The following is a 72089-nucleotide window of genomic DNA, read 5'->3' as shown; positions in this document are numbered from 1 at the left end:
CGGAACAAAAGTACAGTGGCAAAAGATGGGGTTTCTGACTGACCGTATCGCTGACGAGTAGCGCGGGGGGGGGGGAGGGGGGGGGGTACAAGGCAGCAGTCGGAATTTTCTGGCTTCAAAACCCATGCAGTTGAAATTTCAGCCACTACACCCACCCCCCCCCCCCCCCCCTTATCATCATGGCCTTAGCTACGTCCCTGTGCGTAGTCTCCAATATTGCTAATGTTTTTTGGTCTTCTTGAGAAAACAGTGCGCACTGCACTGATTGTAGAGCTACATGAATTTTATGCATTAGTTCTATATAGAAAGCATTATACCAATTCATTAATTATGGCTTCTATTGGCATATACCTTAGGCTATGGCATCATATAGTTTACTAACACATACAAGTTAAATCATTCATCACATTCGTTACCTTGAAATGATCAGATGCCTGATACTGACTCAGAAAAATAACTACCTTTGTTAAATATCGCCGTGGAAAACAAGTACGCCATCGCTCTTCTCTTACAGTCTATATGGTGCACACGAATCCAACGTGGTAGGCTAAGGTAATATAATAATGGCATAATAAACTATATAGACCTACACACCACACACTGTCAATGTCAATGTCAACGAGTGCGTATATCTAGCTTGAATAGCTCTGCTTCACACTGTATAGGCTAAGTTCCTATTAAAATCAAGTGAGCCGCACATTCAGCCTCACATTCAAGAATCTGTTGTCGTTGAAGCGAGCAACAAGTACGTATCCAGATGTTAATCTTACCATGTATATTATACAGTAGCTTATAGGGGCCTTATATAATAGATTACGTGGCCAGTACGCTTTGATAGGAACAAGCCTATGCTGTATGTATTTTACGTGTTACCTTTTCACATGATGTATTATTTGGCTTGATACCGCTAAGTATAATAGAGCTACGGGCTCTGGAAATACCCCCCCCCCCTCCTCCACTCAAGAAAGAGGAAATTTTGGAAAGTGCCATATTTTTCAATATGAAAAATGTTTTAGGTGCGGCTTGGTATTCAGCCTCATAGAAATTTCTTCAAACTTATGTCACTAATTGATACAAAAATTACCTTTCATATGATGTATTATTTGGCGTGATACCGCTAAGTATGAGAAAGCAACGGGCTCTGGAAATACCCCTCCCCCCACCTCTCAAAAAATATACATATGTGCTGGTGGAAAATGTATTTTTCAATATGAAAAAATACATTAGGTGCGGCTGGGTGTTTAACCTCATTGAAATGTCTTCCAACTTATGTCACTAATTAGTACAATATTTACCTTTCATATGATGTATTATTTGGCGTGATACCGCTAAGTATGAGAAAGCAACGGGCTCTGGAAATACCCCCCCCCCCCCCACCTCTCAAAAACAATATACAATCGTGTGCAAATGTGCTGATGGAAAAAAGTATTTTTCAATATGAATAAATATATTAGGTGCGGCTGGTTATATAGCCTCATAGAAATTTCTTCAAACTTATGTCACTAATTAATAGAGTAATTACCTTTCATATAATGTATTATTTGGCGTGATACCGCCAAGTATCAGAGAGCTACGGGCTCTGGATATACCCCCCTCAAAAACAATATACATGCGTGTGCATATGTGCTGATGGAAAATGTATTTTTCAATATGAAAAAATATATTAGCTGCGGCTGGGTATTTAGCCTCATAGAAATTTCTTCAAACGTATGTCACTAATAAATAGAAAATTTACCTTTCATATGATGTATTATTTGGCGTGATACCGCTAAGTATGAGAAAGCAACGGGCTCTGGAAATACCCCTCCCCCCCCCCCTCTCAAAAAATATACATATGTGCTGGTGGAAAATGTATTTTTCAATATGAAAAAAATACATTAGGTGCGGCTGGGTGTTTAATCTCATTGAAATGTCTTCAAATTTATGTCACTAATTAGTACAATATTTACCTTTCATATGATGTATTATTTGGCGTGATACCGCTAAGTATGAGAAAGCAACGGGCTCTGGAAATACCCCTCCCCCCACCTCTCAAAAACAATATACAATCGTGTGCAAATGTGCTGATGGAAAAAAGTATTTTTCAATATGAACATATATATTAGGTGCGGCTGGGTATATAGCCTCATAGAAATTTCTTCAAACTTATGTCACTAATTAATAGAGTAATTACCTTTCATATGATGTATTATTTGGCGTGATACCGCCAAGTATCAGAGAGCTACGGGCTCTGGGAACACCCTCCCCCCTCAAAAACAATATACATGCGTGTGCAAATGTGCTGATGGAAAATGTATTTTTCAATGTGAACAAATATATTAGATGCGGCTGGGTATTTAGCCTCATAGAAATTTCTTCAAGCTGTGGTCATTAACATAAAAAACAATGCACTTTCTATTGATATAAAATTTGCTACGTATTAGAGGGCTAGGCTACCTAATTACCCCCTTCCTCGAATACGAAGATAATTTTTAAAATGACATGGAAAACTAACGTTTTAGGTACTGATGGATATTTAGCCTCATATATTGAAATCTATTTAAACTGTTATCATTAAAGGAAAAGTTCAATGACAAATGAAACTGACCTAGTACGAATGAGGAGGAAAAACTACACAATAGAATGTGTGGTTGTTTGGATTATGAATGAACTTGATATCAATGCACACTGCATCCAGAAGCATTTGTTATTCTTTATAATGTACAAGGGCGGCGGAACCGGGGGGCACAGGGGGCACGTGCCCCCCCCCCCCCCACTTTTCGTCAGGTTAAAAATGTGCCCTTTTTCTACATAAAAATTGTACCCTTGTTCACCTTATTAGGTCAGCGATATTTCAGTAAGAGATCTAATCCTATTTTAGAACTATCAGGGGCGTAGCCAGTATGTAGCACTGTAGGCCCGGGCCTATCGTTGATTAACAGACTTTATATGTATAGAGCTGCAGCACTTTGTTGCCTGTTGTTGTCACGATCGGCGTTCCAAGTTCCAAAAACAGCCTTTTCGATAAACATTTACTAGCTACAATTCATATCAAAGACAATTACTGGCTATAATTGTAACCAAGGGCGGCGGAACCGGGGGGGCACAGGGGGCACGTGCCCCCACTTTTCCTCAGGTTAAAAATGTGCCCTTTTTCTTCATAAAAATTGTACTCTCGATCACCTTATTAGGTCAGCGATATTTCAGAGATCTAATCCTAATTTAGAACTATTAATGAATTTCTGTGGGTCAAACTCAAAGCTATTTCGAATGCAAAAACATTTTAGTATCTCTCCTGTCTGACCACAATGACATTCGCCTGGCTATTCCGAATGTTCTCTGCCTAATACACATATACCTACTGGCACCAATGAGCGGGACATTGCTAAAGAGTTTACAAAGCGAAACCCACGTCGAATGAAATATTTCGGGAAGTTTTCAATGTTTACTACCACAAGGTTTGTAATCAGTGGCGGAGCGTCCATACAGTCAGGGGCGGATGCCCCCCTGACGGACTAAAATGTACTGCTTGGGCCCTTTTCAGCTTTTTACCATTTTTTACTTATTCGCGATTATTGACTTTTTAATTGCGCTCTCATCTACCTATTGAAACTTGTCACGTTTTGTTGGTGTAATTTTCTGACAAAATGGCGATGACACCTATTTATTCTTCGTTTATCTGCAAATAAGCAAGGCCCGCAAAGGGTCATTTCCGGCGATCTGGGGAGTATCTTTACTCAAAAATTTTCTCTACGCTCCGCGCCAACCTGTGGCGGCGCTCCGCTTAGATAGTGTCAAAAACGCCCCTACAGACCATTATCGACCCCCTGATCATTACCCCTAGCTCCGCTATACTGCTTCTAACATTCTGGTGAGTGCCATTATGCATAATCAATTTTTAAAAAATTCTAATGCATATCCAAAATTGCATTGCTATATTACATTTTAACTTTTTAATAAGCAGAAGCCATTTATAGCCTACTATGAATAATGAGTATAGTTTAATATCCCATAACGTACCCCATCCTTTCGTATTTTGACATATTTCATTTGCTTTCATGCATTTATCGATCGCGTGTGCAGGGACTTTATAATGATTCCACCTCATTTTGTCTCGAAAGAAAACTTGTTCCTTGTTTCCCAATTTGCAAATTGGATATTGCAGTGCTAGTATGCATTTTTTCCTTGAGGGTGGGGGAGGGGCGATGATGGAGTGATGTGTATACGCAAATAGGATAATACAATAAGAGTTATAAAGGGTACTAAATATCAGGCTGCATCAGTCCAATCAAATTTCTGCAAAGTGCCCTTCGACGTCGGTGCCCCCCCCCCCCCCAGATTAAAAGTGCTTCCGCCGCCCTTGATAATGTAGGCCTAATTAGTGACTTCTTAAGCAATATTATCGATGGAAATAGCATCTTCAAGCAACAATTGTTACAATACATTGTTCAAAACTATAACAATGTACCAACCTACAAGTTAAATGGACCATATAATTAAAAAGATACGCTTTAACATCTCAACGTTATGAACTATAAACACTAAATTAAACTATAACGTTAAGTAAACGAATCTCTATTTACGAGCTGCTTAATTTTGGGACTATTTGCCGCATACACTACCCACCATAATTATACAAAAATTGACATACTGTTATGTTAGATGTTTCAGAACATCATTCCTTTAATGGTACGGTCAAGGTTTTTGGGGGACTAAAATTCGCGAGCAAACAATTATCAAATTGTTCTAATTATTACTATCGAGAATTACGAAAACGTTGGCTGTTTCCACACTGCTACGGTTTTTTCAACATTACTCGCTTATCGCCGAAAAACTAATACCTGTGGATTGTCAGAATGAGTAGAATAAACCGAATAAACACATTGAAACAAGTCATATTATGCAATTGAATCAAACTCTTAGAGTACTTGCACAATTAAATGATGAACAACAACCAAGTTGTCAAAAGTACCGTGTCGTGACGTTGAATGATGTTGCCTCGTATGAATCCCTCCATCAACTCAGTCTATGACAGACTGTCCATATTCCTGTCGGAAGAAACAAAGAGTGTCGGAACGTTAACCCTCGTGTATATCATTGACATATGTGTTGATACTTTACGGAAGTGGTGATGGCATTAACCTTGTTACACCTATACAACGGTTATAAATGTATTACAACATTTTTAGTGTAAACAATTATAACGGGAAGTGGACACGCCCTTAAGTTTTATAAGCACAAATTTCAAACCACGAAACCATTTGCCCCGAATGTCATTTTCCCACCCCAGTTGCCCCACCCGGCCCCAAGTCCGTTTGCTTTGGAATTCACGGTCCGCTTTCCCAATAAAAGGCGATCTATATTTAAACGTTACCTGGGATTTGGTGGTATATGCCAGAGACCACTGTATGGAATTATTTTTAAGTTAATATGGAAATGCAGGGAGGAAACTTGAGCGCATATCGAGCGAATGCCTTGTGCATATGTTATGTAAAGAACTAATTACAACGATCGTGATCGAATTTTCCCTGGTCATGATCGCTTTTGAGAAATGTGCCGTGAGCGCGCGGTGACACTAATTTCAAACTTCTGTGGAATGAAAATATTAACGTGATATCGATCGTGAATTTTAATGGTTTGCATTCCACCCCACCCCCTCAAAACAATTAGGGAAACGTTACAAATATGCATATTTGGTGAGTATTTTCTACATTTAACACATAATTTGATATTTGGTATTATATTTATTGGGCATGTGCATATATACTAACCGTTTCCTGTTTTCTGGATTATCTCCTCGCCACTGCAATTCTGGACATACAAGCAATCAAGGCCACTTTGGGAGTTTCGTTGTTGTTACGTTAGGGTTGAGGAGAAGGGACATGGAGCCAATCAAAAGCAATTAGGTCTCCTATAAAACCACGACAGTTCATCCTTGCCAAAACATCAACAGTTATAGCGATCATATGAAATCTGGAAGTCCATCTTAGCCAAAACATCCTAATTTAGTTCCCCTAAAAATAATGAAAGTCCATATGGGGTGAACCACTTGCAATTAGCTCTCCCATTAAATCATGACAGTCCATATGGGTGGAGACAACATCATTTACCTCTCCTATAATATCATGACAGTTTACATTGTTGTATGGAAACATCATTTAGCTCCATTCTTATGAAATTATGACATATTATCATTAGCTCTGCTGTGACACCGTGTCCATGGAAGTTAATTGGGCGGAAACATCAATATTCAGCTCTATCATGAAATCATGACAGTCCATATGGGTGGAGACATGATCATTTAGCTCTCCTATAATATCGTGACAGTTTACATTGTTGAATGGAAACATCATTTAACTCTCCTACGAAATCATGACAGTCAACATCATCATTTAGGTCTCATATGAAATCTTCACAGATTATATTCGTGGAAACTTCATTTGGCTCTCCTAGGATATTATGACATTCTATGTTGCAAGACACACTAACATTTGTCGGGATTTGCGCGGATACACAAACAATACGATCGTTGAGAGAAAAAGAATTTTGCCACTCATTAGTCTTAGGGTCTCGTCATATCGAACTCATGGAGTTCATAATATACCGACAAACGCATGGTTCGAATGTCTGTCACTGGTACGTTTTTACCAGACAACAATGACTTTGCATAGAACAGTATATATATAAACCACAGTCATTCATTGTTGGCTGAAAGGGAAACTTCATATCTGATGTTGTCTTTACAGGCCACTGTTTGCATATCATTGGTTTCCCCTCAAAGGCTGATCTCGCTTCAATAAAGCGTCGAAAGATGTTCATGTCTTCGTTTACCTTTCTGTCACAAAGGGGGTCTAGAAGGTATATTTTCTTCTGGACCAAGTTTGCCGCAAGCAAGATCCAATGGCAGTTCCCGTCGTTTACTGGCATCAGGACCCACTTGGATGCAATTATTTTCTGGCCTCCATACCACTTCCTCGCTTGTCTTTCTTCTGTATTAGATGATTTTGTGTGGAAGGAATTGCACACAAATGTATGCGAATCAATGGTTTGTCGTTGGATGAGGTGCATGAAATCATTTATTATGATGTCGTCCAGCCAAAGAAATCTCAACAGAGACCCCCCCCCCCCCATATCAATCTCGAAATGTGCCCGCTTTAAATTTATGGCTACGTCGATGTCGTGGGGCCTAGTAATAGTTTCGGTCTCGCGGACCTTTCTTTACTTTCGGTCTCGAGGACCTTTTTTTAATTTCGGTCTCGCGGACCTTCGGTCTCGCGGAATTCCCCCAAACGTCCGTGTGTGGTGATTTTCTGTCTGGGCGGACAGGATGAAAAGAATGGCTCGAAACAAATAGGATAAAAGTGTCATGTATAAGTACCTGGATGAGTGATTGATAGTTAGTCAGAAAGTTGCCATGGGATCTGTCATTGAGTGACAGGGTTACACCTCACTGATGTAGGAAGCATACATTGGAATGGAACAACATATACTTTGGTATCTATTGTAAGCATTTTGATCTGTTACAAATTAATCTTTGAAGTGAACTTGCAGAATTTTGTATATTACTGACAGAAATTCTCACTGTAGACTTATTGTATGGAAGCAACCGTATAGAAAGGAAAGACTTCTTGTTTATTAACATAATTTTAACTAAAATTTTTAATGCGCTCATTATAAACAAAATAGTTGTCAAAAGCGCCATACATATAAATATGAATAGAAAGAAAAGCAAAAATAATAATGCAACAATGAAATATAATTACACATCCAATTGATAAATGTTTAGCATAGAGGTAGGTTTTTAGTTATGATTTGAAAAGTGATTTATTAGTTATACATTTAAATGGTTTGGGAGGGAATTCCACAATTTGGGACCAGAAACTGAAAAAGCACGGTTGGCATAAGTAATCCCATTGGTCCTAGATTCAAGGAGGGTAATAATTTTTGACTGACGGGTGGCACGCTTGTATTGCTTCACTATTAGAAGTTCTGAAAGGTAGTTTGGAGATTTGTGGATTAAAGTAAGGACTTTGAAATGTATTCGCGTTTCAATTGCAAGCCAGTGTAATGCTTTAAGAAGAGGGGTAACATGTGTAAACTTAGTTTGCTTGAAGATAAGTTTGGCAGTCCAGTTTTAATGTTTTTGCAAACGAATTACCAGATTTTTTGGAAGGCCAATGAAAATAGAATTACAGAAAACAAGGCGGGGTGTAACAAAAGCATGGATTAATTGCACAACAGAAGGGTCGAACCGTGCGTACAAATATGTAACTACTAAGAATTTTTGGGCCTGCGCGTTTCATTCAACGTTAACGACCTAGACGGCACATTTGGCTTACTTCACTGAGTATAGAATACGTCTTACAGTAGAATACAAATACGCATGCGTGAAATAAAAACTTTTTCACACCGAGAACGTAGAGCGGGAGATTTCCACATTTCCCTTGTACTGAATAAAGTATGATTCTGACCCCGGATTTGACCTTCATGCTCCGGGTGGCGGGGAAACTTTCCGCCTCTGCGTATCGATTGAAATACATTTGCCGTCGACCTACATCCTCTGCGTATCGGTTGAAATACATTTGCCGTCGACCTACATGGTTGACCTTTCTCCAACGTTTAGAAATTCCGACCTTCCAAACAACTACCCTAATGGTAGTAATGATTGATAAGCAGCAGAGTCAGACAGACATGACTAATTAGTTCAGAAGAAAAATTTAACATTCATTATGCAGCCTTCTGACTGTCGACGATCGAAATATAGCGGACAGCGCCCCTGGGTGTAGTCTTTGTGAGAATAATAACATTTGCCACCTCCTTCCCACAACAGTCGACAACTGTAGAGGTCTTTTGGTGAATCAAACAATGTAGCTGCATTTATGCAATTTGTGTCTTGGGGACAGGGACAGGGGCGTGGCCAATCTTAATTTTTTAGGGGCAAAATGATTTCATGGGGGATGGGGCTGTGATCTAAGTGGAGCGCTACCATCGGTTGGCGCGTAGCGTAGCGACGAAATTGTTGTCAAAAATGCCGCCCAGATTACAGGAAAATTACAATGAAAATTTCCCACGTATTTGAGGGCGGAGGGTGGGGGGCGGGGGGGATTTCCAGAGCCCGTACAACTCTCATACTTGCCGGTATCACGCCAAATAATACATCGTATGAAAGATAATTGTCGTATTAATTAGTGACATAAGCTTGAAGAAATTTCTATGAGGCTAAATACACAGCCGCACCTTATAATATTTTTTAAATATTGAAATATATGGCACTTGCCTAAATTTCCTCAGTTTTTGAGGGGGGGGGGGGGATTTCCAGAGCCCGTAGCTTTCTCATATTTAGCGGTATCACGCCAAATAATACATAATATGAAAGGTAATTATCTTATCAATTAGTGACATAGGTTTAAAGAAATTCCCATGAAGCAAAATACCCAGCCGCACCTAATAAGTTATTTCATATTGAAAAATATGGCACTTTCCTAAATTTCCTCGTTTTTGAGTGCGCAGAGAGGGGGGGGGGGGGGGGTCCCAGAGCCCGTACAACTCTCATACTTAGCGGTATCACGCCAATTAATGCATCATATGAAAGGCAAATATAAGTTCTATTAATTAGTTACATAAGTTTGAAGAAATTTCTATGAGGCTAAATACCCAGCCGCACCTATTATATATTTTCATATTGAAAAATATGGCACTTCCTAAATTTCCTCGTTTTTGAATGCGGAGGGGGTGGGGGGATTTCCAGAGCCCGTACAACTTTCATACTTGGCGGTATCACGCCAAATATTACATCGAATGAAAGGTAATTGTCGTATTAATTAGTGACATAAGTTTGAAGAAATTTCTATGAGGCTAAATACCCAGCCGCACCTTATATTTTTTAATACTGAAAAATATGGCACTTTCCTAAATTTCCACCGTTTTGAGGTTGTATCTCCAGAGCCCTTAGCTCCCTCATACTTGGCGGTATCACGCCAAATAATACATCGTATAAAAGGTAATTACTCTATTAATTAGTGACAACAGTTTGAAGAATTCTCTATGTGGCTAAATTCTCAGCCGCACCTAATATATTCATTGATATTGACAAATATATATTCCATCAGCATCTATGCACACGCGTGTATATTGTTTTCGAGGGGGTATATCCAGAGCCCGTAGCTCTCTCATACTTGGTGGTATCACGCCAAAAAATACATCGTATGAAAGGTAATTGTCCTATTAATTAGTGACAACAGTTTGAAGAAATTTCTATGAGGCTATATACCCAGCCGCACCTAATACAATTTTTCATATTGAAAAATATGGCACTTTCTTAAGTTCCTCGTTTTTGAGGGGGGTGGGGATATTTCAAGAACCTTTAGCACTCTCATACTTGGCGGTATCACGCCAAATAATACATCATATGGAAGGTAATTGTCCTATTAATTAGTGACAACAGTTTGAAAAATTTTCTATGAGGCTAAAGCCCCAGCCACAACTTATACATTTTTTCATATTGAAAAATATGGCACTTTCCTAAATTTCCTCGTTTTTGAGTGCGGAGGGGAGATTCCCAGAGCCCGTAGAACTCTCATACTTAGCGGTATCACGCCAAGTAATACATCATATGAAAGGTAAATATTCTATTAACCTTTGACATAAGTTTGAAGAAATTTCTATGAGGCTAAGTACCCAGCCGCCCCTAATATATTTTTAATACTGAAAAATATGGCACTTTCCTAAATTTTCTCGTTTCTGAGTGCAGGGGGGTGGGGATATTTCAAGAATCCGTAGCACTCTCATTCGTGGCGGTATCACGCCAAGTAATACATCGTATGAAAGATAATTGTCGTATTAATTAGTGACATAAGTTTGAAGAAATGTCTATGAGGCTATATACCCAGCCGCACCTATTATATTTTTTCATATTGAAAAATATGGCACTTTCCTAAATTACCTCGTTTTTTAGGGGGTGGGTATATTTCAAGAACCCGTAGGTTTCTCATACTTGGCAAGTAACACGCCAAATAATACATAATATGAAAGGTAATTATTGTATTACTTAGTGACAACAGTTTTAAGAATGTTTTTTGAGGCTATACCCAGCCGCCCCTCATATATTTGTTCATATTGAAAAATACATTTTCCATCCGTACATATGCACACGCGTGTATATGGCATTTCATGGCCACCGTACTAATATCGTTGACGTTGCCAGTGCGCGAGTGGGTGATTGCTAACTTCATTATAGATTCTTTCCGTTAACGTTGTATAAAAGTGCGGCTGAATGTGCGGCTCACTTTATCTTGGTTAAGTTCCTGTATCATATGTATTATATTACTTTCACTTTCTGTCACGTGCATCTGACATCATGACCCTAATAAGGTTAAGCTCAGTCGCGTCATACATATAAACATTACATTGAGATTTTGTTGATGTGTAACAGTTCGCCTGACGTTTCCATCCTAGCAGGATCTTCTTCAAAGGCTGAATGACAAGTAACAGTAACAGAAGGGACAAAACACGCACAGAATACTGACAGGTTAATGAGCATGGTGAACACTAAGGGATAGATGTAAAAAAGGGTGGAAGAGAGTTACGAGAAGTGGAGAAACGGGGGGGGGGGGGCAGATGGAGGGATGGACAGAAGAAGAGTTAGTCATTTCCTTCCTGAATGTTGAGGCCATGAGGTTGTAAGCTGCGAAGGCGTTGCATGCACAGTCTTCATTGTGTTCATTGACATCGATGTTACAGCACTTCAGGTCTATTTTCACGTAATTCACTTAAATCATAAACATGGTTCAATTCGCAAAGCGGTTCCTAAAATTTCGTGTGTTCATCTTTATCACTGTCAGTACTTTACTTGTTTCATTCAGTAAAGGAAGGTCTTCCTATGCGTAATATTTTTGTGAAAATTCGGGCAATGTGCCGAGAATTTTTCGGGCACCTGCTGACAGAAAATAAATTGCAATGTGTTTTTCAATAGTAATACTTATATTATTATGATCATTATTATTGTTACGACTTGCCCAAAGATGATAACCAATATGGAAGGTTTATAACACGGCAAAGTATTGTATGTATTTGTCATGCGATGTAATAACCGATGCATGCCTATATGAAATAACAACATGCGGAGCGCGAAGCGCGCGGAAACTTTTTGTTATATTTTACTGGCAAGTCGTTACCGCTAATTAGGGAGGCCTATTTATGCCTCGTCTGTTTGTAAACATATTGTACCCTATACTCAGTTCCAATAAACAATCCAGGCAGTTTCACCAATAGTAGCAAATCAAGATGGTTTTAAATGAAGTTGAAACTTTACAATGCTGGTGCTTTGCTGCATGGTTGTGTTTAACGATCCACTCACGGGATAACAAAAATAATAGCGAAGAAAAAAGTGATCGTGTATGATATGCACTAACTCAGAGGAGGAGAAAGTGTTTTGTGACCTACCGTATGTGTCTCATAAACATCGGGAAAAAAACTAAGACAACAAATCGGGCTTTCATAGTCAGTACGACCATGGTCGCTTGAGCTGTCTAAAACCATGTACTTGTTTTACGCAAGCGCCTGAATTATTCTACAAGGAGAAATGGCAGACATCAAGAATGAGCTTCTCAAAGTTTGGAATTGAATGTGGAGAATAAGTAGGCCTAATTCATTTATTAAACCAGGCTGGACCCTCTTGGGACTGTTATATTATTCTGAATTTATCCTATATTTTTCGGATCGCTTAACTTACCCGAGCCCCGGAAAATAAAGATACTCATCATATGATAACTTTCTGCAACATTGCTTCTAAAAGAAAAAGTGTGGCTCGAAGTCCAGTACCAGGTATGAGCATAGGCGTACGAGGCGGGGGCAGGGGGCAGACTGCCCCCCCCCCCAATTTCCAGAGGACAAGAAATTCGGGCAAAAGTCCTGAAAAATTCCGGCAGCCTAAGAGGAGAAAAAAAAAATTCTCCTCTTAGGCTGCCCGAATTTTTCAGGACTTTTGCCCGAATTTCTTGTCCTCTGGAAATATATATATATATATATATATATATATATATATATATATATATATATATATATATATATAAATATGCAGTAGCTTGCCCGAATCTTTTTCAAATTTTTGCACGACAATTCCATGATTTTCTTTATTTAGCATCATGATGCCCGAATATTTCCGTGTAACACCACCATAAGCGCAGTTCATCTGGGCTACCAGGCTTTTTGCACGATCAATTTTTTCTAACTAGTCAATGGTATACCTGGACCAAGGGCGGCGGAACCGGGGGGCACGTGCCCCCCCCCCCACCCCCACTTTCCTCAGGTTAGAAATGTGCCTTTTTTCTACATAAAAATTGAGGTGCTTCAAGTTAGTAAGAGGCCAGGGAACCAGAATGAACACTCGGGAAGGGCCGTTTCCGGCCATCTGAGGGGTTTGTAAACCAAAAATTTTCTAGTTCCCTCCTGGCTAAGCCCGTGACTTTTAATGAATTTCTGTGGGTGAAACTCAAAGCTATTTCGAATGGAAAATAATTGTAAAGATATTTACAAGAAACAAAAACTCTAATTCGGAAGATTCCTACATTAGCAACTAGCATGATTTCACCTCATTTTGTCTCAAAAGAAAACTTGTTCCTTGTTTCCCAATTTGCGCATTGGATATTGCAGTGATAGTATGAATATTTTCCTAGAGGGGGGGGGGGGGCGTTGATGGAGTGAAGTGTATACACAAATAAGATAATACAATAAGAGTTATAAAGGGTACTAAATTTAAGGCTGCATCAGTCCAATCGAATTTCTGCAAAGTGCCCTTTGATGTCGGTGCCCCCCCCCCCGAATAAAAGTGCTTCCGCCGCCCTTGACCTGGACCTGGACATCCCCAACATGAGTGTATATAAGAAACATTTTCTTTTTCAGGGATGGTGGTGGGGGGTGCCTACAAGCCTAGAAGTACAGGTTTATCATATTCTTTGTTATATTTTATACTTTTTTTGTGAGACAAATTGCAGTCTCACCCGACACAGCGACATTATCCCGCCTACGTGTCGTTGAACAATGTATGTTTTTCTGGAGGTATCTGAGTACTGTGTTAAAATAATAAATAAGGTAACTAAATAGGAGCTTAAAAAATATGCTGTCCCATTTTTCCCCTTTAAAGTTATGTTACCATTTTTTCTTCTTCTAATTTACCGCATTTTTGGGGAAGTGTAAATTTCTAAAACGTGAGATTATGAAATAAAGAATGTTTAGATGCAACTTGCAAGGCCTCATAAGTGCCGTTTCCGGCAATCTGAGAGGAATTGTGTGCCAACAATTTTCTTGTACGCTACGCGCCAACCGATGGTGGCGCTCCGCCTAGATAGTATCACGGGAACTTTCGGGCACAAAAAGTTCTGCCCCCCAAACTGAAATGGTCCCGTACGCCTATGGATATGAGAGTACATGGGTTACTTTCAGCGCATCATAGTTTTGCAGAGACAGAGAGAGCGTGGAGAGAGAGGTGAGAGTAAGGTCTAAAACGTAAACGTGAAATGATGCATTTTGAGGCATATTTAGGCTATAAATTATGTAAAACGAAAGGTGGGTGGTAATAACAACTTTTAATGTTTTGTATGGGAGGTGGGTACTGGTGGGCACTGGTGGGTAGTGCTTCAGAAAACTGATGGTGTGGTACTGGTGGGTACTGGTGGGCACTGGTGGGTAGTGCTTCAGAAAACTGATGGGCACTGGTGGGTAGTAGTTCGTTGTTCGTGTGCCTAAACGATTGCCAACCGGCGTTGAACACTCGTCTCTATATACAATCACGAAATTCTTTCTTACTTCTTACTGGTAGGAACGATAATATTGTACCAAGCTCCCCATATGTTCATATTTGATAATAGGTTCTCGAAATATGTAGACCTACAAACAAATAGGAAATTTGATATATATCTATATAGATCTATATATATGCTAATGCTTCTGTATTTAGGCCAATAGTACTCCTATACTCATTATCAACAATCCCAGCACCTTTCCCCAAGTTAAGCAAGTTAAGATTCTTACTAATCCCCTTACATCTATCTCTTTGTGTTTACCATGCTCATTAACCTGTCTGTATTCTGTGCGTGCTTTTGTCCCTTCTGTTACTGTACGCTATTTGTCATCTAGCCTCTTAAGGAGATCCTGCTAGGATCGGAACGTCAGGCCAACTTACTGTTACACAAGATTTTAATTTACGTCTCATATTTAAATTGCTGGTACATTGATGGAAATCGAAAACACACGATGACACTTTCTGTTGATATTTAGTATTGAAAATAGCTACCCGATAGCTCTCGAAGTTACAAGTTCATTGTGTATGCATTAACTCAAAGGGAGGAGAGGGTTTACCGTGTCATTCCTTTCCATGAATATGATATGAAATTTAGGACAACAAATCTGGATTTCTTCTCCAGTAAGACCGTGGTCGCTTGCATGGAAGTAGGCTATGAAAGAAGTCAACTGTCTGAAAACATCTTTTTTTTTACGCATGCGTCTGTTGTAGACGAGAAGAAAATGGCAAACTTCAAGAATGTGTGTCTGGGAGTTGCGATTGTGTTCCTCCATGTTCAGTTTGGATTTCACTGTGGAGTGAGTAAGTGCCAATGTTATTTGCTTTACCGTTTAACTTTAAAGAAGCCACGGTTGACTGAACTAAAACGTTGTGCTAAAATGTGTTTGTAGAAACAATGCTATGGTAGAGTAATCACTCACCCATGCGTTACAGATATAGCTCTATTTTAAAACTGTACATTTGCACAATTCATGTCAGAAAGCATGGGCGGCGATCCTGGGGGGGGGGGGAAGGGGGGATATATCCCCCCATGAAAATGGGTGGAGGGGATGTAATACACCATATCCCCCCACCAAATGCCAGGGATAAGAATTTTTTCATGCCTACATTTATGCATCATCGTGAATGTACGGCTTTTTTTTAGCTTCATTTCTCGCCTACCATAAACGCAGTGCGATCTTTTCAAATAAACCGTCTTTATAAAGCAAGAATAGTTGACTGTAGGCTTCATTGGCCCTATAACAACAAATGTATTATTGCGCCCACGGTATTGATATAGTACATATATGCACCCTCATAGTATTCATATAGGCCCTATAGTAGGCCTACACACGTACATGTTCCCTCGATCAGCTCAGAATCTCATGTTACCAGGGTAATGCTTCATACACGTTTCACCTGGATGCCTTAGCAATCGGTACCTAGGTATGTAACTATGTGTAATTGTGTATTGCATGTGTATAGGCCTATAAAGGCCTGCATGAGGCCATTTTCTTCATCGAATAATATAAAAGAGCTCTCGAACATTCTAACGTAGCGCCTGAAACAAGATTGACAGGGGCAATTTTCCCAAAATAACACCCGAAATTAAAAAAAAAGAAAGTATTTTGGATCCTGATTATGAGATATTTCGGACATGATATCCCTATTTTAAAGTTGGGTATATGCCGCTTGGAAACCTCGGGAAGTGCCGTTTCCGGCCATCTAGAGGGTTTGTAAATCCCAAAATTTTCTTGTACGCTTCGCGCCAACTCATGGTGGCGCTACGCTTAGATAGTCAACAAGGTCATATCCCCCCACTCAAGAGTACGGATCGCCGCCCATGTCAGAAAGAGACAAAAATATTTTCACTTTTTGTTGCTATTCATTATAACCTGAAGTTGATAAATTTATTATAGGTCAGTGTTTTCCGAAGAAGAAACAGTACATGAACAGTATAGACGGTTACTCGATTCGTGAGTTAGTATACTAACAACAATGATTCAAACGTGACCATGGAGGTATATGCTCGGATGGATAGTGCATTAGTATAACAGCACCGCCGTTCATGACATAATTTCACCGCATTTATCTTTACTCCGGAAAGAGGGGGATTGCTGAGAGTGATTTGGGTCATGTATCAAGCATTTTCATCATTAATGTTGCGTAGTCTACTTATTTTAACGCTTCGTGAGGGTGTTGAAATGCAGAATTGCAAGAGGGGATAGCTGGCGTCAAAATGTTCACAGCACACGGAACTACAATTTGCCGAATAATACACCCTGTTTTCCCCTTTGCTTTCCTATTTAGCATATAGCTAGCTGAATCTTCTTGTCTGCTGTTCTTTTGTTCAGGTGCATTGCAAACGGTTGCCTCTAAACGGCTAGCCGATGACCTTCTTACTAACTATGGTTCACGCTATGTTAGACCAGTCAAAGATGTCAACTCCACGCTGAGCGTTTACTTCAGAGCCAAGCTAATATGGTTTGCAGATTTTGTAAGTTGAAGACTGACTCAAACGAAATACGTGTTTTAAATTTGTATGTGTTTAACGTGTTATAAATAAATATATATATATATATATATATATATATATATATATATATATATAGCTGTTAAATTAACTATAAGCATATTGGCAAATCTTAGTAGTACAATACAATATATATATATATATATATATATATATATATATATATATATATATATATATATATATATATATATATAGCTGTTAAATTAACTATAAGCATATTGGCAAATCTTAGTAGTACAATTCAACTGCGCTTGCATAACCTACTGACTAGATAGTTGCCTAGGTAACTGTAATGCATACCTAGATGGTACCCGCGTATGTGGGATAGAATGTATAATTATATTCAGCTTTGTAAAGGAAAGATTGGACAATTTAATTCAGCATTAATATAGCAGTATACTTCTTTATCATAATCTGCAGTTCTCACTGGAAGCCATTGCACGTACAGGCTCTGGTTATACGTTTCATACCTTAAAATTCGCAACAATGACTCGAGCAACGTTCTTATTGGTTTATCCCTCTCATGTGATTTAACGAACTTTTTACCTGGCTGTCAAAGTTCTTTGTACTTAGAAGTTCATTAGTCAAAGTAAATCATTTTGTGCATAGACATATTAGTTTCATCTGTGGAAAAATGATTCACATATAGTACAAAAAAGAACAAAACATTTTACAGCTTAACTGCCATAATGAAATCATTTGATCTTCTTTTTTCCCGACGCATTGGCGAAATGTAACAACATTTGATGGGTTGATGGGGGGGGGGGGGTCTCATCTTAGACAGATAAAATGCTTTGAGGATGTGACTCCGATCTAAATATGTAAAACTTTCTTCAGTCACCAGATTACCCCTTTAATTGAATTAACTGGAACGTTGTTGTCCGTCCGGGTTCTTTAACTTGAGAAATGAAATGGAACGAAACCAGCTAGTATAATTGTATATAGCTCTTGATTCCGGTTTCAAGAACGACGGCGTGATAGTCTTTGAATAAAACCTGGTACTTTGAGAAGGCTTGAAATCAAGCACTTAATTAAGCTCAGTGGCGTAGGAAGGTACTTTTGAGTGGGGGGGGGGCTGAAGACTGATGGCCGACCTGGGGGAGGGGTCTAAGGGGAGGGGGTGTCCCCCTCCCCTTTGGATTTTTTTTGGCATTTCCAGGTGGCCTCAGATGCAATTTGGTGCAATATAGCACACTTCAACACCCACTCCATTTTTTAAAAAAATTTTGCATTTTCACCTGGCCTTAGATGCAATTTGGTGCTCCAAATGAGATTTTTTTCTCATTTGGAAATGAAAAAGGGGTTTTCTGATTTTCACCTGGCCTTAGATGCAATTTGGTGCTCCAAATGAGATTTTTTTTCATTTGGAAATGAAAAAGGGGTTTTCTGACTTGCCAAGCGGGGGGGGGGGGCGGAATGATACTTCCGCCCCCCCCCATATTTTTCACTGGGGGCTAGCGCCCCCCAGCCCCCCCGGTTCCTACGCCCTTGATTAAGCTGGTTTCAAGGAGAACACTGTAATATTATAAGAAGAAAGGTTATCTTAAAAAAATTATTGTCAAAACCTCCGTTCTATTCCGTATGACATAAGTATAAAGGAAGTATGGATGAATTCTCGCTGCTATTGTGGCATTTTCGCGTTCCGAAATATTTAAAGCTCTTATTTCTAATATAGTTGTTCATTTTGCAAAGAACGCTACAAACGTGTTGATGTCATATGCCATGATTGCAACACTTAACTCTATTATTGCCAGGTGCATTCTTTCAATGTCACCGAAATGTCAAGAAAACGTGCTGAAACAAAGCAATACCTGCTGTAGATTATGTTAACTTAACGTGTTTTTCACTAACAAATGCAGAAAATATCAATCACCATTCTCGGTGATTTAACTAATGAAACGCATCTAATGTACTGTTTGATATCAATCATACTTTTATTAGCATTTTCAGTATCTTTGAAACATTTCTAGAATTTGTTTCCATTTTCTTTCTGATTCTTCTTTATATATATATATAATAGGACGAAGCAAGACAAGTGTTGTCATTCGTTGCGACAAATCAATACGTAAGGATTCATAAATTAATTGTCTTCATTATCAGTTTTCAAGATAAAGACGAAATTTGAACTTTCTGTTTTATTATTGAAATATTTAATTCTACATAACAAATTCTGACAGCTCCATTTAAATCCTTCAAAGAGACTTTGATTACAATTGAGTTTTTTTTTAATATGAGCCAAAGTTGAAGTTTGGCTTTGCATCCGGCTCAATTTGCCCGTCTATATTAAATGTGATGTTTCTTAGAAATGACGTAACAGATTATGTGCTAAAGCACCACAATATCATATCAATGTAACACATGAAAGTGCTAATGTTTGCATGAGATTTTAAGAATAGTTAAAGAATGCATCCTCGAACTTGTAAATGTTGTTTAACACTTTTTCCACCCACATCAAACTCAAGTTATTGCGTCTGAAGTCACTCGTAGAAAAAGTCTCCAACCGTGGTCTATTGTCATATGCACTTTGTATTGTGTTATGACATTTTTCCTACAATATGCATCCAATAAGATTCAAGATGGAATACCGAAAATAATACGTTGACTGGTCAATCCTATACCGTTCAAGGTATATATGTAGGTTACTCCTAAATATGATCTCAAATAACCTGATTATTATTCCAAAATATTTTACGCAATGTTTGATGGAGTTTAGTAAGGCCATCAGTATTGCCCGGCTCAAATATGTTAGGCCGAGACATATATAATGGTCACTGCCAATGATATCTTGGACATTCAACTGTTATGTTATTGAACACTCCAATTTATTTCTGGGAATAATTTCGAGATTCAGAACCTCCAGCTGATTCCTTTTGAAAACTTCTAGCAAATTTTAGTATTCTACATTTGGGAAGAAGAAACAATGACCTTTAACAAATTGTCCTTCTAGAAATGGAAAGACGAATTTCTGACTTGGAATCCAGACGACTATGGAAACGTTACAGAGATAAATTTTGGGAAAGATCAAATCTGGTTTCCAGATGTAACTCCTTATGAGAGGTGAGTTTGTATCGAAATATGACTGGCCTGTAATTGTAAGTTTCCACGTATATTAGAAGCTCGCCTACTGGGTCGTATCCAGGATTTCACAAAGGAAGGCTGTGGCTCTCAACCATGGAGTGGGTCTAGCCGGTCCTCCCCTAGAAAAATAAAGTCTTGGACGTGAAATGTCAATTTCAAAATTTGGTCTACACGCAAGGTTGTGCTCATAACTACTGTCTTTTTTATATGGGGAGGGGTGTACCCCCCCCCCCACCCATGGATAATGTGTGAGAAGTGCGTTATTGTACATTCGATCAATATTACTAAACATCCTTCACTCGCTTCACATAAATTAATTAAATGTTCGTTCAGTTCAGGGTACTGAGTGGATTAATTTCATTAATTACAATCTTATTTCGAATAATACAACTTGACTCGGTCAAATTGGAACAAAAATGTAAAAAAATATATATATATTAAGCAATTAACGTTAAAGTTTTCGAAATTAGTTTTGTTAGTCATAACATTTATTAATACTTTTAAAAGTAGTCTATGCTTGTTTTACTAAAACCTTAACAGAGTTGATACCGGACCGGCAGAGGCTAACATGGATGAAACGTTTCTAACAGTGGACTACGAAGGTCAGGTCGTTTACTATAATATCGCATTTTATGCTATTTTCTGCAAGATGGACGTTCGTCTCTTCCCCTACGACAGCCATAGATGTGCCATTACCTTTTCGGCTTATTCTTTTGAAGGAGACGCCGTAAGCTACTTTCAAAATCCTTCATATAGTTTCAAACACCAAAGATTTTGTTTACTCATAAAGCGATGGTTTAGAGGTACGGGTTTTTTAGGGGGGGTTCGGGACTGGTGACAGAGAACCATATCTTTTAGGCATCCGGATGAATATGCATCCCAACTCTGACATTTTGTTTCCAGGTAACATCATTTGGAATCGATAAGTTATAACATGTAGCAAAACGTGAACCTGGAACAGCAAACGTGTGTTACGTGAGAAAAGCACATTAGCACAACATAACTTTTTTTCCTAAGTTAACGGTGTCGGTCTTTATGACGATTATAACGATGAATATGACGATGGCGATGACGACGTAGACTACGATGACGATTGCGACGACGATGATTACGACGATGGTGACGGAATTGACGATGAAGATGACCGTGACCATTTTTTTTTGTTTTTTTGTTACAGGTTTCTCTTTACTATGTGAACGATTCTGATTCATCCGAAAACATATTAAAGAAGAACGGTGTTTGGTCGGTTTCCGGGTACGATATTAAAGACATTGAGACCGAATATCTGTGTTGCCCAACACCGTATAGAGAGGTTTACTATACGATATACATACGGAGAGAGAGTGGTTTCTATGTCCTGAATGTTGGAGTACCGACCGTCTTGTTATCACTAACTACTCTATCGGTGTTTCTACTCCACCCCGAGTCCGGTGAAAAGGTATCTCTCTGTGTTAACAATGTCCTGGCTTTGATTATTTTTCAACAATTGCTAGCTACGAATATGCCGCCAACTGGAGATGAAATGCCTATTGTTGGTAAGTATATATATTGAAACAATGGGCTTTATATTATAAGGTGGTATTCGTTGGTTCGGGTATTAATAGGGCCTAGTATTGCCTCCACAAACAACATAAAGGGTGAGTGTATTCAGGCATCAAAAATGTTTTCGAAAGATTTCGGGTGTAGCGATGAACAGTTTGTGAAGGCCGTCAGGTTAAAAGTAGATATTAGGGAGGGAGGTGAGGAGGAGGGAGCGGATAGAGGGAAGGGAAGGGAGGAAAACGAAGGGGAGGGAGAGGAGGGAGTAGCTATCCAGTTGAGATCAAAATAGAAAAATGCTTATAAGAGCATTTACCCAAATATACTAGTCCGATTGTTATATACTTGTATACATAGGTGACAGGTAGCAATATTTACACCAATCAAATCACCTTCAAATATTGGCTGATTATTAGATTGAACATAACACACGTTAATTCAGAGGTAGAATTGTCAACATTGCTGGTAATTAATGGACCTACTGTAATTCCTCACCCATTATACTCAACCCACCTCGTCATGCAAATACAGTACACTATATGGTTGTACAAGACAGTGACTTTAACCTATTGTTTGAAAATGTCTGAACAATGTACCGATGATCAATTTCGTAGTGCACCTCCCCGAGTATCCACACCGGGACCAACTTGGTTTGACTTATTTGCGGGTGGAAGAGAGGACATTGTCCCTCCAAACTTCCAATCCCGCCCACCTTCCGTCTTTTCTTCTTTTATCGATATTTAAGACGTTAATGATATATATATTTTGTACTCTTTCAGCTTATTATTTCGTAGTCGTCATCAGCATCAGCTTTCTGTCGGTTCTAACAACTTGCCTGACCCTTGGCATCTATCATAATAAAGCCAAGCGCCCTCTTCCCAAGCTGCTTAAACTGATATTATACCCCGGAGGTTGCCTTAGTCAACGACGCGTTACCGATAGTTCAGACGGTCGCGGGTAAGTTCAATCAGGCTAGACCATTTTTATGGGACTATAAAGCAGGTCAGGCGAGAGGGAGTGGGGATGGGGGCACAGCCCGGCGTCATGCAGCCAGGCAAGATGTGAAGGGGACCGGGGAATATGGGTTATATGAAGAGTGTAAAATGGGGGCTGGTGAAATAGTTGTCCCCGGGTTCTAACCTGGTTCTAAATGTCTGTGCTATATCTCAATGTCTCTGCTATACAGGTACGCAAAAAAAAGCCTAGTTTGACGATAGTTCATCGTTCTATGGATACATCTCTCTACAGTATGATTACCCTGCTAACAAATCCTCCAACTACAATTAAATTAAGATATTTTTAGAAGTACGTTTCAAGCTTATTGATCCTGTTAGCCTGTTCGTTTCACTATAGAGGACCTTTCAATCGGACAGTACAAGCAATTTGTGTAATTCTTTGTGTACATAGTTCAACAGTAGCCTACTCAGAAATTCATATTTTCATTGATCAAGAAATCGGAAAGGTGAGACTTTGATCGAAAACCATGCGGGCATGGAGGACAAGGGAATCGTGGTATCCCCGGGTACAGTTCCCACCGATGATACCAGGATTATCCCAAATCAGCCGATGCAACCTTCTGTGAGATCCATCAACAGAGGTTCCAGAAGTCGACACAGTGAAGCTAGCGCAGCAGCATTTGAAACTGAATGGGTCAATGCAGCTATTCGGCTGGATATGATATTTTTCGGTCTCGCATTGTCTGCAATGCTCTTTGCATTGGCATACTGCTTATTTCGGTTTATTTACGAAATGCCATAGCACGTGTGATCTGGCCTATTCTTATAAATGTATTGTGTTTCTTAGAATTGGTGGTGTAACAGGTTAAACATAATTTGAACAAGTTAGGTGAAGGGTCTACCCCGACATACCCGAATTAAGGGTAGCGACCTTTCAGAGAATCAATGTGTATACAGGTGGACTTGTGGGGGGGGGGTGCGAAGGGGGTTATGGGAGGAGTTATGGGTGGAATGGGGTTATGTGGGGTACTTGCAAGACTACTGGCTAATGTAAATGTCACAAGCTAGTTTCAATGTATCTCTCTAGTATTGTTTTCGTCTTTGTGGTGATGGTAAGAGTAACTGGGAGAAGTCGTTAAAGTTCAATGGTGCGGGAGACATGTTGTGTGCATGCATAGCTGACTGTCATACCATCTAAACAATTGTAAATAAAGAATCACAACATTGTACAAGAATCTTTTAGTCTTTCTTTATAAGACTACAGACACATAGATGAGAGCGAAATAACTAATTAAAGAACAAATTTATATTTACAATTACAAAAACGGTCCAAGCAGTTACAATATGCATCGTCTTTCAAATCCACACACACACACGCAAAACTCTCTGAAGAAGATAAACATTTATAAACTTATTAAACGTAAACCAGAAACAATTGAGACCTGTCTGTTCCATGTGGAATTTATTAGACATATTTTCCGAGAAGAGATGAATATTAAAAAGTTAAAGATCATGCACAAGTTTGTGATCCTAGTACATGGAATTGATGCAACAATTACAAACACATTCTGTAATTCCAAAAAGTTAACAGGGCTCTTTCATGCCACATGCTTAGAGAAGAAATGTATTCTTCTGAAAAGTTGTTTAACCCACGAGTTTGTATCTTTAAGCCAGTTATCATTATAAAGCAAATAATGTGAATTCTTCATCTGCTGGAACTTGGAAGAATGTCAGTTGAGAAACATATACATAATACTGCAGTCTTTAAGGCCTTCGTTGATCGTAACATTTCAAGATAACTTTGCTATATAGGTAAAACACACTATGGCAGTGTCAACCCTCACTAGGTAAATGGTTGTCTTAGACTTAGGTCTAATGTAATGGGTTCAACTTTCAGATATTTTGTGTCCTTCTGTTGTATAAACTGACGTAGACTTTTTCAGGTATTTCAAAGCTAGTGATCCAATGGAAACCTTTTTACATAATCTTTGAAAACATCTCATATAATAGGAACTGGACAAATACCAGCCTCTGAAACCAGCAATGTGACAATGTTTTATTGCTACAAGCATATACACAAATATCTTGAATGGATCTTGTATTAGCCCTACTTGGGCTTGATTGCCAATATCAGTATTTGGCATAATATGATAATATAAACAAGTACATGAGTGTGAAGTTTTAATCCATAAGAGATCAAGACACAATCACACAACAAAAAACAGACTAGATTTTTGTTTGATTTGGGGGGAGGAAGGGTGGGCAGGGAATATCATGGTATATGATATGCAGATTTTACACTTATAGCACTACCATGTGGAATACCTCCTTGTGTGTTATGATCAATGCCATTCTTGCATCTATGCATCACTAATGAAAACTACGTGGTATAGCTGTGACACTGTTGCTCTCTTCCACAAGAAAAAGCGCCCAACCCCCTTCCCCCTCCCGTCCCCCCTCTCCCCCGTACCCCCCGTACAAAGAAACAACTTCTTCTTTTGGCAGAACAATTACTTATCTCTGTACAAGCATGTTCAAGTAGAACTGTAGAACAGTGGCAACCTACAATAATGGAGGAAGTTTCTGAGGTTGTGAAACCCACTACAAAACCACTCACATCGTGTTCCAGCAAACAGCCTGGATGAAGATGGCTAGATGCGATACCTTCCCTTGCTCTCCCAGGGGACATGTAGATGTGGCGCACTGTAGTGGCTTGGGAGCGACTGTTGAATATTGCACACCTTTAGTGTTTGGGTGGTGACAAGTTACCAATGACCAGGGGATAAGCGTCGAAAAGTCATTTGAGGAGACCTTGGCCTTGTACAAGACTGTAAAGCTATAACTTGACAAATTTATAAGGACTTGAAGCAGCTGGGTGTATGATATCAGAAGATTTCCCTTTTAACTATATCCACTTTAATTAACTGCAACTTGCAATGGTATATAATAACAAGATCTTACTATCACCCAACATGATGAAATCAGCTGGAATTTTATCCAACAGCTCATTAAAGAAAAACAAATTCAGCCCTGATTGTTACATGCAAACAATGCTAGAAACATCTGCACAGAAAGGTGATAGGTCCAGCATTAATGCTTGATTTTACAATTAACATGTTTAAGCACTCATTGCAGGGGTACATCCAGTTAGGGGGCCAGGGGGGAGCATGTCCCCTCTTTGAATTATCTTTGGCATGCCCTTCATCCTTCCTTTCTACTGATATTGTCATATGCACCTCTATTCCTATAGCAATTTCGGTATTCACTGATACTTGTCTAAATGTGCGGTACCGTTTAATGGAATGTGCGTTACCGTCAAATCGAAAGTGCGGTACCGTCGGGAATCCCCCACCCCCCCCCCCCTCCTCCTCACCCCCTGTGGAGAAATCCTAGATCCATAACTGCATTGTGACAATGATGCAATGAAACTAACAATACACTACTTATACTTGTAAGACGAATCATGCTTCAAATGGAATCCAGCTGCCACTAACGATAAATATTGCAGACTGTCTGCTAAAATCTTTCATTTTTATGTCTCTCTCTCATTCTTTTTTTTTTCTTTGTCATGTGTACAACTTACCTAAGTAATCATCCATAAGGGTGCCAATAGCAAACTAGAAAAGGGAAATAAAATAAAAAAGGAATATATGTAATGGAATATGGTTTAATTTTGCATTGTAAAACTGAAGCATTTCTTTCCTTACTACAAAACAACTGTTTTCACAACCTGAAAATTATTTCAAACATGATGCTATAGGCCTGTAAATCATCAGTATTATATAAAATTGTATTTGATATTAATATTGTTAAAACCTGTACAGAGGGACAAAAAAATCAATATATCGTCTGCAAAAATTGTGTTCTTTGAATCTTGTTTAATGGATATGAAAGGAGTTCGTATTTTCATGATCTGAAAAACTCAAAATATTCCAAATATTATTTACATTGAGAAAGAACTTGCCGCCAATTTGGTTTTGTAGTCCTTGTACAAGCAACATCAGGACACGTTTTTCTTAGTAACATAGAGCAGAGTCCAAGCAACAGTAAGACATGTTGTTGGCAGTTGTGTCCATAAGGTAACTTGGTTTCTTAATATATTTTTGATTGAACCTCTTAAAATTCCATCTATATTAACAATAAACGGTCATATTAAGGGGTGGCCTATACTGTCTTCACTGCTAGTTTTAAGAAGGTATGAGAATAGTTTTAACGCGTCAGACATCATGGACTACCACTGCGGTGGTTTTGGAGTTCGTGCCCCCGTCATTGTAGGTTTGAGGGGGGTTTGAATAAGAATAAGAAAATAGGCATTTCGCCTATATCTGGGGTGGGCAACCTACGGCCCGCGGGCCACATGTGGCCCGCCAGTGATTTTTTTGCGGCCCGTGAGATGTCTCAAGAATAAGAAAAAATCAATCTATTTTACATCATCACAAAAAACGCAAGCTGCTTATTTATCGGCACCAATGATACTGTTATGTAGGTAGGCCTTTTAGGTAGGTACTGTATTGACATTATGTTTTTGTGAATACAGATTAAGTACACACACCTATTGCTTGAAAGTCCTCGGAATCAAAGGTTTGAAATCAACAGCAGGTCGTTGGTTAAGCGCGGCCCAGTCAATTTTTCACTCCTTATATCTGGCCCATTCATTCAAAAGGTTGCCCATCCCTGGCCTATATGCATGTGCTAAATTTTTTAAATTGGTCATTAGGAAGTATTTGAGTCGCCGCCATTTGTCGTATGTAGTAGGTATGATAAGCTAAGATTTCACTGAAAATTGCGCGAATGTAGATTACCCGAACATGACGTAGTAACACATTATATGATCATTTTGTATGATCATTTGAAGAAAAAATTGGATAGATGGGCGTTTTTTAATACAAGCATTCCAATGTCGCCCGAAGTGTTATTTTATTCTATGTCGCCCGAAGTGTGGTGAAAAGAGTTAAATTCACCTAGAGCGACATGTATATAATTATGTAATTAATTAATTAATTAGTTTATTAAATTAATTGCTATATGTATTTGGCATAGGGATTATCATGAATAGCACCCATACCGGATTCCTAACAATGGTCCAGTGTGACAACATTACATTAAATCAACAATGTAATTCATAATCAAACGACATAGAAGTGGAACACATGTGATGCAGTGCAACCAGTTGCGTGTGAGGTTAAATGGTTCAAATGGAGACTAGTGGTGACACTGCTTAGGATTTTGGCAAGAAAATGGCTAATAATTATTGCAATCATATTTATAATCATATTTATTTCAACGAGAGAAGAGACATTCGATGTGATCGTTGGCTATACTCAAGATCTCTGATGTTCTCGAAAGCTACAGAGATGGTTCAATGGCTTCTCTTTTCATACTTTCTCTGAAGAGTTGTCTTTTTCTGATGACAATGATGATAATGAATTCAATCACCGCTAACGTACAAAGAATAACGATAATTCCGACGTGAGATGGACAGTCTGGTGTAATCGGTGTAGTGGGGATGTTTGTCGTGACCGAGGTGCTCCTTGTATCTTCCCTGGTGGTAACTACACTGGTAGTTGCTGCGAATAAATAACGAAACACCAATTACATCATCATTGTTCCTAATAACTGGGTAAGAGCCAAAACTGTTCAACCACAAACTTGAATATAGATGTTAATTCAATAGGAAACATTCACTTTTGGTATGTAGCATAACTAATCGAAGCTCATGAAATTAAAAACAACGTTCCCAAATATGATTTCTAAATATTGAAAGAAAATATCAAACAGTAAGTCCAAATTCCGTCCCTCGCCGTGTCGAGACACAAACGTTTAATTTTAATATGCTTGAACCAGCCAAAATTGTTACATTTCTTGGTGTTATAATTGACAGTAAGCTTATTTAGCACGAGCACATCAGTCATATATCTTCAAAAATATTGGTGTAATTGGCAGATTAAGACATTCCTTTAACCAAAAAGTATTCTTCGTACAATTTACTTCACTCTTGTTTAACCTCGTCTTAAGTATTGTTCGACAGGAACATTTTACCCCCATAAGCTAGCCAAAACGAGTTATTCGCCACATTTCTTTGTTTAAACTTCGTGATCATACCACCAAGCTGTAGGACTCTTAATCTCTTGTGATCAATTTTAATGTTGCATCATTCACCTATCGATTGTGTAAGCTGTGGGTTTGAGTGGGTGGGGTAGGGGATGGGAGGGGAGGGGAGAGCTGGTCGTTGGTTGGGTTTATTACGGTAAGTGTGTTCTTGAATTTAGGATACGTATTATTAAATATGTTTTGTATTGCATTGTTTACTTTCTGCTTAAGTCCTCTGTTCATTGTTTTCTCTAAATATTGCTGATTTCACTTTTTTTCAGTTCTTAGGACGTGAAACTGTCGACCACACCTTCGGGGTCATATACTACAGCGAGTTAACTTTTTCCCTTAAATCTATTGTCACTCAGTAATATCATCTTACCACCATTCAGTTGTAATGTAACAGACGACACGTCACTAAAGCCAGATCCCGGGAGAGTAACAAGACACATCAGACATTGCGGATACTCGATTTGGCCGTTATAGCTGGTAACTTTAACTCGGATAGTCACAGATGAATTACACACATCGAAGATACATGACGAGGAAGCTGTTGTTTCAATGATCGACACATGTTGGTTACCTACTTTCCATGAGATTTCTGCTGCAGGACAAGTGTTATTGACAAAACATGTCAAAATTGCGTTACCATCGTCAGCAACAATAATGCAATTGTTTTTACTTTGACATTGTTCAACGAATGATGCACTACTGTCATCTGGTGTTTTGTAACGAAGCAATTTAATCGACGTTCTTGTGTAAGTATGATTTGAACGACACATCGAAGTTAGTACAAGTGGACCATGATCATCGTATTTATCTGCCATATGAATGGTCTTGCCAATAGGTTCTGTTGTTTGAATAAACGTTGTTTCTCTATCACAACTATTTTGTAGTATCTCATTAAAGATAGTGTCCTAGTTAATATCAAGGTATTTGGACCTGTATACATTATCAAGATTTGTAGGTCCCATCAAAAGAACCGACGCGTTCTTCGTCCTTTCGGAAACTGATAAACCTCGTAGGAAACATGTCAAGTTTTGTACGTTTTCGATATCAATCGTTACATTGATGGTAGAAGAAGACACGAACATATCTGAGGATGGGTCCTTGTAATTCAGTTCAGTGGCGTCCGTCACTGGCGCCTCCGCAGTATCATTGTACCAAGTAAGATTTACTGCTGGTCGTCCAACCAATGTACATGTCAACTTAAATTCACCATACCGAAACAAACGGCAATCATCACCCTGGCAACCATCTATTGTGGGAAACAACTGTGTTGAAGGTACTAAAAGGAAAGAACATCAGAAAAGATCATTTCAGAAAGTACAAAATCCATTCTAAATCCGTTAGAAAGGGGATTTCGGAGGTATTTTTAAACGATTATTTAGCTGTTCAAACATATAGTCAAGTACTTTGTTTTTAACATGTTGCTAATTGTTTCTGACTTAACGTGATTTTGTTTATATAACGAATTAATAAACATCAAATTTGCATTCTTCCAATTTCTTTTTCTTTTATTAAACAGTGTCACTTTAATTGATAGTGAAATATGTCGTTTGATAAAAAATAACAGCTGCCTCTTATGTAATCATCTGTCTGTGATTTTGTTGTTCCCTGTATTTCGTTGACTCCCATAGTTCCAAAATCACATATTACGACATGCACAACATTGTGTCTGGTATACACAGGTTTGCTATTAAGGTACAAAGTCTCACAAGAGACATATTTATAAAGTAATTAGTAAACGAGGGCAACATGAGCACTTATAAATATGTTGTTTAGGGAGAGCAACGACAACCCTTCTTATCACCTAAAAGCCTCCATCCTTGCCGCCAGAAATCCAAACTTGCTCCTTGCAGATATACAAATTCCTTACCTGAGTCTGTGTTCAAACTTCGGTCTGACTCCACCTATATTAAAAGTGGACTTCCTAATCGTCAATGATCGTGGATTAACTAATACTTTCATTATGTACGATGGTATTAGAAAGCCTTCTTGTCATCTCAAGATTTAATATATGTTTACATTCGAATTAATACGAGGATGTATTTGAATTAAAATAAGGACAGTATTAAATTCATACCAGGATAAATTCGAACTAATTTACGCGTATATATTCGAATGCATGTATGCGTATATATTTGAATGAAACCATGAATATATTCAATTTAATACGACCATATACAAACGTTTTATGATTGGCTATATATCAATAGATACGCGTATACTCGACTTAAAAACGCGTATATCTTACGAGGGGTTTATCCACGTGGCTTGTCTTACACTGGCGTAATCATTGAGACATACTAGGGTAAAAGTAAGGGATACCAGGGAACTGGATTCATCGACAATCTTTCCAAAACATATTTCAACAGCACCCAAGTACCTGAATGATTTATAACGTAATCAATGTGGAGTACCGAATCGGAATTAAAACTTTGGAAACCTTCCGTTAATGTTTGGCAGTTGGCAATGACGGTCCTTTGGCAAAGCCTTAAGCTTACAAACAGGTGAAATTTTCCTTAAAACGACTTCATATCAAATGGAAACAATGAAAGGGTAATTATAAACTCAAGTTTGGTTGGGGTACTTTCGCATCTGCTTAGACATATTTCTCTATAACAGTATAGCCTGTATACATTACTTACCTATTACAACAAGATCAATGAAGGCGGATACATCGCCACCAGCGTCAAGAATAGCATCGACTTTAAACTGTCCTTCGTCACTCAGTGAAACGTTGCTGAATATCAGAGATCCATTGCGAGCAATCCTTAATGTATTACTCCTAGGTCCGGCCTGTCTGTCTTCCAACATTGTTACTATGGATTGTGGGTTATCCTCAAAATACCAGTAGAAGCCATATATAGGCTCAGACACGCTGCAGTAAATCGTTCCTTGTTGATGAATGTGTACATATTGTTGTGGGTTACACAAGAGAACGTTGCTTTCTGTAATGAAACGATTGTAGGCAAGTAAAACACCTGACCTCAGTAACCTGACGTTCCGCACAAATCACTTACGATGGGATAAAATGACTACCTTAAACTTGCCATCATAAACACACACTCACATTATGAATTTTGCTTATGAATATGGAAGTCATTGGTGGTAGCTATAATACCTTTATTAGTTATCGATTAATCATTAGACATTTCATTCATATTATATAACTATCCCCCCTCCCCGCCCCCCCCCTCACCAAACAAAGTCCACATCCGGAAATCGGATTCTCTCACCAGTCAAAGGGTTATGACTTTCACTGCATCTAATTTACCCTATTACTTATAGAGTCTGAAATAGTCAGTAGGGGAGACCAAGAATTCTCACAAGAAACTATAACCGCAGATCCACAACCAACAATTAAAGACTGAAACTCGAGTTGGACGACATTTCAAAGTTCGTAACCACACTCCTCCTCCTCCTTCCCCCCCCCCCCCACTCCCCTCCTTCAAAGTATTGTGAACGGCTGAAATACATACCAAAACCTACCCGGCCGGAAAAACTTTCATACTTTTGTAAATGTGTACGATCACTGAAATAGTGTCCATGCAAGTTTTGAGAAGACATACTATATGACGAAATTATCTATGTTAAAACAAGGTCAAAAACCGCATGATTTGTATTACTTGTTGACATAGAATCACCATTATAAGTAGTTTTTTTTCACATCCGTCAAACTTATTTGTATGAGAAATATTTCTTAAATAGTTTTAAAAAGCGATTAATGAGTATACTTTTCAAGCCGTATTTCTTGCTGATTGTTAAGCGATATGAGGCTATACCTGCATGGGTAACAAAAAGGAAAGGATGCCTCACTGTGTTTCACTGAAGAATATATCATATATATAAGAATAGTTCTGGGCAGAGATGGTCCTGAAAAGTTAACTTTCAACTATAAACAGTCTTCTAAGTCCATATAGCTCAGACTTTGACATAACCTCGTGAAGGTCTGAACTCCGGATCCTTTAGGTCTCCGACCGGTTTGAGCCCATTTATCTTGGACAAGGACTAGCTGGGCTCTGACTCGGGCCGTACTCGAATCTAATGAGCAATTTGCAAATCGGCAGCTTTGGAAGTACGATGTGTTTAATTGTCTAGACTGTACATATGAATACTTGACATAGTAAATCTTGCATGCTGACAGCCAAAACAATACAATAATAATAATAATAATAATAATAGATCATTTTTATATAGCGCCAAACAAACTATGAAATAATTCTCTTAGCGCTTAACATAATTATAACAATTATAACATATATGCTTTGTTGAAAAGATTTGCTGATTTGAAACTGTTCACAGTATTGCACATTTTTATATGTTCTGGAAGTGAGTTCCACAGGCACGATGTACTGGATGCGAACGTTCTCAAGCCTTAAGTCTGTGTTTTTACTCTAGGGATAAGTAACATCAGTGATGAATTAGAGCGAAGTGCGCGTGTGGATGATACTCAGAGCTGAAACAAGTTGGTGAGGTAGCTTGGTCCTACATTGTGCATACATTTGAGCACCATCAGAAGTAGTTTGTAGTTGAATCGTTCACGTATCGGGAGCCAGTGGAGTTCGATCATGGTAGGGGTAATGTGTTAATATTTCCGAGTTCTAGTAACAAGACGTGCGGCGGTGTTTAGTACGCGTTGTAGCTAAACATACAGACGGACAGATAAATAGATAATAGATAGTACCTACCTGATTGAGCCAGTATATGTGAAAGTATTGTAAAGAAGAAAAGTATCTCCACGGCAGTTGAGGACTTGCGATCACAACATTCTGAAATAAATTAACAGTTTTAGATAAGAAAGTGTCTCAACGTTATTTAAGGAGATTTGTCAGGCAACAATACACTTATCTAGGCCTTTGACCACTGGATCTTAGAATTAGTACTGCTTCGACTGGAAAACAGAAAAGTTGCATATTTTGCCAGGGCTTGGCTGTTGTTCTTTTTCAAACATTTACACTTAGCGTTATTATCAATTTCCCAAGTTGCAATGTAAAAGCACTAAATTTACTTTAAAATTAATACAGGCCTATCAGGGTAAACCACATCGATCTAATACTTCAATTTAGCCAACGTAGTTCATTACGTCATGCCATTTTTTTCACGTCGTCATACTGGTTGCACAGTTCGTAAAGCTTACTCGAGTTTGACTGAATTTGCTGTAATAATTCTACTTTTCTTCACCATGAAATGAACCTAAAGTTGGATTTCATTGTCAGTGGACACAGTGCCAGGAGTGTTCACCAAGCCGTTCAAAGAGCTCTCTTCGTAAATCCACTCTCCTGGGAAAGGAGCCCAGGGTAACTGAAAACAACGTCCAGAAATCCTCTTGTTGTCACTTTCCATCCCAATCTGCCGCCTCTTTGCCTAATTACTACCAGCGTCCAGTATGGTTCATTTCCCTCCAGAAGCATTGTCTGCAAGGTCCACTTTCCGGAATCGAAAACTCGACTTGGGCGACGTTTCTAACGTTTGCAACGAACTATTTTGGATCAGTGACCGCTCCGATACAATTCGCCTCAGCAGAAAACGTTTGTGGATCCAACACCTTCGCACCATTCAACCACATGGTTTCAACATTCAAGAAGGGAATAGTTAAACCACCCCTTCCCTTTTCTCCCTCTCCCCCCCCCCCTTCCCCTCTCCTCCTTCTCTCCTCCCTCATCCATTCTTCGCCCTCTCACATTCACAGGTTGTCCTCCCTGATCCCCTTTCACTTCCATTACTTATTACCCCATTGTTACACCCCTTGGAGTTTATCTCCAAAGCCCTTAATCCTCTTATCGCTCCTTCCTGTCATTTGACCTCTTCTTTGTTGTGTCTATATATGTGTGCAATATTCACTGCCGCTCATTTGTTCAATTTAATTGTCTGTCCATCCGACTGTGTTAATTCTTAGTTTGTTTTCGTTTTGTTTTCGGCTTAGTCTCTGAAGAGGTCCTGCTAGGCCCGAAACGTCAGGCCCTCTTACTTTTACATAAAATACATAATACATAATAAACGGATTTTAGATCTGGCAACACTGCAGAAGAGCAACATGAGGTCTCTGTTCTACAACACACATCATCCAGTGAGAAAACCGGGATGACTGAGAATAAACTACAGATGAATGACCGCAAAACGGAGGTCATTGTGTTTCATTCACAGTTCTATAAAAACAAGACTCAAACAAGTTCAATGTTGGTGGGTGATACTAATGTTGACGTTGTTGACTCTGTTAAACTATTTGGGGTTCAGCTTGACACTAACTTGTCTCTGAAAAAAACATATTTCTGAGAAATGCAGGATTGCTAGTGGTAACCTTAACAAAATCAGACAAATTCTTAAGTTCCTTGATTGTGAAAGTTGTAAATCTGTGGTCTTGGGTCTTGTAATACCTCATGTTGTCTAATGTAATGCTATGCTGATCGGTTTACCTGCCTCTACCCTGCTTCGGGCCCTTACAGTCTATACAAAACAAGGCTGCAAAATTGATTCTGTGCAGAAGAACATATGACAGTGCCAGGGACTGTCTTTTCACTTTACATTGGCTCCCCATTAAGCAACGCATTACATTCAAGGTTCTTTGTTTGATTTATAAATGAATTAATAAACAGGCCCCGATTATTTGTGTAAGATGTTTACTAGGCGTGTTTCGTCAAACTGCATAAGAAGCATATCTGCTACTACTTTAAACGTTCCCGCCACCCGCACAAAACAGTGTATTTTCTGTAACTGGGGCCAGGCTGTGGAATGACTTGCCGTCTTCGGTTGCTAATCAATCCACATTTCTCTCTTTCAAAAAAGCTCTGAAGAAAGTTCTCTTTAATGAGGCCTTTAAGTAATCCTCTTTTTCTTTTTTCTATCTTGTTGCTCTTTTTGTTCATTTGTATGTTCTAAATTTTCCTTAATTGCAAAGCGCCATAGAATATTGTTTCAGATATGGCGCTATATAAATGCCTTATTATTATAATTATTATTATTATCATTATTATTATTATTATTATTATTTTTATTATTTTTATTATTTTCACGGATTCTTTTCAAGAGAGCAGTCGACAACGATGTAAAGACGGACAGAGAGAGTATATGAGTTTCACAAGTTCAATATAATTGTTAACAACAACAATAAAATTAATATTGGTTACATAGAACAAAATAAATCATCATTTTCTATATATATCCTTTTAAACTTCCACTTCTATACTTCATATGGCTTTCTTTCTTATGGTCCTAGTTTTGTTCGTTGAGGGTTCTGTCAACGTTTATGGTTTCTACACAAATGAATGTTCTTTCTTTCTATATACGAGCGTCGGCCTTTCCTTTTCGTAGTTTCACGTAACTCTCTTTCTTTCGTCGTTCAAGCTTTAATTTAGTTTCTTCCCTGCCTCTTTTGCCATCTATAAAAGTACAATAAACACCGAATTTAATTCGTAAAGTAATGAGTCCATGTTATCTCAATGAAGGTGGAAATTGGTTTCTTTTGAACTAAAATTCTGAGCTAACATGTTATAATTAAACAAGAGCAACTTACGGTTTTGCTTTCGGTTCAAGACCGAGATTGAAAAGAGAGAGCACGTGGCTTTACTGTTCTATTTATACCCGATGCCGACGAAATTCCGATACTCGTTAACAAAGAAATGATTACGTAATGCTTAAGGATGCACAAAACCATGGCTAAATAATTAGCATCCAATTAAATAAACACGTAAAGCAATCAATAAAATACTTGAGGGGGTTATCCCCGAACTGGTTGTGACAATTATTATTATTATTATTATTATTATTATTATTATTATTATTATTATTATTATTATTATTATTATTATTATTATTATTATTATTATTATTATTATTATTATTATTATTATTATTATTATTATTATTATTATTATTATTATTATTATTATTATTATTATTATTATTATTATTATTATTATTATTATTATTATTATTATTATTATTATTATTATTATTATTATTATTATTATTATTATTATTATTATTATTATTATTATTATTATTATTATTATTATTATTATTATTATTATTATTATTATTATTATTATTATTATTATTATTATTATTATTATTATTATTATTATTATTATTATTATTCAATGAATTTAATTTTCGTATTACACATGGTCCGGTCAACTATCTTGGTATTAATTTCACGCATCACGCGGAAGATTTCTTGCCAAAGCTATCTCGTATAAAGAATCTTATTCACCAATGGTCGAAGCGAGATTTAACTCCTATAGGCAAAATTATTATTATTAAAACTTTCGCAGTGTCCCAATTGGTGTATATCCTTACAGTGTTGCCGTCTCCTCCTGTGAATTTTCTTCAAGAGATAAATAGGTTGTTTCATAAATTTATCTGGGATAATAAGCCAGACAAAATACGGAGAAGCGTTCTCTTCAATAATAAACAAGATGGTGGGCTACGTATGATTGACGTCGCCTTGTTTGCAACAAGTTTAAAAACATCTTGGGTTAAAATGTATCTAGATGATAATCATAGACCGTGGAAGGATCTGTTTGATTACTGCTTGAAGGCCCATGGCTGTAGGTTCTTGTTTAATTGTAATTTTCAGAACACAGATGTTAATGATATTTCAAATGTATTTGTAAAAGAGGTCTGTCAAGCTTGGGCTCATTATAATTACAATATTCCTGTAGGTAATTATGGCAATCAAATAATCCTAAATAATTCTTTTATCAAGATTGATAAACAGATCATTTACAATGAAAGACTTTTTAGAGCCGGTGCGTACTATGTTAGTAATTTTTTTAATGAGGATGGTACCATACTACAGTATAGGGACTTCATGGAAAAGCACGACATTGAACATTTTTCCTATCTTAATTAATTTAGTATTGTTTCGGCAATCCCGAGGTATTGGAGAAATAATTTGGGTGATGATGCTTATTTAAATATTAATTGTCAACGTATGACAAAGTTCATATTCGCACCGAAAAGCAGTAGATGTGTATACGAGAACTTAGTTAAAGATAAGGTTACTACCCCTAGGGCAAAACTAAAATGGGAAGAAAAATATCGCACAGTCGACTGGAATTGGCAACGAATATTTTCTTTAATATATACGGCTGTCAGGGATCCCAAAATTCGGTATTTTCAGTTCCGATTCTTGCATCAAATTCTTGGTGTTAATCAGTACATGCATAGAATCGGAATTGCTAACACCCCAACTTGTAGTTTTTGCAACAATTTTGATGAGACTCTGGAGCATTTATTTTGGTTTTGCAATTATGTTGATTCATTTTGGAAGGAGGTTGTTAGAAAATGGTGGAAATGTAGTTTTGAGCTTTCTCCCTATATTATATCTTTCGGATGTATCAATGATGAATTAAACCCGATAAATTTCTTAATTTTCAATGCCAAATATTATATTTTCTTTTGTAAGGTACAGAACAAGATTCCGACAGCTGAGGAATTTTCAGTGAAATTTCGATTTCAATTATCAGTTGAAAAGTTTCTTCTGCAAAAAGAGAAAAAGGAGCATATATTGATTAAGTTCGATAATTGTTTTGAAAATGTTACAATATGTTACATAGCTCTGAGCTACACTATATATATACAGTCACATACATAATAAGGAAGCATTTCCATCACTGTAATAAACATGGTTTACTTTTACTTTATGGTTTACTTTAACTTTACACCACAGGAACAGTGAGCCATACATTCAGCCGCATCATCCGTACGTAATCAGCGGAATCCGCCTTGAAATGATCGTACATGGGTCATAGTGCACGCACTGAATTGTTCATATCTTGCACGGGGTTGACGCTTATATATTTTGGGGTTTTTTTCCCCACCTGAGGGTAGTCTGTTGCTCCGCCTATTTTCTACAGTACAGTTTCACTCACTGTGACAGCCTAGCTGACCTAAGGCTATAAGGTAAAGACCGTTACATTGATGGCAATTTGAATGACCGAATTAACGACGTTTGCCTTGTAACATTTACATTTAAAGAAGTTATGTCAAAAGTTGTTATTACATAAAAGAATAAAATGTTGTCCCAGTCCAGTTTTCATAGAATACAAGTAAAATATCTTGACACTAAGTCTGCACAAGAACGTTGTTTTTCAGCAAGCGGCTGTGCGTTCGAGCTTCGAGGGCGAAACAGTACATAATTGATAGTTGGGTAATATGAATATGTATACTACTAAGGCGTTACTTTCACATATAAGCCAATGGACATCGACAATGTGATTTGATCGACATTCAAGCTATACCCTCAGCTAGAGAAAAGGCGGGGTCTTATAGAAATTGGCGGAGCCACAGACTACCCTCAGGTGGAGGAAAAAACCAATATACAAAAGCGTCAACCCCGTGCAAGATAGAAACAATTCAGTGCACTGTGAGCTGGAGCTCACCAAGACCTAACCTCTTGAAAAATACGGTCACGTGAGGACTGACTGTGGAGCTAGCACTGCAACCCCTGATCAATTCATCGCCTGAATGTCACTACGGTAGCCTCATATCGCCTTAATAATATTCAACCAACACAGCTCACCCGAAAGTAGAAAAAGTAACGGAATAAAAAGACACAAAGTGAAACACACTATTACGTGACGGACGTGTCCGCCTCGAATTGCCGAGGAAATTTTGATGGTTTGATTTTTGTTGTTATAAATTAAAGTATTGTTGAGAATGTTTAGATTTTCATTCAAAGTGGAACTTACAACTTTCTCTTCTCTATCTTACCGCCTTGTTGAAATGAAGTCGTGCCATCAAGACATTCACGTATTATTTCTTCAGAGAGCTCATGGTGTACAAAATTCGCGGATTGATAGACACTGCACAAATGGGACAGTACCGCAATTTCTAAATTTAACTTTGTAACTGGAATAATTTTAAGCAGGACGATAACGACACTTCAGCTTTCAAGAAAAGATGAGATCTTCTTCTCAAAGGCTCTCACTGATTTCCTGTTTACAAAACCACAAGTATGAATTCTTTCGATGTCGTAAAGTGCCGTAAAATGAGGCCTAAACTTTTCATTTTATTACATACTTTTGGAAAAGTGATATCGTGATCATGTGATCTAATTCGACCTGTGACGTCATTATTATGACTGGCATCAAGCAGTGAGCTTAGTTTATTTTCACCCCAGTCTACATTCATGCAATACTCAAACCCAGGGAATACAAAAGATTCAATCATGTGAGAAGAAACAAAGGGTTTGGTGGGCAACTTATGTTATGTTTTCTAACGGATATCAATAAAAGTTATTAAATTCCGACTTTAATTACAAAAAAAACGAACGTGTGGCTAATCTCCTCATTTGATTTACAGACATACAAAACTCTGTCTAATTTACATATATGCATGTTCTATCAAGTCTCCTCTCTTCATCGATATTTAAATCATTCTAGTCACGAAACGGGAAGGGGGTCAACCATCCATGACAATGTGGCCCTTGTCAATATGGTACGTATCAAAGTCGTTAAACTTCCACGTTTATTACCCAAAAAAAACGAAATGTGCGGCTAATATCCTAATTTAACTTAAAGACAAACAAGACTCTGTCAACTTTAAATATATATTCTATCGAATGACCTCTATTCATCGATATTAAAATCATTTTAGTCACCAAACGAGAAAGGAGTCTTCCATCCATGACATTGTGGCCTTTTTGAAGTAAACGTGAAATGATGCATTTTTCAGGCATATTTAGGCTATATATTATGTCTAACGAAAGGTGGGTGGTAATAACTACTTTTAATGTTTTGTATAAGGAGGGTAGTACGTAGTGCAATGTAGTGCAGTTTAGGATCTTCGAATGCGCAAACGTCTAATCAGGTGATCTTGAGCACATATGAACGTCTTCATCGTTATTTTGTTTTTTGTACACTTATTTAGAAATATAGTGCTCCTAAGCTTAAAGTTTACTTCATCAGCGGCTCCCAAAATGAGTGTCGCGACCCAAAAGTGGGTCGCCAAAAAGTTAAGGGGAGTCGCGAATCATGTCCGAGCAACAACACTAAATAGCCGCGATTTTCGCCGCGATCAACCAACAAAATTTGGACGTTTTTTTGATTAGATGTTTTGTTAAAACAAAAGCTACATTTCCGGCTATTTTTGTCGATGTTACATAATTGACAAACAGTATCTTATCGTTTTAAAAGGTTAATTGTTATTTAGATGTTGTGGTTACTTTATTCAATGTTTGTGACATGATATTGATTCACTATTATTTCGGAGATTTATATTTCATGAAAGGTAATTTATTTAGCTTAATTTTCTACATAGAAAACAGGCACTTTAATGTGTACTCAGTTAGAATCCATATATATTTAGCACCATTTTGCACCTAAGCCCAATATATCAGCAAAAAATTCGCAAGGGGGAGGGAGACTCCCATTATTCCCCCCCCCCCCGGACATCCATCCACCAAAATAGTATTTCTGGAAGGGGTCGCAGCCTAGCTTGAAGGGCAAAAGGGGTTCCCAATGAAGAAAGTTTGGGAAGCGCTGGTCTACATTGTCCCTACCAATAGTTATAGTTTTCCTTCCCCTCCTCTTCCCCCTCCTCTTCCCCCTCCTCTTCCCCCTCCTCTTCCCCCTCCTCTTCCCCCTCCTCTTCCCCCTTCTCTTCCCCCTCCTCTTCCCCCTCCTCTTTCCCCTCCTCTTCCCCCTTCTCTTCCCCCTCCTCTTCCCCCTCCTCTTACCCCCTCCCCTCCATTAAATGAAGGGGAAATCTGAGGTACTTTTTTTGCAGCATTGGTCTGATTAATCTCGGACATTTTTGCTTTTCTATAACTGTGTCATCTGACATAAATTTACAGGAAACATCTGAAAATGCAGTACTTGGAAATGTGTTTATTAATTCTTCTTTTTTTCAAAAATCTATCCTACGGAGGAAGCCTCTGGAAGAGACATTGACGGATTTTACGTCTCATCGGAATGCTGTCTTTATCATAGGTGACAATGACATAACTTTTTCATTTTCATTTAATTTATTTTAAAATTTATTTTGTTTTCTTTGTGTGGTTTATTGCGAATTTTCGGTTAAAAAACTATATTGCTATCATTAATGTAAATGTTTTGAAAACATTTCAAGTTGGCCTCCACCATTTTGTATGGGTATACTCTTAGGATGAATTTGTTTTTGTTATAAATGTATTAACTATTCGGAAAGATCAGAATTGGAGCTTACCGACTGAGTTAGATTAAGTTATATTTTAAACATTAAGTCTAGTCCAAGTTATAAACGTTTGCCAAGCGTTCAACACTCGTTTCTATACAATCACGAAATTCCCTCTTACTTCTTACTGGTAGGAACGATAATATCGTACCAAGCTCCCCATATGTTCATATTTGATTATAGGTTCTCGAAATATGTAGACCTACAAACAAATAAGAAATGTTGATATATATCTATATATATATGCTACTGCTTCTGTATTTAGGCCTAGTACTCTTATACTCATTGTCGACAATCCCAGCACCTTCCCCAAGTTAAGCAAGTTAAGATTCTTACTAATCCCCTTACATCTATCTCTTTGTGTTCACCATGCTCATTCCTGTCTGTATTCTGTGCGTGTTTTTGTCCCTTCTGTTACTGTACGTTATTTGTCATCTAGCCTCTTAAGGAGATCCTGCTAGGATGGAAAGTCAGGCCAACTAACTGTTACACAATATTTTAATTGACGTCTCCTCTTTTAATTGCTGGTACATTGATGCAAATCGAAAACACACGATGACACTTTCTGTTGATATTTAGTATTGAAAATAGCTAACCGAAAGCTCTCGAAGTAATAAGTGCATTGTGTATGCATTAACTCAAAGGGAGGAGAGGGTTTACCGTGTCATTCCTTTCTATGAATATGATATCAAATTTAAGACAACAAATCTGGATTTCTTCTTCAGTAAGACCGTGGTCGCTTGCATGGAAGTAGGCTATGAAAGAAGCAATCAACTGTCTGAAAACATCTCTTTTTACGCATGCGTCTGATGTAGACGAGAAGAAAATGGCAAACTTCAAGAATGTGTGTCTGGGAGTTGCGATTATGTTTCTCCATGTTCAGTTTGGATTTCACTGTGGAGTGAGTAAGTGCCAATGTTATTTGCTTTACCTGTTAACTTTAAAGAAGACACGGTTGACTGATCTAAAACGTTGTGCTAAAATGCTAAAATGTGTTTGTAGAAGCAATGCTAGTAGGTAATTACTCACCCATGCGTGGCAAATATAGCTCTATTTTAAAACTGTACATTTGCACAATTCCTGTCAGAAAGAGACCAAAATATTTTCACTTTTTGTTGCTATTCATTATAACCTGAAGTTGATAGATTTATTATAGGTCGGTGTTTTCCGAAGGAGAAATAGTACCTGACAATGCCATAGACGGTTATTCGATTCGTGAGTTAGCAGGGGCGGATCCAGGATTTTGAGAAATGGGGGGCGACATCCCGATGGTAGCACTTTAGTGATCTGCGTCCTGGGGGAGGGGTCTAGGGGGAGGGGTTGTCGCCCTCCCCCTTGGAAATTTTTGGTTAATTGTGAGTGCTTAGATGCAAAATGGTGAAAAATTTCGCCAAAAACTAGAAAAACCAGAAACGTTGTGCTTTTTTGTGCACATATTTTTTCTCGATAGACACATATTTAACAACGCTCAACAGTGCATGTACAATGGATACACTATTATTGCGTCGATTCGTTTTTTCTTTTGCGCGAAAATTATGACACCAGATTCACCCCAAGAAAAAACATAAAACAAGATATATTCAATGAGATAATTATGATATACTTATTAATGAAAGGGGGTGTAAGCGGGTTTACACTATCTAACGCAACGTAGTCGCCAAGAACCTGAAGTATTTTTAAGGGAGGGCCCGATAATAAGCGGAAACGGATCACCGACAGAAAAAATATCGGAATTTGTGGACTATTTCTTGCTTCCTATTGTATTAAAACAAAGCACCTATGTGAAAGACACAAATCACATTCTGAAAATTGTGGAAGCCACCCCGTTACCAAAAGCAGTAGTACTTGCTACACTCGATGTCGTCGCCATGTATACCAATACTCCCCAAGAGGAGGCATTGGATATATGTCAAGAAGTCTATGAAAAGGCGGAAAAAAGCGAATATGGAATAAATAAAATATCTTCCATGTCCATGCGCAAACTAATTGAACTTATTTTTAACAAGAAACTGTTTCGAGTTCAATAACCAATTCTATCTACAAAAGATCGGTTGCGCCATGGGTAGCCAAGCCTCTCCGGAAATCTGTGATATCGTCATGCATAGACTGGAAAACCAGATTTTACCGACAGATAATAAAATCTTAAAATGGCTCCGCTATAGAGAAGAAATTCTATTGCTTTACGACGGTTGACCTCAGGAACTTGAACAACTAGTAAACAGGTTGAATGAAATTCACCGCTTCTTAAAGTTTACGGTAGAAATATTACACACCGAGGTAACATACCTAGATTTGAAAATCTTCAAAGGTCCAAGGTTTGAAACCAATGGGTTATTAGACACCAAAGTCTACACCAAACCCACGGAAACCTTCCAATACCTCGACAGAAACTCTGCACACCCACTTGCCACTTTTAAAGGCTTCATTAAAGGGGAAGTCTTACGATACGCACGTCTATGTAACAATGAGACTGATTTCTTACAGAAAAAGAATGCGTTCACAGAGAAACTGTTACTCCGTAACTATAAGAAAGAGGAAATTGCCTCAGCCACGAAAGGCATAAAATTTGAAAACCGTGGGCAATACCTCACTACCAAACCTAAACAAAAGGAACCACCAATGGTGTTCAAGCTTACCTATACACCCCATATCAAAACCACGCATTTGAAAAATGTACTTTTGAAACATTGGCACTTAATCTTGCAACACGCGGATAGGGGCGTAGCAAAGTTTTGTTGTTGTTGGGGGGGGGGGGGTATGGAGGATTTGATTTGCCGACGGATCTGGAAGTGGTGACTGAAATGGGGGAGGGGTCTAAGGGGAGGGGGTGTGGAAAATTTTTAGTTTTGAAACGTCCTTAGATGCAATCTGGTGCATATTTTAAGTCAAATTTGGCACCGTAGAATTTCCATTTCGATATTATTTTTATGGCAGTCGGCAGAAGAAGAATTAATTGGGACCAATTATCGAACTGTGTTTTCTCTTTCACCGATCGTTGAAATAGTGAAACTTCGTGATGAAAATGTTCAGAAAACTTTCCGGTAATGAGAAATAACAACATTCATTGATATACAAGCGAGAAACGTTAAAAATTGTGTACAATTCGTGAGCCGTGTCCTTAAGTTTTCCACGGAGAACGAATGACATCTGCGATGACGTCATTCTGAACAGAGGATAATAACAACACGTTGTCACACGATAGCACGACTCATGGGCTGCGGCCTATACGGAAGCCTTTAATTCCATTTCTTTCACTGAGTTGCCGGCGATTCTGGCACTCGTCTAGCTGAGCCTGGCTACAGTAGCTATACTGACGGCCGTGACATTATCAGTTATTTGCCGAGAGGTTTTTAACTTGCAGACGTCGGGTGATTGGATTGGTGAATGAGTTTATCAGATGAAGAACTGGAAAATCGAAATAACCGATAAAGAAGCTCCCGTTCTCCTTTTCTCTATTCAGCTTTCCTTCTTTCTTCCCCTTCCGCTCTCTTCACCTTGTCTCCACCCCCCACACCCCCCCCCCCCGCTCGCCACGCCCCTGCACGCGGAATTATCCAAACTGTTTCCAAAAGAACCGATTCTAGCCTACAAAAGGGCCCAAAATCTCAAAGATTTACTTGTTAACTCAAGGTTACTAACGAAGAATCAGCTGACTCTCAAGGTTCACACGAAGCTCTTTTAGATGCTCTTATAGCTTCACTATGAGTCCATAAAAACTCGTGCACAGAAAATAGATGCATTTTGAGAACGAGACGCCCAGGCCGAATATAAAATATTCAAAGGCTACTACTGATGAAGCTCCTCCTATAAAGTTTGAGAGCAGAAACCGGTCTAGTTGGTCATAAGAACCTACACTAGTCTCTCCTACTATTAACCGTACACTCAATTCACCTAAGAGGTGCAATTATGTTTCACCACGAGGAGCATGCTATAAGTTCATGTTCCTCGGGCCCTCCCTTAAAAATACTTCAGGTTCTTGGCGACTACGTTGCGTTAGATAGTGTAAAACCGCCTACACCCCTTTCATTCAGATAATTATGATATACTTGCTAACTGTGCATTGATTTTCCCTGACAGTAATAGTCAGCACTATAGTACTGAGCTGTATCTAATTAATACGTGATGTCGCGTAGGCCTGATAATTGCCTTAGTTTCAAATTTGGAATAAAAACGATCGCGTTTCAGGGAAGAGCAGCTGGATATATATTAGGCTTTTCTTTCACCAAGTTATGCCTATTAGGAATTTGAAGTACTCCCACATAAAAAAAAACGCAACTGATTTCCAAAAAGGGGGGGCCGGGGCCGGGGCCGGGGCCGGGGCCGGGGCCGGGGCCGGGGCCGGGGCCGGGGCCGGGGCCGGGGCCGGGGCCGGGGCCGGGGCCGGGGCCGGGGCCGGGGCCGGGGCCGGGGCCGGGTCGGCCCCCCCCCCTGGATCCGCCCCTGGTTAGTATACTAGCAACAATGATTAAACCGTGACCATGGAGATATATGTTCGGATGGATAGTACATTAGTATAATGGCACCTCCGTTCATGACTTAATTTCACCGCATTTATCTTTACTCCGGAAGGAGGGGGATTGCTGAGAGTGATTTGGGTCATGTATCAAGCATTTTTATCATTTATGTTGCGTAGTCTACCTATTTTACTGCTTCGTGAAGGTGTTGAAATGCAGAATTGCAAGAGGGGGTAGCTCGCGTCAAAATGTTCACAGCACACGTAACTACAATTTGCCGAATAACACACCCTGTTTTCCCCTTTGCTTTCCAATTTAGCATATAGCTAGCTGAATCTTCTTGTCTGCTGTTCTTTTTTTCAGGTGCATTGCAAACGGTTGCCTCTAAACGGCTAGCCGATGACCTTCTTACTAACTATGGTTCACGCTATGTCAGACCAGTCAAAGATGTCGACTCCACGCTGAGCGTTTACTTCAGAGCCAAGCCAATATGGTTTGCAGATTTTGTAAGTTGAAGACTGACTCAAACGAAATACGTGTTTTAAAATTTGTATGTGTTTAACGTGTTATAAATGTGCCTGATGATCGGTGCGCGAGCCGCACACGTGAAACTCCGAGTAGCAGTATGATGATAGTTTAGTTAAGTATATTATGTGATATATATATATATATATATATATATATATATATATATATATATATATATATATATATATATATATATATATATATATATATATATATATATATATATATATATATATATATATATATATATATATATATATATATATATATATATTAGGGATGCACCGGATCCAAATTTTTGGATCCGGCCGGAACCGGATTTTGCCGGAAAGTACATGAAATCCGGCCGGAACCGGATTTTTTTATTACACAAAAGAAAATCATTAATAAGAAGTAGAAATATGAAACAAGGAGCAAATCTTAGGTGAGGTATACGCATATTATAAAGAAGGTGGTTTTTGTGGAATTTAAAAAAAAATCAGACGTATTTAACCATATAAGAGATTGTTTCACACATAAATATTCAGAGAAAACATGAATGCCAACAATAATGGGAAAGTAAAGATTCAATGGAACAGTATTTTGACTGATAAGTATATGCATGGTCTATTTTAACTGCACAATATTAAACTGATGAAGGCTGCAAGAAATGATATATATATATATATATATATATATATATATATATATATATATATATATATATATATATATATATATATATATATATATATATATATATATATATATATATATATATATATATATATATATATATATATATATATGTATATATATATATATATGTATATATATATATATATATATTTATATATATATATATATATATATATATATATATATATATATATATATATATATATATATATATATATATATATATATATATATATATATATATATATATAAATAATAAATCCTTAACCAGTTTTAAGTCATTGTCCCATTCGAAACACAACGTGCTTGCTCAATACAATAGCTGTTAAATTAACTATAAGCTAATTAAAAGCTAGTTGCCTAGGTAACTGTAATGTATACCTAGATAGTACCCGCGTTCGTGGGATAGAACGTATAATCATATTCAGCTTTGTCAAGGAAAGCTTGGACAATTTAATTCAGCATTAATATAGCAGTATACGAGAGAAGCCTGCCAGACATGTCATACAAATCCCGGACATAAAGCACATTTGAAATAAAACACTTCTTGCACCAAACTACTTCACTATTAATCTTGATAAAGCTGTTGTTCCAGAAAATCTGATCACCGTAATTCAACACCGGAGTTTTACAAGTGAGATCGCTCCAAACACAACAGCAATTGCGAATAAACTCGTTTTTTGGTTCCTTGCTTTAGCAAAAGGAACCTATGCAGTCAGGTTGGCGTGTGTGTGTGTGTGTGGGTGTGTATGTGTGTGCGTGTGTATGTGTGTGTGTGCGTCTGTGACACTTGCTTGGGTACGCTCTATCTCAATAAGGGAATGTTGGATTGAGGCCAAACTTGGACTATAGATCCGCCATATGGAGAAGGTGTGCTCTATTGTTTTTGGTGCCCACAAAGGTCACCAAAGGTCAGTTATGGTCCAAAAACCGAAAATATTAAAACTGCAATAACTCCCAGTGCCAATGTGCAACAAGGTTGATATTTTGGGACAAGTTGTGAACTGGTTAGGGGAACATTTTCAAACTTAACGGTCATGTGATCCGAGGTCACCAAAGGTCAATTAATGATAAAAAACTAGTATTTTTGCAATAACTTGAGAACGAAATGTCCGTTAGGGTTGGGAGTTGCTTCAATGTAATCCAATTGTCGACCCGCATCTGGGTGACCCTTGACCTCAATTTGACCTCTGGTGACCTTTACGTGTTTTTTGGGGATTTTTACAGTTTTGATGCTATTTTCAGATGTCAAAGGTACCTTCTGATCATAAATGTCAATAGGTTGACCCCGTGTGACATTTATGTGCGAAGTTATATGGGGTCAAAGTTTTTCGGTCGGAGTTAGGATGGTTGTACAGACTTGTCGTTTTGTTTTTTGGAATCAGGAGATTAAACTACATCTGAAACCAAGGTCAATAGGTCAAAGGTCACATTAGGAAAAATGTGCTTATTTTGGGAGGAAACGAGCAAAAAAGAAAATGTTTGGTTTTGATGCTAGATTTGGATATCAAAGGTACCTTCCGATCAAAAATGTCAATTGGTTGACACCCGTGTGACCTTCGTGTGCGAAGTTATACGAGGTCAAAGTTAATTTTCAGACATTTAATGCAACAACTCCCAGTTCCAAGGTGTGACATGGTTGATATTTTTGGACAAGTTGCAAATGGTATAGGGGAATATTTTCAAACTTAACGGTCATGTGATCCGAGGTCACCAAAGGTCAATTAATGTTAAAAAACTAGTATTTTGGGGGTAAAAAATGGGCAAAGAAAAAAATGTTTGAATTTGTATAGTTTGATGCTCTAATTTAGGTCTCATCAATCAAAAATGTCAATAAGTTGACCCAAGGTGACCTTTGTATGTTAACTTATATGAGGTCAAAGTTAATTTTCAGACATTTAGTGTAATAACTCCCAGTGCCAAGGTGTTACACAGTTGATATTTTGAGACAAGTTGCAAATGGTATAGGGGAATATTTTCAAACTTAACGGTCATGTGATCCAAGGTCACCAAAGGTCAAATAATGATGAAAAAGGAGTATTTTTGCAATAACTTGAGAACAAATTGTCCGTTAGGGTTGGGAGTTGCTTCAATGTAATCCAATTGTCGACCCGCATCTGGGTGACCCTTGACCTCAATTTGACCTCTGGTGACCTTTACGTGTTTTTTGGGGATTTTTACAGTTTTGATGCTATTTTCAGATGTCAAAGGTACCTTCTGATCATAAATGTCAATAGGTTGACCCCGTGTGACCTTTATGTGCGAAGTTATATGGGGTCAAAGTTAATTTTCAGACATTTAATGCAATAACTCCCAGTTCCAAGGTGTGACAAGGTTGATATATTTGGAGTAGTTGCAAATGGTATAGGGGAATATTTTCAAACTTAACAGTCATGTGATACAAGGTCACCAAAGGTCAATTAATGATAAAAACCTAGTATTTTTGCGATAACTTGAGAACAAATTGTCCGTTAGGGTTGGGAGTTGCTTCAATGTAATCCAATTGTCGACCCGCATCTGGGTGACCCTTGACCTCAATTTGACCTCTGGTGACCTTTTCGTGTTTTGTGGATTTTTACAGTTTCGATGCTATTTTCAGATGTTAAAGGTACCTTCTGATCATAAATGTCAATGGGTTGACCCCCATGGGACCTTCATGTGGGAAGTTATATGAGGTCAAAGTTAATTTTCAGACATTTAATGCAATAACTCCCAGTTCCAAGGTGTGTCACGGTTGATTTCTTTGTACAAGTTGCAAATGGTATAGGGGAATATTTTAAAACTTAACGGTCATGTGATTCAACGTCACCAAAGGTCAGCTAATGTTTAAAAGGTAGTATTTTGGGGGGAGAAAATGGGAAAAGAAAAAATGTTTGAATTTTTACAGTCATGCTCTATTTAGGTCTCACCGATCAAAAATGTCAATTGGTTGACCTCCGGGTGACCTTTGTGTGTGAAGTTATGTATACAAGTTCAAAGTTAATTTTTTGACATTTAATGCAATTAAATCTCAATGCCAAGGTGTGACATGGTTGATATTTTGGGACAAGTTGTGAATTGGGTGGTGGAACATTTTGAAGCTTAAAGGTCATGTCATCTGAGGTCACCAATGTTATCATATCTGTTGACACGCTTGTAGGTCTCTTATATTTCTTACATTTTCGACGCCATATTTAGATCTCAAAAGTGCCTTTTGATCAAAAATCCGATCACATTTTGTGATCACAAAAGTGTTGGCTATAGTGTTGGTTACTTTATGGGAACATGTAGGACCACAATTACTTGGACTATTTGAGCCCAATCTTGCTTGATAATATTATGTGTATTGTCATATACCCCAAGCAAGGAACCACAGTGCCCTTGGGCTCTTGTTTCAATATGCTTTCCCTTAAAATTTACATCTAAAAAGAAAATTCTTACCAACGCTTTTCCCCAAAAAAGTCGAAAAGGACTTTCCAATGGCCAAAAGTGTGATCTGTATATCTTTTATACCAAGTGATTTTAATACTTTCCCTAAAATCGTGCACGTTGATTATATTTAAGCCGCCTTCTTCCTGTGACTGCATTAAATAATTTGTCTTTATCTTATCGCCTTTGTCTCTCCAAATAAAGTTAAACAGTATACTATTTAATCCCTTCTTTAATCTGGTGGATTAGGCAGAACAGAGAAGAGGAAAACAAGTAATGACAAAGCAAAACGTTTTATGATAACAATTTTAGCATAGGGAGACCACATATTCAGGACACTTTTCAAACGTGACAGTTTGGTAAATAATTTAAGGGAAAAGGGTCACATCTATAACTTGTATAGGTCTAATACCGAGAACCTTAACAGGACCATCTGTAAAAGGAATATTATAAGCACTCTGACCCTGAACATTCTGAATATGAGCACCGATAGGAAGAATGTTTGAATTATCGAAGTTGACCTTCAGACCAGAAGTTTGTTTAAATGCTGTTAGGATCTCAATATCTGTCTTTTAAAGAACAATATCGTTAATGTCCATAAAAAATAGTTGTGACATCAGCATACATACTTTATCGTCAACATTGCCTACTGGAAGTCCGACATGAATATGGTCAGTTCGTAAATTCGAGACCAAGATATAATCCGATTGTGTAGCAAGGGGTGTGACGGATATATACAATTAATGAAGATCAACAAACCAAAAAAAGTCCATTTCACGACCGATTTGTATGTATAAACATGTTTTAATACCGATATATTGTCAAAGCTGCTTTGTCAACATAAGTATTGGCTGTGGTCAACCTTGAATACCTCCTTTATCATATATTCTGCAGTTCTCACTGGAAGCCATTGCACGTACAGGCTCTGGTTACGTTTCATACCTTAAAATTCGCAACAATGACTCGAGCAACGTTCCTATTGGTTTATCCTTCTCAAGTGATTTAACGAACCTTATACCTGGCTGTCAATCTTCTTTGTACTTAGAAGTTCATCAGTCAAGTAAATCCTAATTTTGTGTATAGACATATTAGTTTCATCTGTGGAAAAATGATTCACATATAGTACAAAAAAGAACAAAACATTTTCAGCTTAATTGCCATAATGACATCATTTGCTCTTCTTTTTGCCCGACGCATTGGCGAAATGTAACAACATTTGATGGGTTGAGGGGGGGGGGGGGGTCGTATCTTAGACAGATAAGATGCTTCGAGGATGTGACTTCGATCTAAAAATGTAAAACTTTCTTCAGTAACCAGATTATCCCTTTAATTGAATTAACTGGAACGTTGTTGTCCGTCCAGGTTCTTTAACTTGAGAAATGAAATGGAACGAAACCAGCTAGTATAATTTTATAGCTCTTGATTCCGGTTTCAAGAACGACGGCATGATAGTCTTTGAATAAAACCTGGTACTTTGAGGAGGCTTGAAATCAAGCACTTAATGAAGCTGGTTTCACGGAGAACACTGTAATATTATAAGGAGACAGGTTATCTTAAAAAATTGTTGTCAAAACCTCCGTTCTATTCCGTATGATATAATTAAAGGAACTATGGATGAACTCTCGCTGCTATTGTGGCATTTTCGCGTTCCGAAAATTTCAAAGTTCTTATTTCTAATATAGTTGTTCATTTTACTTTGAAAATATTGCAAAGAAAGCTATAAACGTTTTGATGTCATATGCCACGATTGCAACACTTAACTCTATTATTTGCCAGGTGCATTCTTTCAATGTCACCGAAATGTCAAGAAAACGTACTGAAACAAACAATACCTGCTGTAGATTATGTTAACTTAACGTGTTTTCACTAACAAATGCAGAAAATATCAATCACCATTTCTCGGTGATTTAACTAATGAAACGCATCTAAGGTACTGTTTGATATCAATCATACTTTTATTAACATTTTCAGTATCTTTGAAACATTTCTAGTTATTTGTTTCCATTTTCTTTCTGATTCTTAATAGGACGAAGCAAGACAAGTGTTGTCATTCGTTGCGGCAAATCAATACGTAAGGATTCATAAATTATCATTTTTCAAGATAAAGACGAAATTTGAACTTTCTGTTTTATTATTAACATATTTAATTCTACATAACAAATTCTGACAGCTCCATTTAAATCGTAACCTTCAGAGAGACTTTGATACAATTGAGTTGTTTTAAATATGAGCCAAAGTTGAAGTTTGGTTATGCATTCAGCTCAATTTGACCGTCTATATTAAATGTGATGTTTCTAAGAAATGACGTAACAGATATGTGTTAAAGAACCACAATATCATATCAATGTAACACATGAAAGTGATAATGTTTGCATGAGATTTTAAGAATAGTTAAAGAATGCATCCTCGAACTTGTTAATGTTGTTTAACATTTTTTCCACCCTCTTCAAACTAAAGTTATTGCGTCTTCAGTCATTCGTAGAAAAAGTCTCCAACCGTGGTCTATTGTCATATGCACTTCTTATTGTGTTATGATAATTTTTCTACAATATGCATCCAATAAGATTCAAGATAGAATACCGAAATAATAAGTTGACTGGTTAATCCTATACCGTTAAAGGTAAACTATAAGTAGGTTACTCCTATATATGATTTCAAATAACCTGATTATATATTCCAAAATATTTTACGCAATGTTTGATAGATTTTAGTTAAGGCCATCAGTATTATCCGGCTCAAAATGTTAGGCCGAGACATATATAATGGTCACTCCCAATGATATCTTGGACATCCAACTGTTATGTTATTGAACACTCCTAATTTATGTCTGGGAATAATTTCGAGATTCAGAACCTCCAGCTGATTCCTTTCGAAAACTTCTAGCAATTTAAGCAATCTACATTTGGGAACAAGAAACGATGACCTTTAAACTATGTCCTTCTAGAAATGGAAGGACGAATTTCTGACTTGGAATCCAGACGACTATGGAGGCGTTACAGAGATAAATTTTGGGAAAGATCAAATCTGGTTTCCAGATGTAACTCCTTATGAGAGGTGAGTTTGTATCGAAAAATGACTGGCCTGTAATTATAAGTTTCCACGTATATTAGAAGCTCGCCTACGGGGTCGTATCCAGGATTTCACAAAGGAAGGCTGTGGCTCTCAGCCATGGAGTGGGATCTAGGTGTCCTCCCCTAGACAACATTAATTCTTAGACGTGAAATGTCAATTTCAAAATTTGGTCTACACGCAAGGTTGTGCTCATAACTGCTGTTATTTTTTGTGTGGTTGATAAGGGGAGGGGTTTACCCCCCCCCCCCACCCTGGATCAGCGTCTGGTCTACCAATTAGGCCCTCGGTTTGTACACAGTACATCAAGATGTTTACACAAACGCATAGTTTGTTTTATAAATAGTACATATTGGACACTACGCTAATCATTTTTTCACACAATGTGAAACATGCGTGAACTATGATCAGCCAAGTGTCCGCAACGTTTTGCTCTCACTGATTCTATATGAGATCATGAGGGTTTCGTCGCATCCCTCAAGTGTTATCATAACCTAATTGTATACCTCTCCTCAAACAGATTGCCCCACCACAAATCCCCCCACCCTCCCTGCCCTTCCGTTTCCAACATAGACTTTTTCCTTGACCGCCTGCCTGCCACGTGGGCTGGCGACCTAACAGCCCTTGAATTATTCATTGGCTTTACAGTGTGAGAAGTGCGTTATTGTACATTCGATCAATATAACTAAATATCCTTCACTCGCTTCACAGAAATTAATAATACTTAATTATTAACTGTTCGTTCAGTCCAGGGTGCTGAGTGGCTTAATTTCATCAATTACAATCTTATTTCGAATAATACAACTAGACTCGGTCAAATTGGAACAAAAATGTAAAAAAAAATATATTAAGCAATTAACGATAAAGTTTTCGAAATTAGTTTTGTTAGTCATAACATTTATTAATGCTTTAAAAAGTAGCCTATGCTTGTTTTACTTAAACCTTAACAGAGTTGATACTGGACCGGTAGATGCTAACATGGATGAAACGTTTCTAACAGTGGACTACGAAGGTCAGGTCGTTTACTATAATCTCGCATTTTATGCTATTTTCTGCAAGATGGACGTTCGTCTCTTCCCCTACGACAGCCATGGATGTCTCATTAGGTTTTTGGCTTATTCTTTTGAAGGAGACGCCGTAAGCTACTTTCAAAATCCTTCATATAGTTTCATACACCAAAGATTTTGTTTACTCATAAAGCGATGGTTTAGAGGTACGGGTTTTCTAAGGGGGGGGGGTCGTGACTGGTGACAGAGAACCATATCTTTTAAGCATCCGGATGAAATTTGCATCCCAAATCTGACATTTTGTATCCAGGTAACATTTGGAATTGGTAAGTTATAATATGTAGCAAAAAGTGAACCTGGAACAGCAATCGTGTGTTACGTGAGAAAAGCACTTTAGCACAACACAACTTTTTTCCTAAGTTAACGGTGTCGGCCTCTATGAAGTTTATAACGATGAAGATGACGATGGCGATGGCGATGACGTAGACTACGATGACGATGACGACGTAGACTACGATGACGATTGCGACGTCGATGATTACGACGACGGTGACGGTGATGACGGAATTGACGATGAATATGACCGTGACCATTTTGTTTGTTTTTGTTACAGGTTTCTCTTTACTATGTGAACGATTCTGATTCATCCGAAAACATATTAAAGAAGAACGGTGTTTGGTCGGTTTCCGGGTATGACATTCAAGAGGTTGAGACCACATATCTGTGTTGCCCCACACCGTATAGAGAGGTTTACTATACGATATACATACGGAGAGAGAGTGGTTTCTATGTCCTGAATGTTGGAGTACCGACCGTCTTGTTATCACTAACTACTCTATCGGTGTTTGTACTTCACCCCGAGTCCGGTGAAAAGGTATCTCTCTGTGTTAACAATGTCCTGGCTTTGATTATTTTTCAACAATTGCTAGCTACGAATATGCCGCCAACTGGAGATGAAACACCTATTGTTGGTAAGTATATATATTGAAACAATGGCTGCATAACGTGGTATTTCGTAGGTTCAGGTATGCATATAGGGCCTAGTATTGCCTCCACAACAGAAAGGGTGTATTCAGGCATCAAAAATGTTTTCGAAACATTTCGGGTGGAGCGATGAACAGTTTGTGAAGGCCGTCAGGTTTAAAGTAGATATTAGGGAGGGAGGTGAGGAGGAGGGAGCGGAGAGAGAAGGGAGGGGCGGAAAAAGGGAGGGAGGGAGGGAGAGTAGCTATCCAGTTGAGATCAAAATAGAAGAAATGCTTAAGAGCATTTACCCAAATATACTAGTCTGATTGTTATATACCTGTATACATAGGTGACAGGTAGCAATATTTACACCAATCAAATTACCTTCAAATATTGGCTGATTATTAGATTGAACATAACACACGTTAATTCAGAGGTAGAATTGTCAACATTGCTGGTAATTAATGAACCTACTGCAATTCCTTATCCCATTTCACTCCACCCACCTCGTGATTCAAGTACAGTACACTATATGGTTGTACAAGGCAGTGACAATAACTTATTGATTGAAAATGTCTTAACAAGGTTCCGGTGATCAATTTCGTAGTGCACCTCCCGAGTATCCACACCGGGACCAACTTGGTTTAACTTAATTGCGGGTGGCAGAGAGGACATTGTCCCTCATTCTCCCTGCATGCTTTTAATCCCGCCCACCTTCCGGCATTTCTCTTTTCTCGACATTTAAGACGTTAATGATATATATTTTTTACTCTTTCAGCTTATTACTTCGTAGTTGTCATCAGCATCAGCTATCTGTCGGTTCTTACAACTTGCCTGACCCTTGGCATCTATCATAATAAAGCTAAGCGCCCTCTTCCCAAGCTGCTTAAACTGATATTATACCCCGGAGGTTGCCTTAGTCACCGACGCGTTACTGATAGTTCAGACGGTCGTGGGTAAGTTCTGGACCATTTTTATGGGACTATAAAGCAGGTCAGGCGAGAGAGGTGGGGGAGTGGGGGCACAGACCGGCGTCATTTTGGCAGCCAGGCAAGATGTGAAGGGGACCGGGGGAATATGGGATATATGAAGAGTGTTAAATGGCGGCTAGTGAAATAGTTGTCCCCTGGGTCCGGCCTGGTTCTAAATGTCTGTGCTATATCTCAATGTCTCTGCTATTCAGGTACGCAAAAAAAAGCCTAGTTTGACGATAGTTCATCGTACTATGGATACATCTCTCTACAGTATGATTACCCTGCTAACAAATCCTCTAACTACAATTATTTTTAATATTTCAATATTCAATATTCTATTCAATATTTTTAGAAGTACGTTTCAAGCTTATTGATCCTGTTAGCCTGTTCGTTTCACTATAGAGGACCTTTCAATCGGACAGTACAAGCAATTTGTGTAATTTTGTATATGTGTACATAGTTCAACAGTAGCCTACTCAGAAATTCATATTGTTATTCATCAAGAAATCGGAAAGGTGATACTTTGGTCGTAAACCATGCGGGCATGGAGGACACGGGAATCGTGTTATCCCCAGGTACGGTTACCACCGGTGCTACCAGAATTATCCCAAATCAACCGATGCAACCTTCTGTGAGATCCATCAACAGAGGTTCCAGAAGACGACACAGTGAAGCTAGCGCAGCAGCATTTGAAACTGAATGGGTCCATGCAGCTATTCGGCTGGATATGATATTTTTCGGTCTCGCATTGTCTACAATGCTCTTGGCATTGGCATACTGCTTATTTCTGTTTATTTACGAAATGCCAAATCACGTGTGATCTGGCCTTTTCTTATAGATGTATTTCGTTTCTTAGAATTGATGGTGTAACTGTTTAAACGTAATGTGAACAAGTTAGGTGAAGGGTCTACCCCGACATACCCGACTTAAGGGTAGCGACCTTTCAGAGAATCAATGGGTAAACAGGGAGGGTATATTGGGTATATTGGGAGGGTTTGTGTGAGGGGTTATGGGTGGAGTGGGTGGGGTATTTGCAAGTCTACTGACTACTGTAAATATCACAAGATATTTTCAATGTATCTCTCTATTATTGGTATTTTCTTTCTTTTCTTCTTGGTGGTGATGGTAAGAGAAACTGGAAGAAGTCGCTTAAGTTAAATGGTGCAGGAGACATGTTGTCTGCATGCATAGCTGACTGTCATACCATCTAAGCAATCGTAAATAAAGAATCACAATATTGTACAAGAATCTTTTAGTCTTTCTTATATATAAGACTACAGACACATAGATGAGAGCGAAATAACTAATTAAAGAACAAATTTTTATTTACAATTACAAAAACGGTCCAAGCAGTTACAATATGCATCGTCTTTCAAATCCACACACACACGCAAAACTCTCTGAAGAAGATAAAAATTTATAAACTTATTAAACATAAACCAGAAACAATTGAGACCTGTCTGTTCCATGTGGAATTTATTAGACATATTTTCCGAGAAGAGATGAATATTAAAAAGTTAAAGATCATGCACAAGTTTGTGATCCTAGTACATGGAATTGATGCAACAATTACAAACACATTCTGTAATTCCAAAAAGTTAACAGGACTCTTTCATGCCACATGCTTAGAGAAGAAATGTATTCTTCTGAAAAGTTGTTTAACCCACGAGTTTGTATCTTTATGCCAGTTATCATTATAAAGCAAATAATGTGAATTCTTCATCTGCTGGAACTTGGAAGAATGTCAGTTGAGAAACATATACATAATACTGCAGTCTTTAAGGCCTTTGTTGATCGTAACATTGCAAGATAACTTTGCTATATAGGTAAAACACACTATGGCAGTGTCAACCCTCACTAGGTAAATGGTTGTCTTAGACTTAGGTCTAATGTAATGGGTTAAACTTTCAGATATTTTGTGTCCTTCTGTTGTATAAACTGACGTAGACATTTTCAGGTATTTCAAAGCTAGTGATCCAATGGAAACCTTTTTACATAATCTTTGAAAACATCTCATATAATAGGAACTGGACAAATACCAGCCTCTGAAACCAGCAATGTGACAATGTTTATTGCTACAAGCATATATACACAAATATCTTGAATGGATCTTGTATTAGCCCTACTTGGGGGCTTGATTGCCATTATCAGTATTTGGCATAATATGATATTATAAACAAGTACATGAGTGTGAAGTTTTAATCCATAAGAGATCAAGACACAATCACACAACAAAAAACAGACTAGATTTTTGTTTGATTTGGGGGGAGGAAGGGTGGGCAGGGAATATCATGGTATATGATATGCAGATTTTACACTTATAGCACTACCATGTGGAATGCCTCCTTGTGTGTTATGATCAATGCCATGCTTGCATCTATGCATCACTAATGAAAACTACGTGGTATAGCTGTGACACTGTTGCTCTCTTCCACAAGAAAAAGCGCCCAACCCCCTTCCCCTCCCGTCCCCCTCTCCCCCCCCCGTACCCCCCGTACAAAGAAACAACTTCTTCTTTTGGCAGAACAATTACTTATCTCTGTACAAGCATGTTCAAGTAGAACTGTAGAACAGTGGCAACCTAGAATAATGGAGGAAGTTTCTGAGGTTGTGAAACCCACTACCAAACCACTCACATCGTGTTCCAGCTAACAGCCTGGATGAAGATGGCTAGATGCGATACCTTCCCTTGCTCTCCCAGGGGACATGTAGATGTGGCGCACTGTAGTGGCTTGGGAGCGACTGTTGAATATTGCACACCTTTAGTGTTTGGGTGGTGACCAATGACCAGGGGATAAGCGTCGAAAAGTCATTTGAGAAGACCTTGGCCTTGTACAAGACTGTAAAGCTATAACTTGACAAATTTATAAGGACTTGAAGCAGCTGGGTGTATGATATCAGAAGATTTCCCTTTTAACTATATCCACTTTAATTAACTGCAACTTGCAATGGTATATAATAACAAGATCTTACTATCACCCAACATGATGAAATCAGCTGGAATTTTATCCAACAGCTCATTAAAGAAAAACAAATTCAGCCCTGATTGTTACATGCAAACAATGCTAGAAACATCTGCACAGAAAGGTGATAGGTCCAGCATTAATGCTTGATTTTACAATAAACATGTTTAAGCACTCATTGTAGGGGTACATCCAGTTAGGAGGCCAGGGGGGGGGGGGAGCATGTCCCCTCTTTGAATTATCTTTGGCATGCCCTCCATCCTTCCTTTCTACTGATATTGTCATATGCACCTCTATTCCTGTAGCAATTTCGGTATTCACTGATACTTGTCTAAATGTGCGGTACCGTTTAATGGAATGTGCGTTACCGTTAAATCGAAAGTGCGGTACCGTCGGGAATACCCCACCCCCCCCCCCCTCCTCCTCACCCCCTGTGGAGAAATCCTAGATCCATAACTGCATTGTGACAATGATGCAATGAAACTAACAATACACTACTTATACTTGTAAGACGAATCATGCTTCAAATGGAATCCAGCTGACACTAACGATAAATATTGCAGACTGTCTGCTAAAATCTTTCATTTTTATGTCTCTCTCTCTCATTCTTTTTTTTCTCTTTGTCATGTGTACAACTTACCTAAGTAATCATCCATAAGGGTGCCAATAGCAAACTAGAAAAGGGAAATAAACTAAAAAAGGAATATATGTAATGAAATATGGTTTAATTTTGCATTGTAAAACTGAAGCATTTCTTTCCTTACTACAAAACAACTGTTTTCACAACCTGAAAATTATTTCCTTGTACTTTTCAATAGCAAAGAGAGCTGAATATAAAGCAATTCATTGATAAATAAGCAAGAGAAGCATAACAATTTAGTTTTCAACATGGTAGGTAACAGTTCCACATCTGCATGATAATTCTATACGAATGTCAGAAATAATCATACAAGATTAAACTTCACCATAAAACCTGTGAGATACTTACAATATCTGCAGCATCCACTCTGGTTCCTACGATTCGTAACCTTATCCCATCGTCCTGCTGAATGACTATATCCTACAGATGAGAGAGGACACGGTATTAAAGCAATATTAAACAATTGATTAACTCTGCCTATGCCGGTGCCAAGCCCGAATGCAAAAGGAGGAGGGGTGGGCGTGGGGCCAGCAACCCCACCCTGTAAAAAAATCGATTGCTACGAAAACCTTTAACAGAGCAAATTTGAGGCCTTATTTGCCTCTAGGCAAGAAGAAGACATATTTATTTTTATTTTCATTCTTTTTTTTTTGTCCCTCTGTACAGGTTTTAACAATATTAATATCAAATACAATTTTATATAATACTGATGATTTACAGGCCTATAGCATCATGTTTGACAACAAAATCATTTTCTTTGAACTCACTTCATCTTTTGTTTTATAACAAGGAGGATTTGAATTTGGATCAAATTCCATGTCAGCTGGAATGGACTAAAGAGAGAAAAACAATGGAATAAGGAACGATAAGACAAATTGTATAACATTTAATACTTTTATTAAGATCAAGGACTGTACAATCATCAAGATCCATTGAACATTTTGTCCCCATTATAACTTCTATTAACTCAACCTGTGTTTAAGATTTAGCAGACTTTTCACATTAAAACTTTTGGCCAATCATTTCAACCATGTAAAGAAACAAATGAAAGATATTTCTTTCTTTGTTAGCTTTCAAAATGAGAATTTCGATACAAATGTGCAACACCCAGTGTCTTACAAAACTATGCAAAATATGGATAAACAATAAAGAAGGGAAGAGATAAGCGACTCACGTGTCTGGAGATGAAGCAGGACAGAGGACCAACCTCTGTGAAGATGCCAACTTAATGAAGCAAAGTTAAGAAATTTATTGTATGCACAAAATATTGTATTCTTGAAGGGCAAGTGTGTCGAGAGTGGGAGGGGATACCATATAGATCTATTTCAATCTCTACAGTCTTCTAATAACTATAATTGACTACATCGATCATTGTTATGTCAGAGAAACCTAATGGAATGTTTTGATCGGTTGTTTTTATAATATCTGAAGTGGCCAACACATACAAATATGTTTAAGTACTTCACATTAGAGTGGGGGTGCATTTGGGACATTTCTTTCTCCATTTTCTTTTTTTTTTTTTGCAAATAAGAGCTGCAAACTGCAGAGTTTTGCAGTTTAGTTCCATTGCATCATTGCTGACTCTCTGGCTAACAAACTGCATACCATGTTAACACATAGATAATTTCTATGCTTTTGGTTTATCAGTGACAATTATAACTATCCCCACCTTATTGACTTGGGTGACTACCGCATCCACAACCTCTCCTTTAAATGCTCTGAAGAGGTTCACTTTATACTTGATTGTATATTTCACAAATCCTGTCCCCGGAACGACTTTCCCAGCACCAATCGATTGTCGTCACGGCAATGACGAAACCAGTTTTTTTCAAGTAGCAAGGAAAACGGTATCATGAATAATAGAATGAACATTAACGATGAGAAGTTACATGGGTCAGGCATGCAGAATAACTTACTTCTTTTCTTCAAGTACTTGAAAGTTGATAAAGTCAGATAAACATCAAAAATTTGCCTGCATATGCAATTAAGTTTACCAAAAAGACTTAATTACAATCAAATTAGTAGTAAAGCATTTTTAAACCATGTTTAATACAACTGAAACACAACGTCACAATATTTTCGTCAAAACCAAATAAATAAACAACTTTGAGGAAGCTCTCACAGGCACTAACAATCTAGGTAAACAATCTAGGTGCAACTTCTACCTCCAAGTTGCCCGTTTTCGGATCATTCTCTTATCAGAGATGATCTATTGTCAGTTTAGGCACCCCCTCGTATCCCCCCCCCCAACCCTAAGCCGCGCTCCCTTCGACACTATAAACGGTTTCCGCGGGGCAGTAGCCTACGCTATGGGGCACCAATCTTTAAACAAAAGAGCAAATATCAAACAGTGACATATTGATCATGAAGTCACAAAATGGAAGCGGAGGCGCCATACAGCCCATTACCTCCCGATTCTCGTATAAGATACAGTAACTACTGTGTAAACTGATAAAATAGATCAACAGCAAGAATGTGTTAAAATATCTTTAACATGAGCCCTGATTCGCCACAACAGGTACTGTGAAACTGTTACCAGTGCTCTCATAGGGTCACACAAATATCATAAAAAGTTCAACTCAAGAGACCTCTCTAATTTACTTCCAGGCCCTCAGCGACCAGAAGTTGCAACATCCTACCCTCAGCGGTACGATGGAAAATATATAGGCTATTATAACTCATGTCCTCATTGACAAATCCGTACTTTTTTCTTTCGATTTTAGTGCTTGCATTTTGTGCAACTGAACCCAATCATGTGTTTCCCTGTCGCGTTTATACTGGTATTACATAATCAGCGAAAATTCCTAGCTTCGACAACACAACTGATAAAGTTTATAGATGCCATCATCTGCATTCTAGCATTGTTACATTGTACTATCGGTTGGCTACTTAAATACTTAACAAAGGTCATGCACATAAGAGTAAGAGATGTTTTTCATCAAATGTTATGAAAGGGTTATGAGTTGTTTCTCATGGTCATGCAGTTATTTTATAACAAAATAACATCGCTCCATAAAAATATGCAAAAGTGACATATTTTCATCCCCATAAAACCTCGTGGGTGGGCTATAAGAACAGTACATAGATATTTAAAGAGAACATACCAAGAACTATTATCTACCCGACTTTTATTTATTTTCAACATCATTGAGGTCACTTTGGGCATGCATCCAAAGAGCCATCGCTATTTATTTATTTTTTATTTTTTTTACAAGGAGTCCTTTTTTTCTTTCTTTTTTCTTTTATAATTGTCATCTTTAATGAGGGTAGTCCTGCTCAGTGCAGACGCACTGCTTTCCAGAGGAGCACTCAATACAAAATACATATACAATATTATGCAGTAGTAAAACGGTAAACATCCAAAAGCAAAAAAAGGACGGCAAAAAGATAGACAAACAAATATCAGACATCTAAACAAAATATATTAGTTTTCATACTGGGTTTAAAAAAAAATAACATTTGGCAAGCATTTCAAATTTGGGGGAAGACTGTTCCATGACCTGCCTCCAGAAAATTTAAAGGACCTTTTACCATTCCAAGATCTAACAAGAGCAAGCAAACATTATTAGAGCAGCTAGATGTAGCTCTGTAAGAATGGCTACCTCTCAGTAGAATTGTATTATAAGTAAGGTAATCTGGAGCCAGGCCGTGGACACATCTTTACATTAAAATGTTCCTGAAATATAATGCACGTTGACGAACAAATTAGCCTCTTCAATTCAGCAAAAATATATGTAACATGCACATCCCGAAGCCCACACCCCAGGACCAATCTGGCTGCACATATCAAGCTTTAAATTGAGGGCATGAACATTTTTTTATAATTTGAGAAGAGCCAAATGTCATAACCTTGGTATTAGAAGCATTTAGTGTCAGCTTATTAGTGTTCAACCAATCAGAAACAGCTTCCAGGTCCACATTTATTCACCTTCCAATATCTAATTCTTTTTTTTTTTTGGAACTATTCACGATGGCAGTATCATCAATACCCACCGTCTCCTCTACTTGAATAAACAATGTTTATAATGGTAATAGATAATGAATGTATCTATTAACTCTGTAAGTTTTAGGTCGGTGCCCCCTCTTATAATAGTCTTCTTTTTTTCGGTGAAAGCATCTTGAGTGAACTGAAGCGCCCTTGCCCTGTGGAGTCACGCATGCGCCTAAGTTTTAAGTATGAAATGCTATACTAGTATTCTATATCGTCTGTAAAAATTGTGTTCTTTGAATCTTGTTTAATGGATATGAAAGGAGTTCGTATTTTCATGATCTGAAAAACTCAAAATATTCCAAATATTATTTACATTGAGAAAGAACTTGCCGCCAATTTGGTTTTGTAGTCCTTGTACAAGCAACATCAGGACACGTTTTTCTTAGTAACATAGAGCAGAGTCCAAGCAACAGTAAGACATGTTGTTGGCAGTTGTGTCCATAAGGTAACTTGGTTTCTTAATACATTTTTGATTGAACCTCTTAAAATTCCATCTATATTAACAATAAATGGTCATATTAAGGGGTGGCCTATACTGTCTTCACTGCTAGTTTTAAGAAGGTATGAGAATAGTTTTAACGCGTCAGACATCATGGACTACCACTGCGGTGGTTTTGGAGTCCGTGCCCCCGTCATTGTAGGTCTGAGGGGGGTTTGAATAAGAATAAGAAAACAGGCATTTCGCCTATATCTGGGGTGGGCAACCTACGGCCCGCGGGCCACATGTGGCCCGCCAGTGATTTTTTTGCGGCCCGTGAGATGTCTCAAGAATAAGAAAAAATCAATCTATTTTACATCATCACAAAAAACGCAAGCTGCTTATTTATCGGCACTAATGATACTGTTATGTAGGTAGGCCTTTTAGGTAGGTACTGTATTGACATTATGTTTTTGTGAATACAGATTAAGTACACACACCTATTGCTTGAAAGTCCTCGGAATCAAAGGTTTGAAATCAACAGCAGGTCGTTGGTTAAGTGCGGCCCAGTCAATTTTTCACTCCTTATATCTGGCCCATTCATTCAAAAGGTTGCCCATCCCTGGCCTATATGCATGTGCTAAATTTTTTAAATTGGTCATTAGGAAGTATTTGAGTCGCCGCCATTTGTCGTTTGTAGTAGGTATGATAAGCTAAGATTTCACTGAAAATTGCGCGAATGTAGATTACCCGAACATGACGTAGTAACACATTATATGATCATTTTGTATGATCATTTGAAGAAAAAATTGGATAGATGGGCGTTTTTTAATACAAGCATTCCAATGTCGCCCGAAGTGTTATTTTATTCTATGTCGCCCGAAGTGTGGTGAAAAGAGTTAAAATTCACATAGGGCGTCATGTATATGTGTAATTTACTAATTAGATAATTAAATTCTTTGCTATATGTATTTTACAGATGTTGTTTTATAAATAGCACCCACATTGGAGTCCTACCAATGGTCCAGTGTGACAAAATTACACTTAATCGCATTTCGATCTAAGTGTCACTTATGCTATGTCGCCCTAAGTGTTGTGAAAAGAGTTAAATTCACCTAGAGCGACATGTATATAATTATGTAATTAATTAATTAATTAGTTTATTAAATTAATTGCAATATGTATTTGGCATAGGGATTATCATGAATAGCACCCATACCGGATTCCTAACAATGGTCCAGTGTGACAACATTACATTAAATCAACAATGTAATGCATAATCAAACGACATAGAAGTGGAACACATGTGATGCAGTGCAACCAGTTGCGTGTGAGGTTAAATGGTTCAAATGGAGACTAGTGGTGACACTGCTTAGGATTTTGGCAAGAAAATGGCTAATAATTATTGCAATCATATTTATAATCATATTTATTTCAACGTGAGAAGAGACATTCGATGTGATCGTTGGCTTATACTCAAGATCTCTGATGTTCTCGAAAGCTACAGAGATGGTTCAATGGCTTCTCTTTTCATACTTTCTCTGAGTTGTCTTTTTCTGATAATGACAATGATGATAATGAATTCAATCACCGCTAACGTACAAAGAATAACGATAATTCCGACGTGAGATGGACAGTCTGGTGTAATCGGTGTAGTGGGGATGTTTGTCGTGACAGAGGTGCTCCTTGTATCTTCCCTGGTGGTAACTACACTGGTAGTTGCTGCGAATAAATAACGAAACACCAATTACATCATCATTGTTCCTAATAACTGGGTAAGAGCCAAAACTGTTCAACCACAAACTTGAATATAGATGTTAATTCAATAGGAAACATTCACTTTTGGTATGTAGCATAACTAATCGAAGCTCATGAAATTAAAAAGAACGTTCCCAAATATGATTTCTAAATATTGAAAGAAGATATCAAACAGTAAGTCCAAATTCCGTCCCTCGCCGTGTCGAGACACAAACGTTTAATTTTAATATGCTTGAACCAGCCAAAATTGTTACATTTCTTGGTGTTATAATTGACAGTAAGCTTATTTAGCACGAGCACATCAGTCATATATCTTCAAAAATATTGGTGTAATTGGCAGATTAAGACATTCCTTTAACCAAAAAGTATTCTTCGTACAATTTACCTCACTCTTGTTTAACCTCGTCTTAAGTATTGTTCCACAGGAACATTTTACCCCCATAAGCTAGCCAAAACGAGTTATTCGCCACATTTCTTTGTTTAAACTTCGTGATCATACCACCAAGCTGTAGGACTCTTAATCTCTTGTGATCAATTTTAATGTTGCATCATTCACCTATCGATTGTGTAAGCTGTGGGTTTGAGTGGGTGGGGTAGGGGATGGGAGGGGAGGGGAGGGGAGGGGAGGGGAGAGCTGGTCGTTGGTTGGGTTTATGACGGTAAGTGTGTTCTTGAATTTAGGATACGTATTATTAAATATGTTTTGTATTGCATTGTTTACTTTCTGCTTAAGTCCTCTGTTCATTGCTTTCTCTAAATATTGCTGATTTGACTTTTTTCAGTTCTTAGGACGTGAAACTGTCGACCACACTTTCGGGGTCATATACTACAGCGAGTTAACTTTTTCCCTTAAATCTATTGTCACTCAGTAATATCATCTTACCACCATTCAGTTGTAATGTAACAGACGACACGTCACTAAAGCCAGATCCCGGGAGAGTAACAAGACACATCAGACATTGCGGATACTCGATTTGGCCGTTATAGCTGGTAACTTTAACTCGGATAGTCACAGATGAATTACACACATCGAAGATACATGACGAGGAAGCTGTTGTTTCAATGATCGACACATGTTGGTTACCTACTTTCCATGAGATTTCTGCTGCAGGACGAGTGTTATTGACAAAACATGTCAAAATTGCGTTACCATCGTCAGCAACAATAATGCAATTGTTTTTACTTTGACATTGTTCAACGAATGATGCACTACTGTCATCTGGTGTTTTGTAACGAAGCAATTTAATCGACGTTCTTGTGTAAGTATGATTTGAACGACACATCGAAGTTAGTACAAGTGGACCATGATCATCGTATTTATCTGCCATATGAATGGTCTTGCCAATAGGTTCTGTTGTTTGAATAAACGTTGTTTCTCTATCACAACGCTTTCTAGTCACTTCGCCCAACAACCATTTCGCCCAACTGCCATTTCGCCCAACCAGCCTGGTCATTTCGCCCAACCAGTCTGGTCATTTCGCCCAACCAGCATGGTCATTTCGCCCAACCATCATAGTCATTTCGCCCAACCAGCATGGTCATTTCGCCCAACCGTGTTGGTCATTTCGCCCAACCTTATTTTTACTAATATTCAGTCAGAATAATACTACTTTTTCTATTCCACTAGTTCAATTTGATTTATTTTGGGTTAGGTTACTTCGTAATAGGTAAATAAAAAAGTGAGGTCCGCTCGATATCGATCGGAGTCTGAGCAGTTATTTCGGGTATAATGGGAGGATTACACTACTTTAGGCGTTTACGCATACAATGGAAGTTATATTATTGTACAAACACAGGGGTATCGGTCTTCATAAAAACCTATCAAACCTAACCCCTAAAACACTGATCCATCCTACTGACTACCAATTCCCGAACGTTTCCTTATTAAATTGAAAAATATATATAGATAAAACCCGTCCGTAATATTGAATTACTATATTTAATCATTGTAACCACTTTATCAATGTAACCACATATGTAATCACATATGTAATCAATTTAACCACGCGACTTCAAGTTTCCTTAATACTCGGTTCGTATCCCGTAACGTTAACAATTCCCGAACGTTTACTATATCAAACCTATTAAACCTAACCCCTAAAACACTGATCCATCCTCAAGATTCCTTAATATTCGGTTCGTATCCTGTAACGTTAAAAATTCCCGAACGTTTCCTTACTAAAGTTATACAAAGTAAAGGACTTCAAGTTTCCTTAATATTCCTTAATATTCGAACGTTTACTATCAAACCTAACCCCTAACACACTTATCAATCCTCAAGTTTCCTTAATATTCGGTTCGTATCCTGTAACGTTAACAATTCCCGAACGCCGTTTCCTTTTGAAATAACATATTTAATCAAGGTTGGGCGAAATGACCAGACTGGTTGGGCGAAATGACCAGGCTGGTTGGGCGAAATGACCAGGCTGGTTGGGCGAAATGACCAGGCTGGTTGGGCGAAATGACCAGGCTGGTTGGGCGAAATGGTAAGGTTGGGCGAAATGGCAGTTGGGCGAAATGGTTGTTGGGCGAAGTGTCCTGCTTCCATCACAACTATTTTGTAGTATCTCATTAAAGCTAGTGTCCTCGTTAATATCAAGGTATTTGGACCTGTATACATTATCAAGATTTGTAGGTCCCATCAAAAGGCTTGCGAGTCACTTCGCCCAACAACCATTTCGCCCAACTGCCATTTCGCCCAACCAGCCTGGTCATTTCGCCCAACCGCGTTGGTCATTTCGCCCAACCAGCATGGTCAGTTCGCCCAACCGTGTTGGTCATTTCGCCCAACCGTGTTGGTCATTTCGCCCAACCGTGTTGGTCATTTCGCCCAACCTTATTTTTACTAATATTCAGTCAGAATAATATTACTTTTTCTATTCCACCAGTTCAATTTGATTTATTTTGGGTAAGGTTACTTCGTAATAGGTAAATAAAGTGAGGTCCGCTCGATATCGATCGGAGTCTGAGCAGTTATTTCGGGTATAATGGGAGGATTACACTACTTTAGGCGTTTACGCATACAATGGAAGTTATATTATTATACAATAAATTCTACATAGTGTTAATCTAATGTTATACAAACACAGGGGAATCGGTCTTCATAAAAACCTATCAAACCTAACCCCTAAAATACTGGTCCATCCTACTGACTAACAATTCCGGAACGTTAAGTGAAAAACAATATATATATAAAACCCGTCCGTAATATTTATCAATGTAACCACATATGTAATCACATATGTAGGCCTAATCAATTTAACCACGACTTCAAGTTTCCTTAATGTTCGTATCCCGTAACGTTAACAATTCCCGACCGTTTACTATCAAACCTATCAAACCTAACCCCTAAAACACTGATCCATCCTCAAGATTCCTTAATATTCGGTTCGTATTCTGTAACGTTTCCTTACTAAAGTTATACAAAGAAATGGACTTCAAGTTTCCTTAATATTCCTTAATATTCGAACGTTTACTATCAAACCTAACCCCCAACACACTGATCGGTCCTCAAGTTTCCTTAATATTCGGTTCGTATCCTGTAACTTTAACAATTCCCGAACGTTTACTTTTCAAGTATCATATTTAATCAAGGTTGGGCGAAATGACCAGGCTGGTTGGGCGAAATGACCAGGCTGGTTGGGCGAAATGACCAGGCTGGTTGGGCGAAATGACCAGGCTGGTTGGGCGAAATGACCAGGCTGGTTGGGCGAAATGACCAGGCTGGTTGGGCGAAATGACCAGGCTGGTTGGGCGAAATGGCAGTTGGGCGAAATGGTTGTTGGGCGAAGTGTCCTGCTTCCATCAAAAGAACCGACGCGTTCTTCGTCCTTTCGGGAACTGCTAAACCTCGTAGGAAACATGTCAAGTTTTGTACGTTTTCGATATCAATCGTTACATTGATGGTAGAAGAAGACACGAACATATCTGAGGATGGATCCTTGTAACTCAGTTCAGTGGCGTCCGTCACTGGCGCCTCCGCAGTATCATTGTACCAAGTAAGATTTACTGCTGGTCGTCCAACCAATGTACATGTCAACTTAAATTCACCATACCGAAACAAACGGCAATCATCACCCTGGCAACCATCTATTGTGGGAAACAACTGTGTTGAAGGTACTAAAAGGAAAGAACATCAGAAAAAGATCATTTCAGAAAGTAAAAAAACCCATTCTAAATCCGTTAGAAAGGGGATTTCGGAGGTATATTTAAAGCAATCATTTAGCTGTTCAAACATATAGTCAAGTACTTTGTTTTTAACATGTTGCTAATTGTTTCTGACTTAACGTGATTTTGTTTATATAACGAATTAATAAACATCAAATTTGCATTCTTCCAATTTCTTTTTCTTTTATTAAACAGTATCACTTTAATTGATAGTAAAATATGTCGTTTGATAAAAAATAACAGCTGCCTCTTATGTAATCATCTGTCTGTGATTTTGTTGTTCCCTGTATTTCGTTGACTCCCATAGTTCCAAAATCACATATTACGACATGCACAACATTGTGTCTGGTATACACAGGTTTGCTATTAAGGTACAAAGTCTCACAAGAGACATATTTATAAAGTAATTTAAACGAGGGCAACATGAGCACTTATAAATATGTTGTTTAGGGAGAGCAACGACAACCCTTCTTATCACCTAAAAGCCTCCATCCTTGCCGCCAGAAATCCAAACTTGCTCCTTGCAGATATACAAATTCCTTACCTGAGTCTGTGTTCAAACTTCGGTCTGACTCCACCTATATTAAAAGTGGACTTCCTAATCGTCAATGATCGTGGATTAACTAATACTTTCATTATGTACGATGGTATTAGAAAGCCTTCTTGTCATCTCAAGATTTAATATACGTTTACATTCGAATTAATACGAGGATGTATTTGAATTAAAATAAGGACAGTATTAAATTCATACCAGGATAAATTCGAACTAATGTACGCGTATATATTCGAATGCATGTATGCTTATTTGAATGAAACCATGAATATATTCAATTTAATACGACCATATACAAACGTTTTATGATTGGCTATATATCAATAGATACGCGTATACTCGACTTAAAAACGCGTATATCTTACGCGGGTTTATCCACGTGGCTTGTCTTACACTGGCG

The 72089-nt window shown here is 38.1% G+C and overlaps 3 protein-coding genes and 1 pseudogene across 4 annotated transcripts; 2 read left to right on the top strand and 2 right to left on the bottom strand.

The window, feature by feature from the left end:
• The first annotated feature begins 15244 nt into the window (after positions 1-15244).
• LOC139970842 (neuronal acetylcholine receptor subunit alpha-10-like) lies at positions 15245-25245 on the top strand. Of its 2 annotated transcripts, XM_071976878.1 has the most exons (8): positions 15245-15577; positions 17110-17252; positions 19312-19356; positions 20239-20348; positions 20910-21096; positions 21547-21904; positions 22688-22865; positions 23360-25245. In XM_071976878.1, the coding sequence occupies exons 1-8, from the start codon at positions 15361-15363 to the stop codon at positions 23664-23666; spliced, it is 1545 nt and encodes a 514-aa protein (XP_071832979.1). In that variant the 5' UTR covers positions 15245-15360; the 3' UTR covers positions 23667-25245. The 2 variants fall into 2 exon arrangements, with proteins under 2 accessions (XP_071832979.1, XP_071832980.1); XM_071976879.1 differs by lacking the exon at positions 19312-19356.
• Positions 25246-26455: 1210 nt separating this feature from the next.
• On the bottom strand, positions 26456-33789 carry LOC139970434 (uncharacterized). Its single transcript, XM_071976092.1, has 4 exons — positions 33649-33789; positions 31606-31908; positions 28312-28431; positions 26456-26481 (listed from the first exon to the last, which is right to left on the bottom strand). The coding sequence occupies exons 2-4, from the start codon at positions 31772-31774 to the stop codon at positions 26456-26458; spliced, it is 315 nt and encodes a 104-aa protein (XP_071832193.1). The 5' UTR covers positions 31775-31908; positions 33649-33789.
• An 8739-nt stretch (positions 33790-42528) lies between these two features.
• LOC139971504 (neuronal acetylcholine receptor subunit alpha-7-like) lies at positions 42529-58365 on the top strand. The gene is made up of 8 exons (XM_071978048.1): positions 42529-43020; positions 46933-47075; positions 53210-53254; positions 54128-54237; positions 55203-55389; positions 55873-56230; positions 57004-57181; positions 57704-58365. Exons 1-8 carry the CDS (start codon positions 42873-42875, stop codon positions 58017-58019), a joined length of 1485 nt encoding a protein of 494 aa, XP_071834149.1. The 5' UTR covers positions 42529-42872; the 3' UTR covers positions 58020-58365.
• Positions 58366-58893: 528 nt separating this feature from the next.
• LOC139970433 (DNA-directed RNA polymerase II subunit RPB7-like) lies at positions 58894-62625 on the bottom strand (annotated as a pseudogene).
• Between the last annotated feature and the right edge of the window lie 9464 nt (positions 62626-72089).

The sequence above is a fragment of the Apostichopus japonicus genome, chromosome 8 (assembly GCF_037975245.1).
Source record: "Apostichopus japonicus isolate 1M-3 chromosome 8, ASM3797524v1, whole genome shotgun sequence".
In the NCBI taxonomy this organism is placed as follows: Eukaryota; Metazoa; Echinodermata; class Holothuroidea; order Aspidochirotida; family Stichopodidae; genus Apostichopus; species Apostichopus japonicus.
The sequence above is the reverse complement of the archived record's forward strand: the minus strand, read 5'-3'. Positions and strand labels throughout refer to the sequence as shown.

Coding starts and splice junctions, on each gene's coding strand:
- LOC139970842 (XM_071976878.1), top strand. CDS start 15,361: ATGAAATTTAGGACAACAAATCTGGATTTCTTCTCCAGTAAGACCGTG. Junction 17,253..19,311: donor TAATATGGTTTGCAGATTTT/GTAAGTTGAAGA, acceptor TATATATAATAG/GACGAAGCAAGACAAGTGTT. Junction 21,097..21,546: donor ATTCTTTTGAAGGAGACGCC/GTAAGCTACTTT, acceptor TTTTTGTTACAG/GTTTCTCTTTACTATGTGAA.
- LOC139970434 (XM_071976092.1), bottom strand. CDS start 31,774: ATGTTGGAAGACAGACAGGCCGGACCTAGGAGTAATACATTAAGGATT. Junction 28,432..31,605: donor CATTGATCTTGTTGTAATAG/GTAAGTAATGTA, acceptor ATTTATTCGCAG/CAACTACCAGTGTAGTTACC. Junction 26,482..28,311: donor CGGAATTATCGTTATTCTTT/GTACGTTAGCGG, acceptor TCCCTTTTCTAG/TTTGCTATTGGCACCCTTAT.
- LOC139971504 (XM_071978048.1), top strand. CDS start 42,873: ATGAAAGAAGCAATCAACTGTCTGAAAACATCTCTTTTTACGCATGCG. Junction 47,076..53,209: donor CAATATGGTTTGCAGATTTT/GTAAGTTGAAGA, acceptor GATTCTTAATAG/GACGAAGCAAGACAAGTGTT. Junction 54,238..55,202: donor GATGTAACTCCTTATGAGAG/GTGAGTTTGTAT, acceptor AAACCTTAACAG/AGTTGATACTGGACCGGTAG.